Genomic DNA, 54,174 nt, shown 5'->3' with positions numbered 1-54,174 from the left:
GCTCCACTTGCAGGTTGAATACAGGTACTGCATTCAACCATGCAAGTCAATGGAGCCCAGCTTTCTAATCACAATGTGATTAGTAAAATATTCAAAAAAAAAAAAAAAATGGAAAAAAATGGAAAAAAAAGGAAAAAAATAAAAGTTCTAACATTTAAAAATAATTATGCAGTGATGTCACTAGATGAACCATCCAGTACCAGCAAAATGTGTAAAAAAAATATAAATTTTTTTTAAAAAGTATTAAAAAAATAAAATAAAAAAATAAAGTTTATTATTTTGAGCAAGTGCTAAAATTTCTCAAAAATCTCAACAAAGAGTTAAAATAAAAGCACTTCAAATACCCAAGGGGTGTCTAATATAAAAAAAAATGGCTGATGGGGTAAATTGGAGTGGCCGAGCTCAAAGATAGGGCATAGGTACAGACTTTCCAAAATGGACAAAAAAAGCGCACTTCCCAAATGTGGCATTTTAAATCTCAAACAACACGACAAATCCATGCATGTCGGGTATCACTGCACTCAGGAGATGTTCCTGAACACACATTGGGGTGTTGTTTGACAGTGGCATATACCAGGACCTGTATATCTATAACTAAAGTACAATTTGTGTGAAAACAAAATAAAAAAAAATTACTATTACAAAGTTTGACAAAGTGTAGTTGTATAATTGGTGCATGGAAAGGGTTAAAATAACAGCATTTGGAATACCCTGAGGTGTCTAGTTTTCAAAAATATATGGTTTAAATGGGTTAAATTGAGTTAACCGGCTTCAAAGATATTCCAAAGAGGAGATGGAGGCAGAATGACCAAATGACCACCTGAATTACGCATGCCCCAAAAGTAGCCTTTTACCAGCCAAACAATCTGACAAACCCATGCATGTGGGGTATCGCTGTACTCAGGAGATGTTCCTGAACACACATTGGGGTGTTGTTTGACAGTGACATATACCAGGACCTGTATATCTATAACTAAAGTACAATTTGTGTGGAAAAAAAATAAAAAAAATTACTATTACAAAGTTTGACAAAGTGTAGTTCTATAATTGGTGCATGGAAAGGGTTAAAATAACAGCATTTGGAATACCCTGGGGTGTCTAGTTTTCAAAAATATATGGTTTGAATGGGTTAAATTGAGTTAACCGGCTTCAAAGATGTTCCAAAGAGGAGATGGAGGCAGACTGACCAGATTTGTTAAAAAAAGATTTGGAAATCATAAAACGCTGCTTGTACTTATTGCCCTATAACTTACAAAAAACAGCAAAAAAACATAAAAACATTGGGTATTTCTAAACTCAGGACAAGTAGTAGAATCTATTTAGCTAGTTTTTTTACTTGCTTTTTTAGGTGATTAAAAGATTTTTCAAATAAAAGTCATAAAATGTGTTTTTTTTCAATTTTTTACCATGTTTTTTTTTATTTTTTTTATAGTAAATAAGATGATACGATCAAAATAATGGTATCTGAAGAAAGCCCATCTTGTCCTGAAAAAAACAATATATAACTTATGTGGGTACACTAAATGGGTGAAGAGAAAATTACAGCTGAACACAAGCACCACAAAAGTGTCAAAACAGCCTCGGTCCCACAGGGTACAAAACGAAAAATGAGCCCGGTTCTTAAGGGGTTAAAGAGGTGTCGCTCAGGGCCCCAACGCCCAATTAAAGCCATATTTGGAATAGAGACAGTGGGGACCCTGAGCTATCAAATGAAGCTCCCTTGGAGGGACCCGGAGTGGCATGTTTCATGTTCCCCAGACTATGACTCCACAGGAGGTCCTAGGGGGATAATCCTATTGTATTGTTTGTGTATTCCCCTTGCTTGACCTGAAGGAGGACTTTGTGTGTTTCTCTGTTCCATTGTATGTTACATAGCTACATAAGGTTGAAAAAAGAACTCCATCAAAAAGTCCATGAAGTTCAACTTTTCTACCTAACCTTCCTACCCTTGATCCAAACAAAGCATTATTAAGCTACTTCGAATTCTGCCATCTGGAGGGAAATTCCTTATTGACTCAAGAAGCTCTAAAATATGAATTCTATTTATAGCCCTGTATGTCATACCTTTCTAAAAAAAATATCCAGGCCCCTTTTGAAGGCATGCCTTTATTGTCCTTACTGTAAAGAATCCCTTCCTTTGTCGTCTTTATATTGGCCCTGCATATATTTATATAAGGTTATCATATCCCCTCTTAGATGCCAGTTTTCCAGTGTATATAATTTTAACTTTTTTAGTCACTCTTCATAACTAGTATCTTCCAATCCCCTAATGAACTTTGTAGCCCTCCTTTGCACTTTTTCTAGTTCCATAATGTCCTTTTAAGGACCGGTGCCCAGAATTGCACAGCATATTCAAGGTGAGGTCTTACCACTGACCAGTAAAGAGGCAAGATGATATCCTCCTCCCATGAATCAACACCTTGTTTTATGTACGCCAAGACCTTTTTGGCCCTTGCAGCTGCTTGCTGACATTGTGTACTGCTGTCAAGATTGTTGTCTACCATTATTCCTAAATCCTTCTCATTGGTAGTTTCCCCCAAGGATATTCCATCAATAGTATAGGTTGCATTTTTATTATTTTTACCATAATGCATAACATTGCATTTATCTATGTTCAACCTCATCTGCCACTTGCGCGCCCAGTCCCCATCTCTGTCTAAATCCTCCTGCAAAGAAAAAACATCAAGATTAGTCTGAATTAACCTGCCTAATTTTGTGTCATCAGCAAAAACTGTGACATGGCTCTCAATGCAGCCTGAGAGATCATTTAGAAATACATTAAATAAAAATATATACAAACACAACACACACGCATATATATATATATATATATATATATATATATATATATATATATATATATATATATATATATATATATATATATATATATATATATATATATATATATATATATATATACACACACACAGACACATACATAGATATCGCATCCACAGGTGAATCTATTACCCAAATGTTAGATGTAAACTTTATTATATACGCAGCACCAGCCAAATATAATTTATCAAATAAAGTTATCGTTAATCTCGTTTTACCTCCCGAAGTAAAGTCATATATACCAATTGTAGCCACGTAGTGATAAATACTCAGTGAACGAATGTCTTATACAAAAACAGAACACGACATTTTGTTGGAGGCTAAGATTAGACGAAATGAGCGCCAAAGGTTTCACCATGGTCACCCCTCCTATTGGCTTACGAATTTCTCGTAGTGTTTTCTTTTGCGTTTAACAACTGGTTGGTGACGTTGCTAATAGTGTCATATGTGGAAGACGGATACTGTCATCGCGCGGCGACTGCTGCCTGTGAATGCGGAAGTGTGTCGTCTCCAGCATATGAAATAATTGATTCAGAGGAAAGAATCACCATAAAGTGGGTAGCAAGGGCACTGCAAAATAATATTGGCATTGGTATTGACGCCAACCGACTTTCCAAGCGCTTAATGTTTTTGGAGGTTGGTAGAAAGTTTGTTTTGGAGATACGGATGCAAATTGACTGGGCTTCTCAACCTGTCCTGTCATTCTGAAACAGTTATAAATGCTACCATCCCTTTTTTTAAATATGGTTGATTCCTTTTACTTGATACACAGCAGCTTTTTTTAATAACATATTTGATATTGGGGTTGATCTTTAGAATAGTAATTATAAAAGCAATGTTGGTGTACATATATGGTTGCTATGGTGATGTAGACCACTTAGCAGAAGAGAACAACTTCATATCTGAAAATGTTTCACCTAATTGTACTTCCTAATGGAGAAAATTGAGTATGAGGTAGCATTTATCTATTTTTTGTTTTTATGTATGCACTACTCAGATGAAGACTAAAATGTGTGTGTTTTTTTTGTTCTGTGAAAATTGTTTTAAATACATTTTTTTGATATTGTAAATCTAACCAAAGGTAAGTACTAAAGCAACTACTTCTGAATCTGTTAATGCTTAATTAATACAAGATTACAACAATATCAAAATGCCTGACTAGAGGTGTCAATTTGAGTCTTTAAATTTTGGGTGATGGACACTGTATGGCTCTTTTGTTTTTCAGGTGTGACAAATCATGTCGTGGATACGTGATAAGGAGCTGTCCATGATTGAGCGCCTGTGTGCAAATGTGCTAAAGGTTAGACATCTGTAATGTTACAGCTAATATTTACTACATAATATTGTGGCCATACAGCAGTTATGTAATTAGTCAATTTACTATAGCAGTAATTTTATTGACCTATTTTATTTCTTTCTAGGCTGGCCCAATGCCAAAACATGTTGCTTTCATCATGGATGGAAATCGTCGCTATGCCCAAAAGTGTCACGTAGAGAGGCAGGAGGGCCACTCACAGGGCTTTGAAAAGCTCGCAGAGGTTGAAGCAGTTCACAGATTGATTTTGCTTCATGTTGTGATGGAGTTGGCTTAGACGTTTATAATCTTTCTATTCTACAGACCTTACGTTGGTGTCTGAATCTGGGTATTTCTGAGGTGACTGTCTATGCCTTCAGTATTGAAAATTTTAAACGTTCAGAGGAAGAGGTAGCAGGTCTGATGGAACTTGCCCGCCAGAAGTTTACCCGACTACTGGAAGAGAAGTAAGGAAGTCAGTCGCTCACAATTAATTGCGCCCTAGTGGTTTGGTAATCGACTGAAACCAGCTATGGCTTATTATGACGCTATTGTTATTATTATTTATTATTATTATGACATTCACTAGAACTTCACTATAGATTTTGGCAAATTTGTGCAAGTTGTAATCACATATTAAAAATGTTTTCCTCCCCTGTTAAAAACTTAATGAAGTATTTTAATTGTAACGTTTACGGGATTTATATTTTGAGTTTTCTTTCAATTTATAACTGTCAGAGTGAAGTCAAGTAGTTAAGTCTGCAATTAGGTGAATATTTTAGTGATTAGTCAAATGTGCATGCAGTTTGATTATTTGAAGAATAGAAACCTTTAAATGCCAACTATATGTTATTGTACCTACACCTTATAATAGTTATACTATCAATGTTTTCTATACAGAGAAAAGCTACAGAAACATGGTGTACGTATTCGAGTTCTAGGAGACTTGAGTATGCTTCCATTGGACATTCAGAAATTGATTGCACAAGCAATGATGGAAACCAGAGCCTACTCCACGTAAGTGCGTAAGATTGTGTAAAAGCATGGAACCATGATCCTTAATAGGATTGTTCACTCCAGTCTATAACTGGTTAAAAATAATTTAGGTCTCCACGCTAGTTTGTTGTGCTTAACATTCTTATGTTTGAAACTGATTCTTGAAGCTACAGTTGAGACATGCTTACTGCTCCTTCAATTTAACTTTGTTACTGTTACAATTAACCGTTTGTCCTCTTAGGGCATACCTGTATGATCTTAAAACACGTGACAAAAAGCCCATTAGGACGTACGGGTAAATCCTGACTTGGTTGTACACAGATCAGGTTGCCTATTGACAGCATGGATTTTCCCCTGTTGGCAGAAGCCAGGATCACTGGCTTCTTGCCGACTGATCATGTGTAACTGCGCTCGCCGTCACAGTCGTTCAAGGAATGAATAAGGCACAATATTTTGGTCCTTTGGCTTTGCGAAACCCGCCAGGACTGAAGGGGTTAAGAGAGGTAGATTGTAATACTGACTGTATTAAAAAAATCAGACTGCACTGCTTCTGTACGAATCAGTTTTAGCTCCTCCATAGTACCAATAGCAACCATAACAGAAGGATAATATTTTATAGCACAAGTCATGAAGTTTTACTATTCCTTTTAATATAGGATATTTGTGTATGATTCAATCAATCTTGTGTACCTTTTACCCTTCAATGCTAAGCACCAGCATTAAATATGGAACCACATGCGTGGAAATTTGAAAGTTGTATGCTACCCATTATCTGTTAACAGGTGTTTTCTTAATGTTTGCTTTGCCTACACATCCCGACATGAGGTCACAAATGCAGTGAGAGAGGCTGCCTGGGGAGTTAAAGAGGGACTGCTGGATCCAAGGTATCCCCAACAAATACCTGAATGTTTTGTGTATACAAAATGGATTCTAAGTACTGTTTCCCCATGGTTTATATATGTTTTAGCTTTATCGTCTGCCAACTTTTTCTCACTCGCCTGATGAGGTTTTATAGGGTAATTAAATACTTCAACCTCCTGATATCACTGAATTATGATGCTGGAACTCGCATAAAGTTCCCTGTACATTGCATTCTTGGTTTAAATTAAAGTTGCTTCCTTTTATAGAATTATGTATTATGCAGGGCCAACTCAGGCTTTGTTCCATGAGAAGCCCACTGGGGTTTACCCTTAATAAGGTATAGTGAAGTCATAGTGTTGAAATGTTAAACTACTTAAAGTTTAGTCTAAATTAGTGAGTACACCCCCCTTTCTTCTTGACAGAACATTTTTTTTCCCCCCAATCTCTCACTAAATAATTTCCCCATTAAATTATATTTTGAATACCATTTTATTTGTGTTTTCTCCAGTGATGTGTCAGAGTCTCTCCTGGACCGCTGTCTCTACACCTCAAGTTCTCCTGATCCAGACCTTCTTATCCGTACCTCAGGGGAGGTCCGACTCAGTGACTTCCTTCTCTGGCAGGCAAGCTTTTTTTTTATTTATTTTTTATTTATTTATTTTTTTTCTTGTCTCCAACAACAGTCATTCCATATGCCTATTTCCCATTCCACTGTCTCTCTTGATCTAGACATCGCATTCCTGTTTGGTCTTCCAGTCTGTCCTGTGGCCAGAATATTCCTTCTGGAACTTATGTGAGGCAGTCCTGAGATACCAGTATAACCACGCTGCCATCCAGGTGGGGGTTTTTTTCTTCTGTATTCATATGAAAATGTTTGCTGTGGGATGATACAGAAAACAGCAAGATACATGTCAACAAATCCACATCTAAAGGTATAATGTTGTGTCTCTGAAATCTGTAAAGCTTTGCAGGTTAAAAATGATCGTCGAGGACATGCAAATAAGGCAAACTGTATGTTGCTTATCTAACACCGTATTTTTTTTTTTACTAGACAATAAATGAGAACAATAAATCATCACACCTTAATAACCAGGGTTTTTCCAAACCGGATACTTTCTTCTGGGATTATTCTTTTTCACGTATAGTTAATGTGGGAGGATAAACTTTGTAATTGCATCAGATTTTAAACAGTGCTTAGTGAATAAACATTGCAAAGAGTAAAAGAGTTGCATTGGAGCAGTTTAGTAATTGTACGTATAGATACTTTAAGGTACACTCCAACCTTCATATATATAAAAGAGTCGGGAACAAGAGAAAACCAATGTGGATAAATAAAAACGTAAAGGGGAAATAAATGGCAAAAAAGGCATTTAAGCTACTAAAACAGGAAGGCAGTGAGGAAGCACTAAAAAGTTATTGGGGGAAAAAAATAAAATATGTAAAAATCAGATAAAAGCAGCAAAAGTGGAGACAGACTCATTGCCAAAGAGAGTAAAACAAACCCCAAAATGTTCTTTAACTATGTAAAAAGGTTAAAAATGAAAGCGTTGGCCCCTTAAAAAGTATTGAGGGAGAAGTTATAGACGGGGATCAGGAAAAAGCTAATATATTAAATATGAGCTCAAGACTGGATCGGGGTGAATCGCTAGATGTCATATATCTTGATTTTTCCAAAGCTTTTGATACGGTGCCACATAAAAGGCTGGTACATAAAATGAGAATGCTTGGGCTGGGGGAGAATGTGTGTATGTGGGTAAGTAACTGGCTCAGTGATAGGAAACAGAGGGTGGTTATTAATGGTACATTCTCTGAGTGGGTGACTGTTACTAGTGGGGTACCACAGGGGTCAGTTTTGGGTCCTATTCTTTTTAATATATTTATTAATGACCTTGTAGAGGGATTGTATAGTAAAGTATCAATCTTTGCAGACGATACTAAGCTCTGTAACGCGGTTAACACAATAGAGGACAGTGCACGATTACAAATGGATCTGGATAGGTTGGAGGCTTGGGCTGGGATGTGGCAGATGAGGTTCAACACAGATAAATGTAAGGTTATGCACATGGGGAAGAAAAATCCAGGCTGGGAATATGTATTAAATGGGAAAACACTGGGGGACGACTGACATGGAAAAGGACTATGTTACTATATGTACTTTAATGCTTATAACAGTGTCCCATTTAAATGAACACTTCTTCCACCTTGCAAATGAAGAAAGGGATTTAGTAGAATCCCCCCATGTATCTGACAGCTCCCCCATCCCTGAATACGTCACTTACTATCCGGCACACACACAGGCATCCAATGCTGGCTTGCATCATAGTTCCAGGGGCATAATGAGATGTCAATAGGAGTGGAATGCTTTTCTGCCAGTGATTGGCTGCTTCAAGCATCCAAAACTGGGATGAGAACCAGGCCATGGAAATTATGGCAGGCTGGAGCTGTTCTTAAAGGTGAATGCATTTTTCCCTGCCATTCCAGGTGACACTACTGATAGGACAGGACTCAAGTTCAAAAGCCCCTATCAGTAGTGTCACCAGGGAAAAGAAGCTCTTGATAAGTAGAACTTTCTGTTTTGGACAGCTAAATAATGTCTATTAAAGTATTTACAAAGCACTTCAATATGCATTTTACATTGTTAGGGCTACTTGGGGGCAGTAAAGTGTTTTTCACAAACAAAACTCAGATGCAATTATAGAAATATTGAAAAGGTCAATGCCATTGCATCCCTAGGGACCGATTATTTATAAATCACATAGTCGCACCTTAAGACTTGAGAAAATGATTTTAATTACTATACAAGACTTGTAATTTATACATACAAATGTTGCTTTTCTTATCTGACCTTGTTCATGCATATGATTCATTTTAACAGCGACCATATGCATGTAAATGACTTTAATTGGATATTTCTTGTCTGCCTAAGTCTTCAGGCAGCCAGTAACAACCTATTACCCGTTGATCGCTGTGTACACGAAAGTTTGCAGCAACATTTATCACTGGACATGCTGTCACTTCCCCCAGTGCGAAGATTTGGGGACATATTAGTATGCCCAATGGCTGTAAGTGATTAAAAGCTTAATACACAATGCCAAATTTGAGTGATTTGTACCTGATTCTACAGCTGCAATTATTTTATGCATAGTAACAAAACAAAACTCTCCAACCGGGAAGCAACCTATATAAAAACTAACAACTATGTAATAATTTGTGTCTTGTGTGCTTTATTTATCTCTCATTCATGGTTTGCTGTTGCCACTCTAGATGGTATGTGGGTTACATAACAAGTATTGTTGTCAATGTTTTTGCCAGTTGAACTCCTCCTGTATCGCATGTATCTTTTGATGTTACCGAGGGCACACCTCCAGTGATCTCACAAGCAATTCAATATGCCTGTTAAATGCAAAATCTTAGTTCAGTCTCTCTCTACCCACCATCGTGCATGGATGGGGCAATCTGTGGTGTGCTGGGTTATGTTGGGCCTTTTGGTTGCAGGTTAGTCTTGGGAAGTGTTGCATTGTATGTTGGGCTATCACTATTGTAGGTTTTGACTTTGTGTTTTGGTTTCTTATTAAATATCTGTTAAAGTAGACAAACATTTGTGATATATTTTTAGATTTGGTTTAACACCACATGGTACTTGCCCCCTTTGTGGATTTCGCTTATTTGTCACAGTTTCATGTTTCAGATCATCCAACTAATTTTAGTATGACAAAGACAACATGCGTAAACACAAAATGCAGCGTTTAAATTTCAATTAATGAAGGTAGAGTTAATCAGAACTTATGTATTGCCCTTGCTAAAAAGTAATTGCCCCTAAACTAAATTACTAGTTGTGCCAACCTTGGCGGCAACAACTGCAATCAAACGTTTGCGAAAACTAGCAATGAGTGTTTTACATCATTGTGTAGGATTTTTGGCCTGCAATTCTTGGCAGAATTATTTTAATTCAGTTTTTCATTTTTCGAGAATGAATTGCATGCCAGATGATCTCAATCGGATTCAGGACAGGACTTTGACTAGGCCACTTCAAATACTTTTCTGTCATTTTGAGCCGTCCAGAGGTGGACTTGCTTGTCTACTTCAGATCATTGTCCTCCTGCATAACCCAACTGTGCTTGAGCTTTAGGTCATAAACTGATGGCCAGACATTCTCATGGAATTCATGGTTCCATCAATTATGGCAATTTACCCAGGTCCTGAAGTGGCAAAGCAGCTCCAGACCATCACATGACCACCACTATGTTTGATCGTTGGTATGATGTTCTTATTGTGGAATGCTATGTTATGTTCCACTTTTGACTCATCAGTCCACAGAATATAATCCCAAAAGTCATGGTTGTCATCAAGATGTTTTTTTGGTAAATTTGAGGCAAGCCTTTGTATTCATTTTGTTCAGCAATGGTTTTCACCTTGCAACTCTCCCATGGATACCATGGCTTCTGTGATACCATGAACACTGACCTTAACTGAGGCAAGTGGGGCCCACAGCTCTTTACATGTTAGTCTGGGGTTGTTGTGTTTTTTTTGTGTGTGACCTCCTGGATGAGTTGCCGATGTGCTCTTGGAGGTAGGCCCCCCCCACTCCTGGGATGGTTCACCACTATTTCTCCATTTCTAGGTAATGACTCTCACTATAGTTTGCTGGAGTCCCGGAGCCTTTGTTTGTCATCTAACAGTATGTAAAGCATTAAGTCATTGACATCTGTTTCATTAGATCGTGGCATCATGTGCTGCTTTTGGGGACCTTTTAGCCTAGTTCACTTTGCAAGACAGGTTGATAAGATTCAACAGGGCTGGCAGTAATCACCCTCGATGAAAGTATTCCGCCGAAACCTTGGGGGTTCTCCATTTTACGGCTCTCTTGTCAATGGTATTGCTTTTTATTATTTCTTATTGTTGTGTTTTTTTTTTTGTTATACTTCTTACAGTACAGTATTGTTTTCATTGTGTAATTAATAGCATCTTTTCTTTATGGTAATCATCTCTGGGTATGTCTATTGAAATGGAACCCAATTATGAACAGTTTGGCTAATTGATTGATTTAGTAACTAAGGGGGCAATTGCTTGTTTCACTTAGGACCAGGCTTCTATATGTGAAATCATAATTTGAAAAGTGCATTTTTGTGTTTACTTGTATTATCTTGCCTAATATTAAAATTAGTTGGATCTGAAACATTTAAGTGTGACAAATATGCAAAAAAAAAATATTTTTCCACCGTATTTGTATCTCATGCTGATGATTTGGGCCTGCTACAGCAGTCTTTTGTAATTAAAATCATGTTCCCCGGTTCAAGTGCCACAGTGCAAGCTAATTTAAACTCTTATTTTGGTTGTAGCTAAACCCTTTGTGCATTGACAAATCTCCTTCTGTTGCTGGCAAGTCTAGCTGTAGTGTATGGTTGTCTGAAAAACCTTAATGAAAATGTCTTGAGCTTTAAAGTTAACATTAACTATGGCATCCTTATGTCCTTTACTATACTGTTTGCTATTAATATTTTTGTGCTGTTAATATTGAATGACAAGCTCTGTTGTGTGACTTTCCTATATCATTAAACAACGTATTGGCAAACGTGGCTGTAACGGTACTCAGCATTATGAGTAGGAGATTTAAATAATACATTTGAAAATAGTGCACAATAGCCTTTCTGGTTTTCATCAGCAGATCATGACAACAGCCGGCATTCTACATGAACTTTAGGCTAGTAATTGCAAGCAGTAATATGACATTGCATCTCTCTACTTACCAGTTTTAGACTGATTTTGTTCCACATACATTTATTTTCTTCTGCTTGTATAAAACTTTTCCTCCACGGTTCATGTTTTTTCAGAAAGCCAAGGAAATTCAGGTGCAGGAGCAAGCGCGACATGAGTTGGAGCGCGACCAAGCCTGGGTTCAAGAGAAACTGTGGAGTGAGGAGCACACTGGTGGAAATAACAAGCTACTTTCCCAGAAACTACTGCAGCAGTGCAAAGCAGAGAGGGAAAAAAGGATACAGACTTTCGTACAAGCTCTGGAAAGGAAACAATGGGATATTCTTGAGGGTCTCTGTACAACGTAATGGACAGGGGAGCAGTACTGTCTTACTGTGGACATGTACCTTTTAGAAACCATTTTGTCCCCTAGCCACAAATAAATACTTTGGTTATCCAAGTCTGGACATGTATGTCAATTACTTGTGTGTAATGTTACACACCCTCAGTAAATGCAGAATATCCTCTCATCTTACAGAATAAACCCTGTAGATAACCCATGTCTGTTCTGCATGTACGCTTGGTTGTAAAATAACCAAACATCTAAAATACATTCATTTAATTTATTAATCATAAAAGTATAATGGTGACATTTCTATTTTATGGATATACCGAAGATCTGCAGATTATGCTGAATGGTTGGCTATTCATTTTCAATACTTAGACATGGTAACCCACCCATAGTATGTTGGGGAAGGAGCCTCTGATTAAATATTGTGTATTTTATAACAAAGTGTATTAAATTAGATTTCTGCCACACATTGTTCTTCTTTTCTCATTTCCTTTTTTGTGGTTAGTTTACGTACACAAAACATAGACAGATAGGGCTTCTTATGGAAAACTTCTTATATGTATAGTCATTTGGTGTGGATATCCTTAGAAGAACTACTTTAAGAACAGGTTCCCAGACTTGCACTGCATATTTAAGGTGTGGTCTTACCATTGACTTGTATGAGGCAAAACATATTTTCTCTAATGTCCATGTGGCAGCAGGAGCTTATGCACCATGGAGCCGCTGCAAGATAGAAAGCACTGTTATCCAGGTGCCTTGATACTTTTTATTCTGCTGTTCTAAACAGCATGAAGGATTTTTGCCGCATGAGTTGTATGCTGCCATCTTCTTTTAAGGTATGTTGAAATCTCTCTGTTCTAAGTCCTGGGTGGCTGCTAAGAGTATGTTATAAGCTCATAGGTAGGCTTTTATCCTGGCTATCCCTATATATAATAAGTATAGAATTATACACACGCCGCAGGGGACCTAGATCCTCCTGTCTGGCAGCCGGTGGACGTCCGCAGGATGCACGCAGACATCCTCTTCTGCCGGGGGATCTATGACGGTGTGACATGACCTTCCGGTGCTCCATCACCGACTGCCAGAGGGGAGGATCCAGGTCCCCTGCAACGCTGCTATTTGAGGTCTGATTATAAGATGTGTTTTTCAGAGTATCACAGATACTCATTCATTCCCTCATTCACACATACTAATCATTCAGATATTCATTCCCTCAATCACGCATACTCGTTCATACATCCCTCCCCAACCCCTTTACCTGAACTGCAGTGCTCTTGGCACCGCTCGCAAACTTCCTCAGGGACTGCTACTTCTCTCTGCATTGCTCGCACTCCTCTCGGCCCGCCCAGGGGAAGCGGGAACGGAGCAGACTCGTGACGTGACAAATTCATGTGACTCCACTGGGAACCTGCTTCCCCTGGTCAGAACAAGAGACGCTGTGTGTATGTGCAGGAAATGTGAAGGCAGTCTTGCGGCAGTGCGCGGGATTACCAGGACCCACAGGTATATTGTGTGACCGCCTGCTCCCGCCCAAAACACACAGAATACCGCCCACACCCGCAGGTTTTTTTGACGGGTCCCGATGCAGTCCTCTACTGCACACTTAGGGCAGGTATCCACCTGATAAGAATGAAAGTTGGGCTAGTCGAGATCTGTAAAATGTGCCCACAGTTCATTTATGTTAGTACGAAGTTGAAAGAAATTAAAAAAGTAGAATATCTATGCCACTAAATTTGTCCTTCATAGACATCAATAAGACTGCCGTGTCGTATCTCCCTTCTGTACCATTGGGTGTACGGGTATTTGGGGACATGAGGATTACCCAACCAGTAATTTGTCAGTAAAGAAAGGCGTAGGGAGTAGATGGCGGGTCAAGTCGGGAATTCAAGAACTTTGCTCACCAATAGAATTTTCAGGATGTCACCAGCAGTCCTAATTACCCTAGATCCAATGGTTTGGCAGAGCGTGGTGTCCAGTCAGCCAAGCACCTCCTAGAGAAATGTGCATGTGATGGTTCTGACATTTAGACAGGCTTACTCAATCTGCGCAATACACCCAGGGATGGTAATACCAAGGCTTACTCAATCTGGCTTACTCAATCTGCGCAATACACCCAGCCTTCTCCTATGGTCCCTTCCCAGCTCCTGCCAAGAGTTAAGACTGATGTTCAGGTCACATTTATGCAAAAAAACAAAAAGGAAAAGTGAGCCATGACAAATCTGCCAGACGCCTATCTCCTCTGGAGCCTGGGCAGGTGGTAAGGATGGAGTCAACAAATGGCTTTGACAAACTGGCTACGGTTTATGGAAAGGTCCCACAATCCAACAGCTATGTTGTCCACTCCAATTTAAGGAACATGTCTGGCCGCTCCCTTTGGGTGAACATCCGCCATCCACAGAAAAACGGTCACTTAACGACCTTTGACAGTCCTGAACCGTCATTAAATTAAATAAGCTTAGAAAGTGATCAACGATGTCGAGGCATTCAGTAACGCCAAGATCGGCATCATGTCTGGCCCCTCCCCGGGGTGTCAACATTTATTGTTTTTTTTTAATGGGCGCCGCCCGTTTTAAAAGAGTTTAGAAGGCGATCAACGATCACCTCCTAAACTTCAATGGTGTCCCATTCAGCGACACCAAACACCCACCCCAGGACACGTCGTGACCGCTCCGGAGAGCAGTCACAACCACCACTGGGAGTGATTCTGTCACTCACAAGATGGCGGCGCCCATTAAACAAAAACAATAAAGTTGAAAAGAATCTTTAGGAGAGTCTCTCCAGATCCTCCTGAGAATCTGGCTCTACTTGCAGGTTGAATACAGGTACTGCATTCAACCATGCAAGTCAATGGAGCCCGGCTTTCTAATCACTATGTGATTAGTAAAATATAAAAAATTGCTTAAAAAAAGTGCTAACATTTAAAAATAATTATGCAGTGATGTTGCCAGAGGAACCATTCAATACCAGCAAAATGTAAAAAAAATTTTTAAAAAGTCCAAAAAAAAATAAAATAACTAAAATAAAAAATAAAGTTTATTATTTTGAGCAAGTGCTAAAATTAGCGCTTTATCTTCTCAAAAATCTCGACATAGAATTAGCTTTAAAATAAAAGCATTTCAAGTACCCAAGGGGTGGCTAATTTAATTTAAAAAAAATGAATGGTTTGATGGGGTAAATTGGAGTGGCCGGGCTCAAAGATAGGGCATAAGCACAGCCTAACCAAAATGGAGAAAAAAGCGCACTTCTCTAAATGTGGCATTTTAAATCCCAAACAACTCAACAAACCCATTCATGTGGGGTATCACTGAGCTCGGCAGATGTTGCTGAACACATATTGGGGTGTTGTTTGATAGTGACTCATACCAGGAGCTATGAATTCATTCCTGAAGTACGATTTGTGTAAAAAAGATACAAAAAAAATATACTACCACAAACTTTGGCAAAGGCAAGTGGCAGAATCTCATATATAAAAAGGGTTAAAATACCAGCATTTGCAATACCTTGGGATGTCTTGTTTTTAAAAATATATGGTTTGATGGGGTAAATTGAATTATCCAGCTTCAAAGATGGCCCACTTAGGACATGAGGGCAGTAGGACAATAAAGTTCCAAGTTGAAAACTGCACACTCCCCAAATGTGGCATTTTAAATCCCAAACAAGCCAGCAAACCCATGCATGTGGGGTATAACTGAACTCGGGAGATGTTGCTGAACACATATTGGGGTGTTGTTTGCCAAACTTTGGCAAAGGCTGGTGGTAGAATATCATGCATGAAAAGGGTTAAAATACCAGCATTTGAAATACATTGGGGTGTCTAGTTTTCAAAAATATATGGTTTGATGGGGTAAATTGAAGTAGCCGGCTTCAAAGATGTTCCAAAGAGGAGATAGAGGCAGAATGACCAAATGCTAAAAGTCTGTGTTGAAAACCTGAATTACGCATGTCCCAAAAGTATCCTTTTACCTGCCAAACAATGAGACAAACCTTTGCATGTGGGGTATCACCATACTCAGGAGATGTTGCTGAACACATATTGGGGTCTTGTTTGACAGTGACATATACCAGGACCTAAACTAAAGCGCAGTATTAAAGAAGGTGTGCATGATGACAGTAGTAATGTGGGAAACACTGCTTCTTGTAGGTGTATGCTACAAAGCACCCAACATTCGAAAAGGCATAGGAGATTTTAATTATCCAGATATAGATAGGAATAGTGGAACTTGTTCCACTAAGGGCAGCAAGTTTCTGAACCTGCTTAATGACCAATGTATGTCACAATTAGTAGAGACCCCAACCAGAATGCATCTGGGAATAACTAACAATGAAGAACTTATGTCAAACATCAAAGAAAAACACTTGGGGAAAAGTGACCATAACATGTTTCATTTGAGATTAATTCCGAAAAGCAAATGGGTAACTGCTCTGCCAGAACACTTACCGTATTTGCTCGATTATAAGACGACCCTGATTATAAGACGACCCCCCAAAATCTGAATACTAACTTATGAAAAAAAAGAAAAAGCCTGAATATAAGACGACCCTGTAGGAAAAAAGTTTTACCAGTAAATGTTAATTCATGTAAACTATGTGAACAATTGTTTGTTAATAAAAGCTATGATTGAGAAAAATATTTTGTTTTTATTTCCTTTTTTTTTTCAACCTACCCCCCCAGTTATGCACATCTGCCCCCAGGCTTGCCTCTCTGCCCCAGAAATGCCTTATACCCCATATATGCCACTCTGCCCCATGATATGCCTTTTAACCCTCTAAATGCCACTGTGCCCCATGATACGCCTTTTAACCCTCTATATGCCACTGTGCCCCATGATATGCCTTTTGACCCCCTATGTGCCACTCTGCCTCCAGAAATGCCTTATACCCCTATATACCACTCTGGCATTTAGGGGGTTAAAAGGCATATTATGGGGCAGAGTGGCATATAGGGAGGTAAAAGGCATTTCAGGAGGCAGAGTGGCATTAAAGGGGTTAAAAGGCATTTCACAGAGCACTCTGCCTCCAGAAATGCCTTACACCCCCCATTTAACACTCCCTCCCCCTCCCTCCTCCAAACTTACCAGTGCTTCTGAGTTGGGGGGGGCGCATACCACAGGAGGATCCAGGTCCCCTGCATCTGAGCCCCCGGTGCTTAGTCCGGGCAGCATGTAGAGCTCCACGCGAATCGCGTAGAGCTCTACACGCTGCCCGGACTAAGCACCGGGGACTCAGAAGCACCGGTAAGTTGGGGGGGGGCATAACACAGGAAGATTCAGGTCCCCTGCATCAGGTCCCCTGCATCTTCCTGTGTTTTGCTCCACACGTAGCCCGGACTAAGCACCGGGGACTCAGAAGCACCGGTAAGTTGGGGGGGGGGGTTAACACAGGAGGATCCAGGTCCCCTGCATCACTGCGGGGGATCTGGATCTTAGTCTCATAATCAGACCTATTTGAGGTCTGATTATAAGACGACCCTGATTATAAGACGAGGGGTATTTTTCAGAGCATTTGCTCTGGAAAAAACCTCGTCTTATAATCGAGCAAATACGGTAATTTCAGAAGGGCAAACTTTGACAGGCTAAGGTCAACCATGGAATGTATAGACTGGGATGGATTGTTCTCTGGACTAAACACAGAGGACACATGGAATACCTTGAAGCATACATTACACATTGCAAAATTACACATCCCAATATATACCAATAAGAATCAAATACAAAAGAAGCAAATCAAAACCAATGTGGCTTACCAGAAAAGTAAAAAAGGAAATAAGAAATAAATCAATGGTATTTAAGCATTATAAAAGCGAGGGATCATCAGTATCATTTATGGCATACAAAGATGCCAACAAAGCCTGCAAACAGGCCATTAAATGGCAAAATTGGAAAATGAGGAACTAACTGCCACGGAGAGTAAAACTAATCCTAAGAAAACTTTCAAGTATGTAAATGGCAAAAAGTTAAAGGTAGAGAAAGGAAACTTGGTTAGTGAAAACAGAGAGAAAGCTAACATCTTAAATACTTTTATTCTTCTGTTTATACCAAGAAAGAAACAATGATGGAGCCCCTGCTGACAAATATTAAGGAACCATTACAGCAAACATGCGATTGGCTGACGCAAGAAAAAGTGCTCAAGCAATTGAATACTGTTAAGGTAGACAAGGCCCCTGGACTGGATGGTATACACCCAAAGGTACTTAAGGAGCTAAGCCTAATTCTGTCTCAACCATTATTATTGATCTTTAGGTATTCTTTCAGTTCAGGCATGGTTCCATTAGATTGGCACAAGGCAGATGTTGTGCCCATATTTAAAAAGGGATCAAAATCTCAACCGGACAATTACAGGCCAGTGAGCTTAAGATCAGTAGTGGGGAAATTATTTGAAGGGGTTGCTAAAGATATGCATTCAAGAACATATCTTGATCCAGAATCCAATTAGTGGAAGTCAACATGGATTTGTGAAAGTCAGGTATTGTCAAACCAACTTATTAGCATTCTATAAAGAAGTTTGTAAAAATATAGATCTGGGTGTGGCCATAGATGTGATTTTTCTGGACTTTGCTAAGGCATTTGATATTGTGCCACATAAAAGGTTACTCTGCAAATTAACAGACATAGGTTTAGGGACAAATGTCTGTATTTGGATCATAAATTGTCTAAAAGACAGAAGACAGAGAGTTGTGAATGGATGTTTCTCAGACTGTACACATGTATTAAGTGGAGTGCTTCAAGGGTCTGTCCTGGGTCCTCTTCTTTTTATTTGTTTATAAATGATCTCCCAAGCTGCATTGAGAGCCATGTCACAGTTTTTGCTGGGCGTGCAAGTGGCAGATGAGGTTTAACATAGATAAATGCAAAGTTATGCACTATGGTAAAAATAATAAAAATTCAACCTATACTATGAATGGAATATCCCTGAGGATTGTGTAAAATCGCCTTACTAACTTCCTCTCCTCTAATTCCCTCCTTGACCCCCTACAGTCTAGTTTCAAACCCCTTCACTCTACTGAAACAGCTCTAACAAAAGTCTCCAATGACTTGCTTTCTGCCACAGCAAAAGATCACGTCTCCATTCTAATACTATTGGATCTCTCTGCTGCTTTTGATACTGTTGATCACCACCTTCTTCTTGACTCAGTTGCTTCTGCAGGCATTCAAGATACAGCTCTCTTCTGGATCTCCTCATGTTTAACCGTTCCTTCTCTGACAGCTTCTCTGGCAAGACATCATTACCCCTTCAACTTTCGGTTGGCGTCCCACAAGGGTCTGTCCTTGGCCCTCTGCTATTCTATCTTTATGCTTCATCCCTTGGCAAACTAATCAACTCATTTGGCATCCAGTATCATCTATATGCAGACGATACCCAAATCTACCTGTCTTCTCCTGATCTCTCTCCATCTCTCATGTCCTGTATTACAAATTGCTTGTCTGCTATTTCTTCATGGATGTCACAACGCTGCCTGAAACTTAATCTTTCTAAAACAGAACTCATTATCTTCCTTCCTTCCATCTCCACTCCACTACCCAAATTCTCTGTCACCATTAACAACACGATTATCTCTCCTACTAACCAGGCCCGATGTCTCGGGGTCATCGTTGACTCTAACCTCTCCTTCATCCCTCACATTCAGTCCCTCGCCCATTTCTCACTCAAGAATCCACAAAAACTCTCTCCTCTACATTCTGTCCTAAATGCTGCTGCTAGGCTTATCTTCCTTGCACGCCGCTTCTCTCCTGCTTGCCCACTCTGTGAAACCCTCCACTGGCTCCCTATTACCTTTAGAATTAAATTTAAAATCCTGGTACTAACATACAGTGCCCTCCATACATTTCTGCCCTCATAAGCAAATACTACTCGATCCTTACGTTCTTCCCATGGGCTAAGGCTCTCCTCCTCACTTATCACCTCTTCCTTTTCCCGTCTACAAGATTTCACTCGGACTGCCCCATATCTCTGGAATCTACTTCCAACGAACCGTCAGCATTCACCCTCCCTCCCAACGTTCAAGAAACATCTCAAAACTCACTTCTTCAGAGAAGCATACCATCTTAGCTGCTAGAACCTCCTTGTCATTTATACAGCCACCACACTACCTCTCACCTTTTCTCTGTGCCTTATGTTTGTCACCCCATTCCCTTAAGATTGTAAGCTTGCGAGCAGGGCTCTCTTCACCTAATGTATCGGTTTGTCTTAGTCTGTCAATTCTTCTTGTCATACCCCTTGAATATATGTATTGTATTACGCGCTGCGTAAATTGTTGGCGCTATATAAATAAATAATAATAATAATAATACTTTTTGCTTCTTTATTAACTATACATATAATAGTGCACTTAAGTCAACACCTGTGCTGCAAGATTACTGGTGTGAACCAGACAAAAACATAATTGGTTACTTTGACCACTTCCCTTAAATATTTCATTCCCATTAGTATTACATCATTATTACATAAAAAAATCATATTTTTTAGGTTTTAGTACACTGATGTGTTTTTACCCAATAGTTTTGTGCTCTAATTAAATCATAAACATTTTTCATCTTTATGGAAAAAAAGAAAAACTGGTATCATTAACAAGTAGTGACAATTGGCGTGCCAGGCACATCAGGGAAATCCTTCCCTTTAATGTCAATTTATGCGCCTAGCACTTCATGCAGTTAAACAAGCTCAGAAAGCGTTCAATAACCACTTCCCTTGCTTGCTGCAACGCTTTGATATGGCAGGCATTCATCAACACCAAAAAAATGTAAGGGCCTTATTCGACTCCTCCTAGGAATGAATGTATTCACCATATTGAAAAGCTGTATGCCTTCAGGGCCGGCCTTTGGGGTGTGCGACCTGTGCGACCGCACAGGGCGCCACACTCCAGGGGGTGCCGCCGCGGGGTCCGCCGCCGCCACCGCCACCGCGGGGTCCGCTGCCGCCGCCGCCACCGCGGGGTCCGCTGCCGCCAGTAGCGTACCTAGCGCGGGGGGGGGGGGCGGTCCGCACTGGGTGCCGCTCATCGGGGGGCACCCGGCACCCCTCCAGAGACGGACAGTAATGTCCGCCGCTGGAGGAGCAGGCTCGCAAGGGAGCGGTATCGGAGGTCTTTAACAGACCTCCGGCTCCCTTGAGTGATTTTAAGCCGGTTCAAGGATCTCCCTTGAACCCGGCTTAAAATCACTCAAGGGAGCCAGAGGTCTGTTAAAGACCTCCGATACCGCTCCCTTGTGATCCGCGCGGCAACAGCTGTTGTGCGCCGGGGTTTGTTGTCAGATCCCGGCGCACAACACTGAAGCCGCGCCCACCGCTGTCCGTGCCCTCTGACCCGGAAGAAGATAGAAGAACTGAAGAAGAGGAGCGAAGAGAAGGAAAAGGAGCTGTAAGGAGAAAAGAGGAAAGGTAGGAAAGCATTCAGTGAGAGTGAGAGTGGATTGGTATATGTGTGGATTAGTGTATGTGTGGATTGGTGTATGTGTGGATTGGTATATGTGTGGATTGGTATGTGTGTGGATTGGTATGTGTGTGGATTGGTATGTGTGTGGATTAGTGTATATGTGTGGATTGGTGTATGTGTGGATTAGTGTATGTGTGGATTAGTGTATGTGTGGATTAGTGTATGTGTGGATTAGTGTATGTGTGGATTAGTGTATGTGTGGATTAGTGTATATGTGTGGATTGGCGTGTGTGTGGATTGGTATGTGTGTGGATTGGTATATGTGTGTGGATTGGTATATGTGTGTGGATTGGTATATGTGTGGATTAGTGTATGTGTGGATTGGTATATGTGTGGATTAGTATGTGTGGATTAGTATGTGTGGATTAGTGGATTGGTGTATACGTGTGGATTGGTGTATGTGTGTGGATTGGTATATATGTGTGGATTAGTGTATATGTGTGGATTGGTGTATGTGTGGATTAGTGTATGTGTGGATTAGTGTATGTGTGGATTAGTGTATGTGTGGATTGGTATATGTGTGGATTGGTGTGTGTGTGGATTGGTGTGTGTGTGGATTGGCGTGTGTGTGGATTGGCGTGTGTGTGGATTGGTGTGTGTGTGGATTGGTATGTGTGTGTGGATTGGTATATGTGTGTGGATTGGTATATGTGTGGATTAGTGTATGTGTGGATTGGTATATGTGTGGATTAGTATGTGTGTGGATAGGAGGGGGTAGAAAGGGAGAAGGGAGTGAGACAGGGGAAAGGGGGTAGATAGGGAGAAGGGCGTGAGAAGGGGTAGACAGGACAGAAGGGAGTGAGAAGGGGTAGATAGGGCAATCATACTCCTATCATGCCAAGTCTGCGAGTACATCCTGGAATCTGGGTATGCCTGGGCATGATAGGAATGTGATTGCTGTTAATCATATATATATATATATATATATATATATTATTGTTATTTAATTGTTTTGTCCTATTTTGGTGTGTTACTTACTTTAAATAAAAGTGTTAGATTTTTTTATGGTGTGGGGGGGTCATATTAGGTTTTGGCCAGGTAAATGCTGCACTTTCGGTTTCAGTCCAGAATTCGTTTCGGTGCATCCCTACTACTAAGCCAGACAATGAAGTGGTAGGCCTACACCACATCAATGTTTGGCGTAGTATATAGTGATTGGGGTTTTGTTACAAGTTTTTATTCCTTTCTTTTTTTGGGATGGGGGGGCGCCACAGGAGTAGTCCGCACAGGGCGCCAGAACACCTAAGGCCGGCTCTGTATGCCTTCAAATATGGCGGCACCCAGCAGCTAGAAAAAAAGTGCGTAGGTAATCAATGATCGCCTCCTAAGCTCAGCCGGTGTTGCTGAAGTGCCTCAATATCAAGGCATTCAGCAACACCAAGAAAAAAAACTCAAGGCCCCAGTTTGATCACTCCTAGGAGCATTTAAAATAATAAAATAATTTAAAAAATGCCATTTGAAAGAGACATGTTGCCTCTAACAAAATGGCAGAGCCCGTTCAAAATAAAACAGTTCTCAGAGGGTCTGTCCAGATCCTCCTGCGAACTAAGCTCTCCTTCCAGGTTGACTACAGGTAGTGCAGCAAACCATGCAGGTCAATGGAGTCCAGCTCACTAATCACTATCTGATCAGTAGAATAAAATTAAAATATAAACAAAATTAACATTTTTTAAATAGTTGAAACATTAACATTTTAAAATAAAAATACACCAGTGATGTCACCATGACATCATAAGGGGAACATTAAAAAAGTTAAAATATCAGCATTTGAAATACCCTGGACTGTTTATTTTTAAAATATGTACAGTATGGTTTAATGGGATAAATTGAATTGGCCAGGTTCAGAAATGTCCCACATAGGACATGGGTGCAGACTGACCAAATGTCAAAATTCAAAATAAAAAAACCTGCAAGTACTAAATGTGTCCCTTTACCCCTAAACATAGGTGAGGTTTCTGAACATATATTGGGTTATTGTTTGGCAGTGACAATACCAGGAGCTGTATATTTAGATTGTAAGCTCATTTGAGCAGGGCCCTCCTCACCTGTTGCCCCTGTAAGTCAAATTGTTATGTTACATACTACTTGTTGTGTCCTGTACACCGCTACGGAATTTGATGGTGCTATATAAAACAATAAATAATAATTTACATTGTGTGAAAAGTACAATGTGTGAGAAACAAAAACACACAAAAAACAAATACTACAAACTGGTGTCAAGTTTTCAAAATTATGGTTTGATGGGGTAAATTGAAGTGGCTTCAAAAATGTCTCAAATAGGACATAGGTCCAGTATGAGCAGATATGAATAATGGTTTTGAAATAGCAATAGCTACTTCTTGCCCTATAAAGCAAAACAAACAAAAAAACATAAAAACAATGGGTATTTCGAGGCTCAAGACAAATATTAGAATCTATTTAGCAGTTTTTTCATTAGCTTTTGTAGATGAGCAAAAGATTCTTCAAATAAAAGTTAAAAAAGGTGCATCAATTTTTTTTTATATATAGTAAGTTAGATGACATCACAAAAACAGCAAAGGGAGAGGAAAGATGGATAGACCGGGAAGGGCATTCCAGCTAAGACAAGGTTACAATAGTCAAGGGGAGATAATAAAGGCATGGAGAAGAGCCTTGGTGGCATTGTGTTTTGAATCACTCCGCACAGAGTAAGATTTCTTTACACAGAATCAAGGACTGCGCGGTCTTTGGCTACATGCTCTGTTTGGTTTCTAAAATTTTTAAAGTAAGCAGAATATTATATGTTTTTCAATAAAGTGTGTTTTTAGACTGCACTAGGACCATTTTACTATTTTTCAGGAATTCCTCCTCCTGAGCATTTGTGTAGAAGCGGTTAACCCTCGGATGCTATCCCTCATTTCAATTGGAAACCATCAATAAGGATTCTGATTATTTCTACCTGAAGCAAACCTATGAATCAAACAAATGTCTAACACAGTTAGCAGCAGCATTGACATAACTGCTCTTCATTGGTTGCTGCCAGATGAGCCCCCTGCCTGGGCATGATTTGCTCTTAAGGATTACCAAGTCTAATTTCAACATATTGCAATGAACAGCGGACATCTGATTTTCACTATATATGAAGAGAGAATTGTAAACGGAGAACACTATAAGTTTATTTTTATTTATTTTTCTCATATGGACTATATGGTTAATTATATTTACAAGACACAGAAGACACTCTACTGAAGAAATTACTCACATGTGTAGAAAATTAAATATTTCTGCATTATATTGGTTTTGGGATTTCGGGTGTTTGGGCGCTTCATTTTTATTCTAATTTATTATGATGTGTCTTTTATCTGCTGCACCTTGGCTGAGCACTAAATCCATGGTCTAAGCATTTCCCATTTCTTTGTCCTTCTTTAAAAGAGCTTGTAGGGAACATCTGGAAACAACTGCCTTGAAAATTCTGCATGGAAGAGACATTACTCCCATGCCATGATGTACAACTTTTGACATTAAACTGCCTTCAGCAACTTCACCTTGTTAGTGAGTTTGGCTGTTCCTCACCCAGTTTTATCTCTCAGCACTGTTTCTGATTCAGTTAATGATTGTGTTCCAGCCTATATATTAAATTAATGATCATTAGCAAAATCTAATTATGCCTACAAAACCCCTCACTTTGTGCAAGTGTACCTAGAAGAATTGATGTTGTTTTGAAGGCAAAGGGTGGTCACACCTAATATTGATTAGATTTTTTTTTCTGTTCACTCACTTTACATTTTGTTAACATCTATTTTTTTTTTGAGAAGTAATTTATTTTATTTTAATATATAACAGAAATACAAGGCAGGATTTCCAAGGCAGCTATGGCCAGAAGCATAACGTTGACATGACATAAGTACATCAAATCAGGTAACAAGGATGGTGAACAATCATGTGCCATACGGCGAGAACGGGCACAGCTCACACTGTGACAATCACGTATCGGTGAATCACAAGATACCGTATTTGCTCGATTATAAGACGAGGTTTTTTCCAGAGCAAATGCTCTGAAAAATATCCCTCATCTTATAATTGGGGTCGTCTTATAATCAGACCTCAAATAGGTCTGACTATGAGACTAAGATCCAGCGGTGCAGGGGACCTGGATCCCCCTGTGTATGCCCCCCCAACTTACCGGTGCTTCTGAGTCCCCCGTGCTTAGTCTGGGCAGCGTGTAGAGCTCTACTCGATTCTCGTGGAGCTCTACACGCTGCCCGGACTAAGCACCGGGGACTCACATGCAGGGGACCTGGATCCTCCTGTGCTATGCCCCCCGCCCTCAACTTACCGGTGCTTCTGAGTCCCCGGTGCTTAGTCCGGGCAGCGTGTAGAGCTCTGCGCAATTCGCGTAGAGCGGAAGTTGTCTACGCGAATCGCGTAGAGTTCTACGAGCTGCCCGGACTAAGCCCCGGGGACTCAGATGCAGGGGACCTGGATCATCCTGTGTTAAGCCCCCCAACTTACCGGTGCTTCTAAGTCCCTGCTGCTTAGTCCGGGCAGTGAATAGAGCTCTACGCGATTCGCGTTGAGCGGAAGTTGTCTACTCGAATCGCGTAGAACTCTACACGCTGCCCGGACTAAGCACCGGGGGACTCAGAAGCTCCGGTAAGTTTGGAGGAGGGAGTGTTAAATGGGGGGCATAAGGCATTTCTGGAGGCAGAGTGCTCTGTGAAATGCCTTTTAACCCCCATTAATGCCACTCTGCCGCCAGAAATGCATTTTAACCCTCTATACGCCACTCTGTCTCCTGAAATGCCATATACCTCCCTATATGCCACTGTGTCCCATAATATGCCTTTTAACCCCCTAAATGTCAGAGTGGCATATAGGGGTATAAGGCATTTCTGGAGGCAGAGTGGCACATAGGGGGTCAAAAGGCATATCATGGGGCACAGTGGCATATAGAGGGTTAAAAGGTGTATCATGGGGCACAGTGGCATTTAGAGGGTTACAAGGCATATCATGGGGCATAGTGGCATATATGGGGTATAAGGCATTTCTGGGGCAGAGTGGCAAGCCTGGAGGCAGATGTGCATAACTGGGGGGGCAGGTTGAAAAAAAAGGAAATAAAAACAAAATATTTTTCTCAATCGTAGCTTTTATTAACAAACAATTGTTCACATAGTTTACATGAATTAACATTTACTGGTAAAACTTTTTTTCCTATAGGGTCTTCTTATATTCAGGCTTTTTCTATTTTTCATAAATTAATATTCAGATTTTGGGGGGTCGTCTTATAATCGATGTTAATGTGCTGTATTTGTTCGATTATAATCAGGGTCGTCTTATAATCGAGCAAATACGGTACATTAACATCAATCTTATGCAATCGATGTTAATGTACCGTATTTGCTCGATTATAAGATGAAAAAATACGGTACATTAACATCGATTGCATAAGATTGAGCTGAGACGAGAAGGCCAATAGAATGCTGGTCGCATCTGGCACCTGCACAGACTGTAACACGGCAACGGAAATCCGCGGATACAGAGAGAAGATAAAGAGAAACATATAAAATAAAGATAGAAAGGAGGCGCTGCGAGGGTAGCAAAGGTGGTGAGTCACTCGCAGTAATTACATCTAGCGGAAAAATAAATAAAATAATAATAATTAAAAAAATAATAATAAAAAAATAATATTATTATTTGTATGTATGTATATATGGCCGCACGACCGGTATGTGTATGTACGTGAGTCGCGGGGCTGCCAGTGTACGTGTAGAGATAGACCAGTGAGTGCACATGGGTGGTTCACGGAGGTGCCAATGCATGGAAATGTGGAAAGTACATATGTATGAGGTAGGTACTAGTGCTACACTGGCCAGCAACAAAATGCCACATAGCCCCCATCATCAGCACGAAACACATCGAAAATAACAGAAAAAACTTGTACAAAGATAGCCCATAGAAAAGCCAAATGAAACCAAGGCACTTAGCTGTCCATCAAACGGAACACAGTCAATGGCATGGACGAGGGTCAGCCGTTCCCGAGCAAGGGGGAAAAAGTCACGACTCGAGGAATCCAACGAAGGCAGCAACTTCAGGCAGTGTCTGGAGACGCTGCAGGGGCAACCTCCGCCGGGGGCGATGATCTAGGGGAGTCCAGGCGGTGCGATCTATCCCGAGACCTCGAAGGATGAGGGGTCCCACGGTGCGGTGTACTTGCAGTCCCAAGCGCCGCAGGAAAGGTGCGGCTCCATCCAAGCCATGGAGCGTCAGGAGCGAGCCACCATCTTGGACCAGGAGTTTAAAGGGGAAGCCCCAGCGGTAAGAGATCCCTTTCTCCCGGAGAAGATCCGTTACCGGCTTCAGGGCTCGTCGTTTGCGGAGGGTAGAGGGTGCAATGTCGGCATACTAGACAGGGGTAATACCCTCCATAGCAGGTGAGGCATTATGCGTCGCACGTAGGATGGCATCTTTAGTGGTGAAGTAGTGGCACTTTAGGATGATGTCCCTGGGAGGGTCGCCATTTCCCGGCCTCGGGCGGAGAGCCCTATGGATCCACTCAAGATGGAGTTCGGCCTCAAGTAAGTCCGGAAGGAGCTGCCGCAGGTAGTGGTGGAAAAAGGATCGCAGGTCGACCAGGGATTCCGGGACACCTCGGACTCTCAAATGAGTACGTTGGGAACGGTTATCAAGGTCTTCCACAGCCTCTTGAAGAACAGCGCACGTGGCCTCAAGCCGCATGTCCACGTCTCTTTCACGCTGAGCAGTGGTAAGTTCGTCGACCGCTTGTTCCAGATGAACAGTCCTGGTGGCCAATGCCGTGAGGTCCGCCGATATCGCGGAAAGGCCCGTCTTGAGGTCAGATTGTAGTTCCTGTTTGACGGAGAGAATGCAAGCCTTAAGGTCGGCGATGTCACTCCGCGTGCAGGGTCCCGCTTCATCTGCCCCCTCAAGGCCTTCGCCACGTGGGGTCTTTTTTCTTAAAATAGTCCGGCACTTCGGAGGTAAGGCCCGGTTTGCCGCCCCTACGGGTAGACATCACGCCGGTCGTTGGTAAAGAGCCACCAGAACGGCGGGTAGAACGGCTGTGAAAGCTGAACTTGCCAGGGATTGAGCAGGAGCTAGCTCAAAGTGCGTCCATCTTCTCCAAACACCAGGCCACGCCCCCTGTTAACATTTATTTTTAAAGCATTTTTACTTTACAGCATTTTTTTCACATCTCCCTCAAACTTTTGCACAACACTGTACACCCAAAACAAATTATGACCGTTATATAAATGAGGATGAAGGTATAACAGACTGCTAAGGTTCTTAAAAGAGCTTCTAAATGTTTCAGCAAAATATTTATCATTACTGTGAGTAGTTCCAGAAGAATAGAAGTTGGCGATTATTAGTTATATATTGTTTTTTCATGACAGGAAGGGCTTTCTTTAGATGCATATCTAAAGATATGTATCTGTATATATATGTGTATATATGAACCTTTCTGAATACCTCGACAATAAGCATTACATTACATTCTTTTTTGGGAGAAGAAAGTGATCTGCACCCTTTTAGCCCCTTTTTTCTTTTGTACCCTCCTGGACCGCGGCTGTTTAAATATTTAGTTTTTTCTCTATTATTTAGTGAACCCACACAAGTTATTTTGTTTGTTTTCTTCAGAACAAGAAGAGCTTTCCTTAGATATCATTTTGATTGTATCGTATAATTTCCTATAAAAAATAATAAAATATGGTGAAAATTTCAAATAAGCACTTTTTCTCACTTTTATTTGAAAAATCGTTTACTCATCTATAAAAGCTAATAAAAACCTGCTAACTAGATACTGTGACGATACGGATACCTGGAGCAGCCTCTCCCCCAGGATGTATCGTCCAGAAAGGAGCGTTGCTGAGACCGGGGTCAAGTCGGTGACTGTATCTCCCCCACAGATACTACGATTTGTCTTGAGTTTAGAAATACCAAATGTTTGTATGTGTTTTTGCAAGTTATAGGGCATTTTGCTATTTCAAACCAATTTTTTTTAAATCTGGTAATCATGTCCCCATGTCCTATTTGGGATATCTTTGAAGCCGGCCAGTTCTATTTACCCACATAAACCATATATTTTTGAAAACTAGACACCCCCAGGTATTTTAAATGCTGGTGTTTTAACACTTCCCATGCACTACCAGCCTTTGTCAAAGTTTGTGTTAGTAATTTTTTTTTTCACACATATTTTACTTAAGGTATGCATTTACAGCTCCTGGTATATTTCACTTTAAAACAACACCCAATATTTGTTCAGCAACATCATGCATGGGTAGTCAGGGTACTTGGGGGGCTTATTAGACAAATTTGGGCATGCCCAATTCAGTTTTTCAACTTAGCATTTTGACATCTGGTCCTTCTGCCTTTAATGCCAGTGGATTGTCCCACCAGCCTTTGTCAAAGTTTTTGGTAGTAATTTCTTTGTGTGCTTTTTGTTTATATATATATATATATATATATATATATATATATAGATAGATACACAAAAATTGGAAGAAACAACCTCTCTCTCAATACAAGTACCCTTATTACGGAAATGATGCTACAATACGGGCTTTTTCAGCAGCAATATAATATTATAAACCATAAAGTTACCCTAAAGGTACCCGAAACAAGTGAGTAACTAGAAGCCAGGAGCCATGAATAAGTACATGAAAAGGCATGAAAAGTGTAAAGCCTTTGTTTCTTTTGCTACCAATGTACAGATCCTATATGGGCTTTGAATACACTGATCAATTCAAAGCAAAAAAAATCATAATACATATTCACTAGGACTGAAGGAATACCTGTTTTGCTTACTTTTTTGGTACCAGGACCCCTAGCTTGTATTGTTTGAATTGGCAACATTACAAAGAATTTCAAAGGTAAGGTGTCACGGAGCTGGCTAGTCCGACCGACTACCTCCGCTGACTTGACCACCCCCTTAATCTGCCTCCCAGAGACAACAGGGTCAGTAAAGGGATTAACAATACAATAGGGTCCCACCCTCCACCATCTATTACTGGCCAAAATCAGTTCCAAGGTTTGGCCAGGGTAAATGTCTGCAGTGGTGGAAGAGGGGGGGGTTACTGACTTTTACAACACATTATTGCACCATGGGGTGAGGTGGGGTCTGACATTAAACTAAAACAATGGTGGTCACTCCCTGGTTGCAGATCCTGGCTGTCTGCCAGAGATAATCCCCTCAGCAAGTGCTGGGAAGATATACTTATGGGGGTAGATAGTTACATAGTTATATAGGCTGAAAAAAGACATGCGTCCATCAAGTTCAGCCTTTCCTATATCTGTTAATTTGTTGCTGTTGATCCAAAAGAAGGCAAAAAAACCCAGTTTGGCTCTTTCCAATTTTGCACTAACCAGGGAAAAAATTCCTTCTTGACCCCAAAATGGCAGTCAGATTTCTCCTTGGATCAATAAGCCGTTTCCCCATAATTAAAGATTATATCCCTGAATATTATGTTTTTCCAAGTATCCATCCAGTTGCAGTTTGAAACGTCTGTATAGACTCCGATAAACCTACCTCTGCAGGCAGAGAATTCCACATCCTTATTGTCCTTACTGTAAAAACCCCTTCCCTCTGCCTTAGACTAAATCTCCTTTCTTCCAGTCTGAACGCATGACCACGTGTCCTATGCATAGTCCTGTTTATGAACAGATTTCCACACAATTGTTTGTATTGGCCCCGAATATATTTATATAATGCTATCATATCCCCTCTGAGGCGCTGTTTTTCTAAACTAAACAGATTTAAATTTGTTTACATTTCTTCATAACTATAGTGCTCCATTCCTTTTTTTTTTTTTTTTTTTATTATACAAAAGGTACAAAACATAAAAAGACAATAAGTTACAATACATTAGCAGCATATGAAATTACTTATTACTGGCCCTCATAGGGCTCCATTATAAGTAGAGGTCTATATAGTTTCTTCATTCATTGTACTACAGTTTTCCATGCGTGCATATTACAATTATAAATAACATTATGAGAAAACAGAAAAAAAAAAAAAATACAGAAATAACAAAGATAACTGGTATCTGTAAAGTCCTTTCATGTATGTATCTCCAAAGTGGGTTGATCTTCTCTCCTCTAATTTATAGATATTTATAGGGTAAGTCTTCCCCATATTTCCCAGTATTTATGCATAAGCCCATTAGCTCTATAATAACCATATTCCATATTCTTTTGATTAAGAATTTGATTTTTGACATATTCCTTTTATTAATGTTGTAGCCCGCCTCTGCACCCTTTCTAGTGCTTTGATATCCTTCTTTAGAATAGGTGCCCAAAATTGCACAGCATATTCAAGGTGGGGCCTTACCATTGATTTATACAGAGGCAAAATTATATTTTTTATCCCGCGAATTGATGCCCCTTTTTATACACGACAATACCTTACTGGCCTTAGCAACTGCTGACTGACATTGCACATTGTTGCCTAGTTTGTTGTCTATAACAATTCCCAGATTCTTCTCATTTGTCGTTACCCCTAATTCACTACCGTTTAGGGCAGTGATGGGCAACCTTTTTGGCGTGGTGTGTCAAAAATCGGCAAAAAATCGAGCATAACTTGCGTGGTGTGTCACTTCGACAAAAAAACATAATTTTGTGCAATTTATAGTTTAAGCTACAAAAATGTATAATTGCAATATATAATTGTATTTAATAAACCAAAAACAAATTATTTAACATACCTGCTTAGTAACTTCTTTGTTCATCAGTCGATTTCGTATGTTGCCCTTGATATTATTGAACTTGTTTGGGGTGCCGTGAACCAGGGCTGTGGAGTCCGCTGCTTCCAGCTCCACGTCCTCATCAACATGCCGCTCCAGCCCGCCCCTGCTATGAATATTCCTAGTGACGTGACCTGATTACTGTGAAGGTCAGTCTGGTAGCGACTGCATTGCGGCCTGACTGGAGAGAGGCGCGCACTGTTTCCGCGCTCCTCTCCTGCGGGTCCTCCCTAACGTCCTCGCCGTGCTGATGACGTGTGTGCGCACGGCACGCACGCCTTACCAGCAGCCCCTGGGCTCAGAAAGGGGCTGTGCTTCACTGTCAGGTGGCGGCGGCGGCGATACAATAAGTGAGTGTGGGTGGGGGAGATCACACGTCCCCAGGGGCGTACCTAGAGTATTTGGCACCCGGGGCGGATCCTGTATGTGGCACCCCCCCCCACACACTTTAAACCTACCCGGCCGAAACTTAATATGACCCCCCCACACACACATCATAAAAAAATCTAACACTTTTATTTAAAGTAAGTAACACACCAAAATAGGACAAAACAATTAAATAATATATATATATATATATATATATATAATTGTTAACAGCAATCACATTCCTATCATGCCCAGGCATACCCAGATTCCAGGAGGCACTCACAGACTTGGCATGATAGAAGTATGATTGCCCTATCTACCCCTTCTCGCTCCCTTCTGCACCAAATCTACCCCTTCTCACTCAAATCTACCCCTCCTAACTATCTACCCTCTCCCTCTTTGAAGTTCACTTACCTTTCAGGAGTCCTGCGGTGGGGGTGCAAGGCCTCTGTATGGAACAGTAAAGAGTGATGGGAGTTATGATGTACTTTAGAGCATAATTATATAATGAAAAATACATTGGAAATGGTACGGCATAACACCCATCACTCTCACGCACTTACCAATCCGCATTTACCAATCCACACATACCAATCCACACGCATACCAATCCAGACATATATACCAATCCAGACATATATACCAATCCACACACATACCAATCCACACACATACACCAATCCACACACATACACCAATCCACACACATACACCAATCCACTCTCACTGTATGCTTTCCTACCTTTCCTCTTTTCTCCTTACAGCTCCTTTTCCTGCTCTTCGCTCCTCTTCTTCTTCAGTTCTGTCTTCTTCCGAGGGCACGGGGTTCAGAGGGCACGGACAGCGGTGGGCGCGGCTTCAGTGTTGTGCGCCGGGGTCTGACAACAAACCCCGGCGCTCAAGAGAGATCCTTGAACCGGCTTAAAATCACTCAAGGGAGCCGGTGGTCTGTTAAAGACCTCCGATACCGCTCCCTTGCGAGCCTGCTACTCCAGCGGCGGACATTACTGTCCGTCTCTGGAGGGGTGCCGGTAAGTTGGCACCCCCCTGATGAGCGGCACCCGGTGCGGACCGAACCCCCCCCCGCTAGGTACACCACTGCACGTTCCCCCCCCCCCCCGTTCCTCCAGCACAGATTCTTTCATCCTCGGCGGCCGTGCAGGAGCCGAGAATGAATTGCATGAAATCCTGCGCGTGTCACCCCATCACCGCCATCACTGCTCTAAGCCAATGTTCTACCCAAGAACAAGAATTTGCATCTAGACCAATTTCCTTCAGTTTGAATACTAACCTATTGTGTGGAACTGCGTCAAACGCCTTGGCAAAATCCAAGAAGATTACATCCACTGCCATACCCTGATCTACACTTCTACTTACTTCTTCGTAGAATGCAATTAAATTGGTTTGACAGGACCTATGTTTCATAAAACCATGCTGATTTTTGCTAATAATACTGTTCTTCCCAATGAACTCTTGAATATTATCCCTAAACAGCCCTTCAAATACTTTCCCAACCACAGAAGTTAAGCTCACAGGTCTATAATTTCCGGGGCACAGAGTTTGAACCTTTTTTGAATATAGGAACCACATCTGCCTTCCTCCAATCCTCTGGTACAATTCCTGAAAGAAAAGAATCCCGAAAGATTAGAAACAGAGGTTCACTTATTTCCTAACTCAGCTCCTTAAGTACCCGTGGGTGAATAACGCCAGGCCCCCGGAGCTTTGTTGACATTAACTTTATTTCGTTGCTGCAGCACCTGGTCCTGAGCCATCCAATCACAGTCTGACTGCAATTTTCAGTAGTCCTATGTATATCCATTGACACAGGTTCCTCCTTAATATATACTGAGGAAAAATAGTTATTTAAAGTTTCTGCTTTTTCCTAGTCCTCCTTAACCAACACTCCCATCTCTGCTTTTAATGAACCTGCGTTTTCCTACATAAAGTCACACATGCTAACTAACACACTCCATCTCACATGTAGATACATCTACATCCATGCTGACACACACACACACTTATACATCCACATCCATCCTCATATACATACATACAAACATACCCCTTGTATACTCTCCTGCCCTTATCTCCTTACCTCTCCTACAGATTTTGCAGATTGTGCAAGAAACTCCGGTTTCACGTGAAATAACGTGACCCCACTGCGTGCCTGTCTCTCTCCTTTTCTCAAATATTGAAGCCTTACGGAAAAACTTTCACTAGTAAATAGACCCTATTGACATTCTGGAGAGAGTTCAGACAAGGGGTACTAAAATAGTGAATGGTTTGTGGTATATATATAAAAATATAAGGAAAGACAAACAGATCTCAATATGTAATGGCTGAATGAAAAGGAGAGGGGGGTTGTGATAGAAACACTGCAATACTTAAATGAAATACATTTAAAAAAAATACAGGAAGTCAAGTTTTTTTCAAATGAGGAGCAACGTTAGACCAAAAGGCCATAATCTAAAACTAGAGGGTCTAAAAGGGGGTAGATTGCACCAGTCTGCCAGGAGATGTGGTAAAGGTTAACACAGTTAGGACATTTAAACATGCATGGGATAGGCATATTGCTATTGGAAATATAGGCTGACAGTAAGGACCCCACACACACATACTGCAGAAAGACCCTGGCACTTGTGAGACCTACAGTGGATATAAAAAAAGTCTACACACCCCTGTCGAAATGTCAGGTTCTTGTGATGTTAAAGAATGAGACAAAGATAAATCATGTCAGAAATGTTTCCACCTTTAATGTGACCTATAACGTGAACAATTCAATTGCAAAACAAACTGAAATCTTTGAGGGGGGGACAAAACTCACAATAACCTGGTTGCATAAGTGTGCGCACCCTCTTATAACTGGGGTCGTGGCTGTGTTCAGAATTAGCCAATCACATTCAAACTCATGTTAAATAGAAGAAGACATTACACACCTGCCATCAAGTTACTCTGATTAATCACAAATAAAGTTCAGCTGTTCTAGTAGAATTTACCCGACATTGGCTTAGTTGCATCTCAGAGCAAAAGCCATGCTTCCAAAGCATCAGAGGGATCTCGCTGTTGAAAAACATCAGTCAAGAGAAGGGTACAAAAGAATTTCCAAAGAATTAGATATACTATGGAACACAGTGAAGACAGTCATCATCAAGTGGAGATTGTAAGCTTGCGAGCAAGGCTCTCTCCACCTAATGTATTGGTTTGTCTTAGTCTATCAATTCAGCGCTGCGTAAACTGTTGGCGCTATATAAATAAAAGATAATAAATAGGCACAACAGAGACATTACCAAGAACTGGACGTCCCTCCAAAATTGATGAAAAGACGAGAAGAAAACTGGTCAGGGAGGCTTACGAGAGGCCTACTCCGACATTAAAGGAACTGCAGAAATATCCGGCAAGTGCTACACGTGACAACATGGGCTAATGTGGCAAGTAGAAAGCCTTTTCTTACAAAGAAAAACATTCCAAGCCTGGCTGAAGTTTGCAAAAACAAACATCAAGTCCCCCAAAAGCATGTGGGAAAATGTGTTATGGTCTGATGAAACCAAGGTTGAACTTTTTGGCCATAATTCCAAAAGGTATGTTTGGTGCAAAAACAAAACTGCACATCACCCAAAGAACGCCATGCCTACAGTGAAGCATGATGTTGGCATCATCATGCTTTCAAGCTGCTTTTCTTCAGTCAGGGTGGAGGGAATTATGAACAGTTCCAAATACCAGGTAATTTTGGCACAAAACCTTCAGCTGTCCATTAGGAATCTGAAGATGAAGTACACCTTTCAGCATGACAACGACCCAAAGGACACATCCAAATCCACAAAACCATGGCTTCACCAGCAGAAGAGTAACGTTTTGGAATGGCCCAGCCAGAGTCCAGACCTGAATCCAATTGAAGGGTGTGCATACTTATGCAACCAGGTTATTGTGAGTTTTGTCTGCCCCCTCCTCAAAGATTTCAGTTTGTTTTGCTATTTAATTGATCACGTTATAGGTCACATTAAAGGTGGAAAAAGATCTGACATGAATTATCTTTGTCTCATTCTTTAACATCACAAGAACCTGGCGTTTTAACAGGGATGTGTGGACTTGTTGTATCCACTGTATGTTCACGCACCATCTTTTTGATTAATAGCTGGTGCTCTCTCAGTCTCCCAACACCAAGACCAACCATCAGACCAATTTCATGATCACGATCCATGCTAAAGCATTCTTGACAAAAACCTTGACAAAACCTTCACTGCACTGATGCTCAGTTTGCATGCCCTCACGGCTGTATCTCACTGCAGAATTAACAGAGGGGTGCCCTAGTTCCAAAACACTACAACACTGGAATGTACCCAATTTACCACAAGTCTGCAGTCTGAAAGGGGAACTCCCACCAGTTTTTGTACATGGCATATTTGTATTGTCAGGAGGGAACTTAGCAATGTAATTTTTTTAGTTCTTATTTTTGTAGTGTGATTTACAAGCAGTAAACAGAGTTCACTACAGCACGTCACACATTTGGTGCTGTGCTCCAATGTCCAAGTGGCTTACAAATGGTAAGTAGTAGCTTCACAAATAAAGTATCATGTATAGGTGAGTACCCACACAAAACAGAAGTAAACGCTAAAATTACATATGCACATAAATATCAATTACATCTATAAGGCAAAAAAAAACAAATAATAATAAAGGATGGACGTAAGGTGGGAGTTCCTCTTTAAAAAAAAAAATCTGTCTGCCTTATACCCACACCACCCTTTTTTAGTGAACTGTCAGAACCAGCAGTGCAGGAGTTTCTTTTAAGCATACAGGTGCGTGTACTAAAGCAGGATTCATCAGCTGGCATTTTCACCAGAAAATCTGCGTTGTTCCAACGGTCCTATAACCCAAAGGGATACATTTTAGATTGTTAACCCGGTTATATTCCCATTTCGTCGTTTTTTGGACTAAAGCGGATTCTCAACTAGATCGTCTACTGCAGTATAGACGTTCTCCTGCTCCGTGTTACACTGTTGCTGTTGCTCCCATCCATAAACATATGAACGTATAATTTATGAAAGATGTGTTTATTAAGGAACCTCGCTAATATTCAATGCTGCTACTTTGTGCACCTCTCCCGGTAAGGCTGTTATCTGTGCACACTATCACATGTCTGCAAGATAGTTTGGGCACCGTCAAATAACTTTTCAAAGCTCTACAGTAATGAACTATATAGCTCGGCGTTTTAGGGATGTTTTCATTCAATACAAATGTTTAGGTGTATGTAAAACTATCATCGAGCGTGCTTTTTTTTTCTTTTTTCATTTTAGGTCTAGCCATCTTGCAGTTTTCGGTGGATTTGCAGCTATCCCTAACTCACTCAGATATCCGTATCCGCTTAAAAGCTTTAAAACGCGTTGTTTTACACATAGCGTCTATTCAAAAAAAGACGGTAAAGCTCAAAGAGGGGGGGGTTTCCGCCATGTAGCCCCTGCGCGCCCTTTTCCCTTCGTTATCTGGAGCGCGCTTCACTCCCCTCCAGCCCGCGCGCCCCCGCTCTCCTCCTCCTTCCCGCCCAGTACGAGCTAGTCACGTGCGAGAACCTGGCCAACCAGTACGAGCGAAGAGCGGGATCCGGATCTGACCGGTCGGGTTCTGGACCGGGTATAAAGGTGCGAGAGGAGCCGGGACCCACTTCATTCGCTTGAGAGAGAGACGCTGTGGTGTGCGTTAGTCTATTTTCCGTCCGGACTTTTAAAATCGCCAGTCATGCCCAAGCGAAAGGTATGGAAGCACTCTAATATTGTTATTGGGACTGGTACAAAGAGGTACACACGAATAGAAAAAGAGCGTAAAGGGACGGGGGAAAAAAAATTACCTGCCACCATGATGGCGGAGCTCAGGAAAAAAAAGGAAGGGGAGGGGGCATGTTCGACGGCGTCTTGGTAATCGCTATCGTTTACACAAGCGGCTCAGTGGACCGCCGCTATGCTGATTCGTGGGTGGAAAGAGTATTAATACACAGCTGCCTTTATAAAGCGGGCTGTTTAAACTGCAAAGCGCGGGAAAGTCGAGGAAGGGGGCGGGGTCTCCGCCAGAAGAAGGGCGCGAACCCGCGCAGTGGGTGTTACTGCTGCTAATAAGCGACACCTCGGCAGATGAGCGGTAGTACGCCCACATGGGAGGCGGGTCTTCGGTGACATTAACTCCTTCTTTGCCGTTGTCGTACAATTGTAAAATATCTTAGAATCCAGGGGATGGCAGGCAAAATATGAAATATGCAAAGAAATGTAGTTAATGTAAATTTGAGTTTTGCTTGTTTCGAAAACCGTTCGTGCCATATTAAAACCTACATAACTGTATGGTCCTTGTACTCACGTGACCTCACATTCTATAAAGTATAGTAAGCCTCCCTGTGAAGGTCAAAGTCAACACAGTAGGCCAGTTGTAAAAAAGTGCATTATTATTCAGGTGTGTGGTATAGGCAGCGTAGAATGTAAGGGTCTTCACTCCTTGCAACTGCTATGTCTGGCCGACTATGTAGAAGTTGCATAACACAGAACTACACTAATTAGGAGCCCCATAGGCGAATGTGAACTAGCTTGATAATTTTTATGGGTCAAGAAAAAAAAACCTATATCGATTTAATATAAGATGGCACATAAAGTAAAAGGAATCTAGAAGCCATGACTGCCTGGTACCCAGGATTTGTTGTCTTATTGTCAATGACCTAAATATGTGCTTGAGGTAGTATGCACCTTAGCTGGCCGTATAATACTCCACGGAGAAACTGGCTGGGTTTGTACTTGTTAGCCATAAACAGTGTGTTGTCTTTTAGGCTGAAGGAGACTCCAAGGTGGAGAAGACAAAGGTGAAAGATGAGGTGAGTTTGGAGGGTCCTGTATGATTTGCATTAGAGGAGTGGGCTCTCCTGTGGTGTGTGTGTACACTAACAACTTTGTTTTATTTCTCAGCCACAAAGAAGGTCTGCACGGTTATCTGCTGTAAGTATTTTTTACCTGATCACTGTATATAATGTATATAGATATTGATCAATCGGTTGCATTTTTTGTCTTGTGATAAATTTTTCTGTTAGCAGAAACCAGCCCCTCCCAAACCGGAAGCCAAACCCAAGAAAGCTGCCCCAAAGGTTAGTAGCAAGTGGTTTGGCTCTAGCACTAAAGTTACTTTGCAATGAATTGCATTGATATGCTTTAAAGTGTTTTGCACTTTAAAATCTGCCTTTTGTGAAACTACAATTTTTACATTGCCAGCAACTTTTAAAGAAAGTAGCTTGTGTTTTAGAAGTTACAAACTACTTTTGCAGGACTGGCCGTTGCTGATGTTCCCTAGCTAAGCCTGCAGTGATTGACTCAGGTTTCACCAAGACCAACAGTGGAGACCTCAACTAGATGGCTTTTATCGATAGGGAGCTGAGACAATTATTCATCACTCAGGAACACCACATACTAACTTGGCCTGCACCTGGTCTTGGCCGTTTGACTGAGACAAGTTGCCTGACAAATACGATATACTTTATTTTCTGAAGCTTGGTGGCTATGCTTTCTCTGAAAAATTCAAAAGGAAATTAAAACTAAACTAGTGTTAAATCAGAAAAGCAAGTAATTTTAAGAACCTAATTGGGTTATTCATAAAAGGAAGCATTAACAGGAGCATTGTGTTTGAGATCCTTAACATCACTAAACATAAAAGACCAACCCCAGCAAGCTTTTACAGCATGGAGAAATTTAAGGGCCACATATGAAGTTAAATCTGCAAGAGCTTAACAATGGGACACTTGACGTAAAACCATATTGCTTGATGTAAATCCATTGCATAGAACCCACAGCCCCCTATAAAAAAAAAACCTATTGCCTCTTGCATTTTGTAGAAGGCTGAGAAGGCACCCAAAGGCAAGAAAGGAAAGGCAGAGTCTGGCAAAGACAGCAGCAATGCTGCTGAAAACGGAGACTCTAAATCTGATCAGGTGTGTATAAATCTCTTGCCTTCTACAAGGCTTCACAGCCGTTTACCGGACATAACGTATATATTTATTGTCTTTACAGGCACAGAAGGCAGAGGGTGCTGGGGATGCCAAGTGAGCAGTGTGACTTTTTGATAACTGTGTATCTCTGGTGACTGTACAGTTTGAAATACTATTTTTTATCAAGTTTTATAACGATGCAGAATTTTGTTTTACTTATTATTTTTAAGCTGTGTTGGCACATGATGCTTGGGGGGGCGGGGGGCAGTGGTCTAATCATCACCTTGGGTAATAGCTGCTTCAAGTCTCCCTTCTCCAGTTGGTGTTTGCTCCATGAAACCGGCACCAGATTAGTTTTCCCTGTCCTTATGGCAGGCAGCTATTTGAGCCCTTATATAAACAATCCCGGGGCAGGAAAACAAAGGGTAGGGTGGTTATGTATTATTTTTAACGACTCGGCTGATACAGGGGCTAAGCCGAGTACTTCCTTGACAAAATGCTCTGAATGTGAAGCTCCAACTCTCCTTATCACTTTTATCAGTTCCTAGTGATTTGCAGTCTGAAAGTATAGGGAGTTTGAAGTTGTTTTTAACATGTTGTAGCTTGTGTCCTGCCTGATTTGCAATGACTGTATTTGGGGGAAAAACAATCTTAAATAAATTTGGAATCTGTATGGCTCCATCCAATCTATTATATTCAGTAACTTTTGCCATAATCTCTACAACAGTACAACACATGCTCACAAGTTACTTGTTCTCTTGGAATACATGGTACGTATTTTTATGTAAAGTTTCCTACACACATGCCTCCCAACGTTATCTGTAGTTCACTGTTGTCTGTCTATGCCAGGGGTCTCAAACAGGTATTGTATACACTACTGGGAGTTCTGCACCGCATTCAAGCAACTGGCATATCCAATTTCTAAACCCCTTTTTGTGTAGGAGTTGTTTGGCCAATTTACCTTAAGATGTTCTTTCAAAACCTATACATGTGCTTTCAAACTTATATCATTAATCCTGAATGTAGGATTTGGTTTTTTTCTTCCAATGAATGTTCATTTTAGCTTCCTTTTAATTAAAAGGAAGTCTCAGGTACGTATATACTTCCCACTGCAGTGAATATTGTTTAAGGTGGGTTCTTGTATTAAGGCAGGGGCGTAAGGCAGGACAGATGTAGTCCTGCAGCAGCTGGAGGGCCGCAGGTTGGATGCCTCCGTATTAAGGCATCTGTGTTTCTCAGTCCTCTCGACAGAAGGGAGAGAGAGCCTACCCCTGTGTTTATGGCACAGAATGGGTTTAATTACTGGAATTGGGTTTAGTAATGTGGACAAGAAGTTTGTAACCAATAACATAAGGGTTACAATTTTTCCAAAATATGCATAACCAAGGAAGCTCCATTCAGTTTTGTCAACAGAGAGGGTAAGCGGTTGTGGAAATTGAAAGGAGGGATGACCAAAAGGCTTCTTTAAATGTATAAAGGTTGATTCCCGATTCAAGCAGCTGCACAGAGATGTGTGCAAAAAGATAGGCCTGGCATTACAAAATCACGCTATATACAGATTGACAAAAGACCCTTTTATTACAAAAGGTAACAATTCCAACCTACATCATTTTAGTATGTATAACATGGGTGGGTTTAACAAAAGTACGTATTCGTTCTTTGTGCCCACGTTGACCCAAGCCTACTCTTGTCCGCTTCCTTTAAAACCGGTTAAACTTGCTCAGTAAACTTCATGTACCATACTCTCCCATATCCCAATATTCCACAATGGTATATGTTTGTTTTATACAGCGCCATCATATAACGTATTTGCTCAATTATAAGACGGGGTTGTCTTATAATCAGGCCTCAAATAGGTCAGACTATGAGACTAAGATCCAGATCCCCTGCAGCGCTGCAGGGGACCTGGATTCACACACACACACACACAACTTACCGGTGCTTCTGACTCCCGGTGTGTAGCCGGGGCCGCATTTAGACATCTACGCCATTCGCGTAGATAACTTCCGCTGCAGACGGAAGGGGGTGCGGTTAGCAGCGGGGGTTGTCTGCATCCATTGCGCAGACCTTCCCCGGCTGTCAGAGTTCCCCGCGCAAGCCTACAATCTAGAAGTTAGGGTGTATTACAGAATAGGTAAAAGTGCTGCTGTTAAGGATGGACCAGCTACGGTACTGTAAGTACCGTATTTGCTCGATTATAAGACGACCCCCCCAAAATTTGAATATTAACTTAGGAAAAAAAGAAAAAGCCTGAATATAAGACGACCCCAAAGGAAAAAAGTTTTACCAGTAAATGTTAATTCGTGTAAACTATTTTTTTTAATAAAAGCTATGATTGAGAAAAAGATTTTTTTTGTTTTTATTTCTTGTATTTTCCAACCTGTCCCCCAGTTACGCACATCTGCCCCCAGGCTTGCCACTCCAATATGGCACTGTGGCCCATGATGTGCCTTTTAACCCTCTATATGCCACTGTGCCCCATGGTATGCCTTTTGACCCCCCTATGTGCCACTCTGCCTCCAGAAATGCCTTATACCCCTATATCCCATTCTGGCATTTAGGGGGTTAAAAGGCATATTATGGGGCAGAGTGGCATATAGGGAGGTATAAGGCATTTCAGGAGGCAGAATGCTCTATTAAATGCCCCCTTAACGCCACTCCAGAAATGCCCTATGCCCCCATTTAACACACACACACACACCCTATACCCCCATTTAACACACACACACACTCTCTCTCCCCCCTCTCTCTCATCCCCCTTCCCCCTCTCTCACCGGTGCTTCCAGCTGGGGCAGCGGGTTGACGTCGCCTTCCACTGCAGCCGGAAGGAAGTGGAGTTGGCAGCGGGGGTTTGTATGCGTCCGTCGCGTATACTTTCCCTGGCTGTCAGAGATCAGAGTTCCCCGCACCGCGGGGAACTCTGATCTCTGACAGTCGGGGAAGGTCTATGCGACGGACGCAGACAACCCCCGCTGCTAGCCACACCTCCTTCCGGCCGCAGCGGACGTTGTCTACGCGGATCGCGTAGACGTCAACCCGCTGCCCCGGCAACACAGCAGGAAGCACCGGTAAGTGTGTGTATGATGGGGGGGGTGAGACAGAAGGATCCAGGTCCCCTGCAGCGGTGCGGGGGATCTGGATCTTAGTCTCCTAATCAGACCTCCATTTGAGGTCTGATTAGAAGACGACCCCGATTAGAAGACGAGGGGTATTTTTCAGAGCATTTGCTCTGAAAAAAACCTCGTCTTATAATCGAGCAAATACGGTATATGTTAGACTTGTAGGTTTGTCGTACTGTCTTTAGAAAAGGTTTGCGTGTGTTCCACATGATTTATATTGTAGATCTATGGCTTAATGCCCATTTTTATCTGAAAATCGTGTAGTAATCTAACCTAGAATTTGACAGCAAATAAGAACCGTTGGGCTCATCTAGTCTGCTTATTTCTTTGTTAACAAGAAGCTACAGTTAGTTATCCTTTATAGATCAGGGAGTAGGGATAGGGGGGCTACTTATCCCATGTGTGTTTAAATGCCCTTGCCCGGTTAGTAGACCATCACTTCTGCTCGGAGCCTGTTTCACTCATCTTCCAGCCTTGCAGTAACAAAGCCTCTGACCATCTAGCAAATCTCTCCTCTGCCTTCTTCCAAGCAATACGTATTAAGCTTACCGGCTAATTTAAATCCTACAAATCCTTCACGGTTTTTTTTGGGAGCCCTCGTGAACTCTCAAATGTTAATGTCCTTTTGGAGATGAGGTTTTTAGAACTGTACACAAAATTGTAGATGATGCAGAGATCTGTACGGTGGTGAACCACCTCTATCTTCTGCTAATGCCTCTAGCTGTATGACCCAGTACCCAATTTGCTTTTTGTGCTGCTTTATTGCATTGTTTGCTTGTAATTAAGTCCTCAAAAATAATGACTACCAAGTCATTCTCTTCTGTCATTGACAGAACAGCAGCCCCACTCCTACATGCTGCCTTGGGATTTTTACGATCTGGGTGTGTTATTTTAAATTTATCAACATTAAATTGCAAAGTGCCACACTAGTTGACCATTCTAATCAACTTAAATCACTGTTTGTAATTTTGTTAATAAAAGTACATTACTAAGGATGGGTCCCAATACAGATCTGTAAAGTACCCACTAGTAACAAAACCTCCCTCTAATTACCGTATTTGCTCGATTAGAAGACGACCCCCCAAATCTGAATATTAATTTAGGAAAAAAAGAAAAAGCCTGAATATAAGACGACCCTATAGGAAAAAAGTTTTACCAGTAAATGTTAATTCATCTAAACTATTTTTTTAAAATAAAAGCTATGATTGAGAAAAATATTTTGGTTTTATTTCCTTCTATTTTCCAACCTGCCCCCCCGTTATGCACATCTGCCACAGAAATGCCTTATACCCCCTATATGCCACTGTGCCCCATGATATGCCTTTTAACCCTCTAAATGCCACTGTGCCCCATGATATGCCTTTTAACCCTATATGCCACTGTGCCCCATGATATGCCTTTTGACCCCCTATGTGCCACTCTGCCTCCAGAAATGCCTTATACCCTTATATACCACTGGCATTTAGAGGGTTAAAAGGCATATTATGGGGAACAGTGGCATATAGGGAGGTTTAAGGCATTCAGGAGGCAGAGTGGCGTATAGAGGGTTAAAAAGGCATTTCTGGAGGCAGAGTGGCATTAAGGGGGTTAAAAGGCATTTCACAGAGCACTCTGCCTCCAGAAATGCCTTATGCCCCCCATTTAACCCCCCCCCCCCCCCGGTGCGGGGATCTCTGACAGCTGGGGAAGGTCTGCGCGATGGCCGCAGCCAACCCCCGCTGCTAGCCACACCTCCTTCCTGCTGCAGCGGAAGTTGTCTACGCGAATCGCGTAGACATTTACACGCTGCCCCAGCTACACACCGGGGACTCAGAAGTACCGGTAAGTGGGGCGGGGTAGACAGGAGGATCCAGGTCCCCTGCAGCTGCGGGGGATCTGGATCTTAGTCGTCTCGTAGTCAGACCTATTTGAGGTCTGATTATAAGACGAGGGGTATTTTTCAGAGCATTTGCTCTGACAAAAACCTCTTCTTATAATCGAGCAAATACGGTACACTAATAATAAACTTCTGTCACTTCACCATTGCCTTATCCATTCAGCTATCTTAACATTCAAACCCTGCAATGTATTTGTCTTCTAAGAAGGACCGTGTCAGATTCCTTACTGAATTCTACATTCACTGGCCACTTTAATAGGTACACCTTGCTAGAACCGGGTTGGACCTCCTTTTGCCTTCATTCTTCATGGCATACTTTCTACAAGGTGCTGAAAACATTTTTCAGAGATTTTGGTCCATATGGACACGATGGCATCACACAGTTTTGTCGGCTGCACATCTATGATGCGTATCTCATGTTCTACCACGTCCCAAAGGTGCTCTATTGGATTGAGAGCTGGTGACTGTGGAGGCCATTGGAGTACAGTGAACTCATTCTCATGTCAAACCGGTTTGAGATGATGTGAGCTTTGTGACATGGTGCATTATCCTGCTGGAAGTACCCATCGGAAGACGGGTACACTGTGGTCATAAAGGGATGGACATGGTCAGCAACAATACTCAGCTAGGCTGCTCAATTGGTGCTAAGGGTCCCAAACTGTGCCAAGAAAATGCTCCCCACACCACCATCAGGAACCTGAACCGTTGATACGAGGCAGGGTGAATCCATGCTTTCATGTTGTTTACGCCAAAGTCTGACCCTGCCATCTGAGTGTCGCAGCTGGAATCTAGACTCATCAGACCAGGCAATGTCCTTCCAGTCTTTCATTGTCCAATTTAAGGTGAGCCTGTGTGAGTTGTAGCGTCAGTTTCCTGTTCTCAGCTGACATGAGTGGCATCCACCGTGGTCTTCTGCTGTTGTAGCCCAACTGCTTTAAGGTTTTATATGTTGTGTGTTCAGAGATGATTTTCTGCATACCTTAGTTGTAACTTTTGCCTCGCTATTGAGGCATTTTAACAAGACTGTTTAAGCTCTTTTAAATCAGTCATCCGTCGCCATACAATAAATGGAGAACATTGATGTCTGGGGAGGGGCTCTTGTTGCCGATCTCTGTGTTGCTGAATGCCTCAACGTCAAGGCATTACAGCAACACTGTTTGGGTGTTACGAGCTGTAAATTCATACCTGAAGGTATAATTACTGCATGGAAAGAGTTAAAGTACTAGCATTTGAAATACCAGAATTACCAGATTTGGAAAAAATGGTTTTGAAATAGCCCTATAATTTAAAAAAAAAACATGGTATTTCTAAACTCGAGACAAATAGTTTGATGAGTAAAATACTTTACAAATAAAAGGTGCTCCCCCCCCCCTTAATTTTTCACTTTTTTGTAATAAATTAGATACAATCAAATTAATGGCATCTAAAGAATGCCCTTGTCCGGAAAAGAATATATAACTTGCGTGGGTTCAGTAAATAAGAAAGAAGAAAATGAAAGCTAAACATAAAGCATAAAAAAATAAAATCAGCTATTGTCACGAAGGGGTTAAGGACTTTATAGAGCACAAAACATGACGTCTGCATAACCTCAAGGATTTACAATAAGTGTGTGTGTGTGTGTGTGTATATATATATATATATATATATATAATTCTTAGAAATTACAAAAGATCACACCTGAAAAAAATTTAATAATCAAGGCTTATAAATATTTGACAAACATGTAAAGTGAACCATAAAGATATGAGCAAAGAATGTAAATAGGATATAAATGCTTAGTTCTGAATCAGATACCAATCATAGCAAATAGTTCATCAGCAGGGAGTCCATGAAACATATAATCCAAATAGCAAAAGATAGTCTAAACACAAGATTCCAATGGGTCACCCTTGTCCCTTGGAGCAGGCTACCACATAATCTGGCTCTGTAGCAGTATTGTTACAAAATGGGAGAAGCAAGGTAAGTACTTTTATGACGAGTAAGCCACAATGTGTCCTCCAGTCTATATGGAGTCTAAATACCGTATTTTCAGGTTTTTTTCAGAGGAAATCTGGGTCGTTTTATAATCAAACCTCAAATATGTCTGACTATGAGACTAAGATCCCTGCAGCCCTGCAGGGGACCTGGATCCTTTGGTCTTATACCCCCATTTAACCCCCCAAACTTACCGATGCACCCGACTTCCTGGTGTGTAGTCGGGGCAGCGGGTATAAGTCTACGCTATTCGCATAGACAACTTCCGCTGTAGCCTGAAGTAGGTGCCATTAGCAGTGGGAGTTGTCTGCGTCCATCTCTCAGACCTTCCCCGGTTGTCAGAGATCAGAATTCCCTGCACCGCTGCGGGGAATTCTCTTACAGCCCCCGCTGTTAAGCGCACCTCCTTCCGGCTGCAGCGGAAGTTGTCTAAGCGAATCGCGTAAACTTCTACCCGTTGCCCCGACTACACACCAGGAAGTCAGACGCTCCGGTAAGTTTGGGGGGGGTTAAATGGGGGGGCATAAAGCATTTCTGTAGGCAGAGTGCTCTATGATATGCCTTTTAACCCCATTAATGCCACTCTGCCTCCAGATATGTGTTTTAACCCCCTTTATGCCACTCTGCTTCCAGAAATGCCTTTTGACCCTCTATATGCCACTCTGCCTCCTGAAGTGCCTTATACCTCCCTTTATGCCACTCTGCCCCATAATATGCCTTTTAACCCCCCTAAATGCCAGAGTAGCATATAGGGGTATAAGGCATTTCTGGAGGCAGAGTGGCACATAGGGGGTCAAAAGGCATATCATGGGGCACAGTGGCATATAGGGGGTATAAGGCATTTCAGGGGCAGATGCATAACTGGGGGGCAGGTTGGAAAATAAAAGGAAATAAACAAAAAAAATATTTCTCAATTATAGCTTTTATAAAAAAAAGAAAATAGTTACATGAATTAACATTTACTGGTAAAACTTTTTCCTATAGGGTTGTCATTCAGGCTTTTTTTCCCAAATTAATATTCAGATTTTGGGGGGTCGTCTTATAATCAGGGTCGTCAAATATGGTATATGTCCACTCAAGCCACCCTACACCTTCAACAGTGAAACATGGATGTCTGGGTGAAATGCATAACCAAGTTAAATCACTTGGAGCAGAATGGCAATGGGATATTCCAAAAAAAGCCTGTGTAACCTGAAACTAGGTCTATCATTGGGGTTAAAAACCTGATTCCATTTGTGAACATACCCAACCAGCAAACATTAGAACTAGCAGAATTTAAAGAAAGCTTTCCACACATACCCATCCCTTGGCTTGCTTTCCTACAAACAAACTTTTCATCAAACAACAAATCCAAAACCTTACACAAGTGTACTGGGACAAGATCTTTGGCTTTGGAGACAATTCATACAATTTCCTTAACACTAGCAAAATATAGAATAGCGAGATGATCTCTAAAACATGACATGCATCTCATTGGATGAATCTTTTGGTTGTAACACTTCCCACACTTAGTGGAGACTTAATAAAAAGTGCTGAATATTGCCAGCCATCACTACTAAAGTGCAACTGAGAATCATGCATTGTTATTACTTATGCCCACATTGGCAATTCAAGATTTGTGTTTTTCCAACCGATGCATGTGCAAAATGCCCTGCCTCAGGAATGAATTTGTATCAAAGCTTCTGGGAATGCCTACCCATCCAGGTTTTTTTGGTCACAAATCAAAAATTACATGAGAAGACTAGGACATAATTTTAATCTTAATAACCCGAATGTTATTCTGAATCAAAAAAGCTCTGAATTTTGTCCAAGCCGAACGGCCAGTAAACTAAATTCTTGCCTGAAAACGAATGCAGCAAAAATTGAAAGAAAAAAAAAAACATTTTCTGAATCGATTTTGCTCGCCGGGCACATGTCTATTTTATAGCATATTATAATCCAACAAATGGACATTAAAAATGAGGGATACAAAATAATCCCACCTAAGGTCTTGTTTAGTGCTAGCACGTTCACTCCACCTCTTACTGGTCTTTCTCATCCAACTTCCACATTCAGAGGACCTGATAACTGTAACCCCACTACTCACTTCTCATGTGCCCTCTTGAATGTGAGAAACCCACTGGTGTTTATGACTTTTTTATATTCTAACCACCTCATTTTCCTGCTTTTGTCCTCTGACAAAACCTTTCCTGCTGCTCTTCCTCACATGGACCTACACTTTAGCAACACTTCCTTCATCTGGAGACCCGTCAGTGCTTGCCACTACTTCCCCCTATATCTTTAGCTCCAGACCTATGTGCAGATGCTATGGTGAAATGAAAGGCTTGAAAATTAAAAGTGCTGGATACTGGCCTTAATCTTACTCCTACTTAAAGCATGGATATGGTATCATGTGGCGTATTTGGGAAAAATCTCTTCCCCAGGTCTTTCCTGAAACCGTGATGTCCGACAGAAGGGGTAAAATAGTTTCCTCTCTCACCAGTGGTCTTCTCTGGGGCATCTAAAGTTTATCGCCAGTAGTCTTTTCTCTAAAATGGGCTACCATTTCGAACCAAAAAAAAAACAAAAAACCCTGAGATGGGTATATTCGGCAATAGAAGCAGTGTTGACTCTCCATACCCTGAGCCATAACTCTTCTATCTGTAAGCGATAAAACAAGAGGCCCTGGCAAACATACGTATACTCTCCAGCAAGACATCACACGGAAAGGCAACTGTAAGCCTGACCGCAGAAACGTTTTTTAGGATTGTCTCTCTGGAAGCTTGTATTTACAAAAATGTTAAATCAATGTAAACACTGGACTATTTAGACAATATATTTTTATCAGTTTTTGTTGCACATTGCCGTGTATGGTCCCATTCCTCCTTTATCAGAGATGCTTCATGGACTGGAAAGGATGGAGAACGCTTACATAGACCTTGAAAGAAAGGCTTCTGACTGGGAGACTCCTAATGAGACACGTTAACTGTGGCAATCAAGGTGATAAATTCCTCAGCAGGGACTAAATAGGATCCCTTTCCTGATAAGTGCACCAAAATCATCTATATTTTTTTGTTTGAGCCTTTCAGTTTTAGGTTTTGTTCCTCCCACTTAAATATGCCCTGGCCTGTGGCTGGTTGTAGGAAAGACCGAAATGGCACAAAACAACTTAATGTTTGGAGCACGTGTGTTTAGATTTACGAACACTGAATTTTGGATTTGCTCATCTTGAAAATTCTGGAGTGGATTCGGTCTCCCCCCACCAGACTCTGCCTTTTGACTTTGGTCAAACCAAACCAAAAGTATGAAGAATCAAGTTAATGGAGCAGATTTAAATGAACCCCTTAGCGACCTTTGACGGTTCAGGGCCGTCACTGAAAAACGGTCACTTAACGACCTTTGACAGTCCTGAACCTAAATTAAATAAGCTTAGAAAGTGATCAACGATCACTTTCTTCGTTTAAACGGCATTGCTGTAATGCCTCGATGTCGAGGCATTCAGTAACGCCAAGATCGGCATCAGGGGCCATATCCCCGAGGCGTCAACATCCGCCATACACTGTATGGCAGCAGATGCCCGTTTTAAAAGACTTCAATGGTGTCGCTTAAATGCCTCGATCACAAGGCATTCAGCGACACCAAACACCCACCCCAGGAAGCGTTGTGATTCTGCCACTCGCAAGATGGCGGCGCCCATTAAAAAAAAATAATAATAATGTTGAAAAGAATCCTCAGGAGAATCTCTCCAGACCCTCCTGAGAATCTGGCTCCACTTGCAGGTTGAATACAGGTACTGCATTCAACCATGCAAGTCAAAAATAAAAAAAAGTGCCAACATTTAAAAATAATTATGCAGCGATGTCATCAGAGGAACCATCCAATACCAGCAAAATGTAAAAAACAAAAAGTCCAAAAAAGAATAAAATAACTAAAATAAAAAGTTTATTATTTTGAGCAAGTGCTAAAATTAGTGCTTTATGGGAAACTGACCTTCCCAATGTTTATACTGATGCGATCTGGGATACCGTTATTCAGTCTAATCAGGGGGCAATAGCGAGCAAGTTCCAAGAGGCCTCCTACAAACCTCTGTCAGGTGGTACCGCGTTCCGCATGACCTGCACCGCTTCTTGCCACAGGTCCCTGATGTTTGCTGGAGATGTTCGGCTGGCCCTGGCACTTACCTCCACATCTGGTGGTCCTGCCCCATGGTTACACCCTTCTGGGCCTCCATTGAGCGACCCGTCTTACACACTGACACCGGCGGCTGCCCTGTTGCATTATAGTGACATACCCTTCAGTCGTTATAAACACTCGGTGATTTACCATATCCTCAGCGCTGCGAAAGCAGTCATCCCCCGCTTCTGGAGACAACAATGTGCACCGCCAATACAGGCCTGGCTTCAAAGAATGCAATTTATCTCCCATATGGAGGACTTGATTTGGACCTCAAGGGGCAAAGCCCCTCTGCACGAACGGCGTTGGTTCTGGTGGGAAGAGTTGATTTCCTCCCCGATCCTCTCTGGACTCCTACAAGAATAATCCGACCCCTATGCATTAGCTCAGGCTGTTCCTTCATTCATTGTGCCCTTTGTCCGAGTCGGATTGTGGCCCTCTGGCATATATGACTTCGCATGCACACGACACATTCTCTTTTATAAATCACTGATATCTAGGAGGGGTTGCGGCACTCTTTTTTTTTGTTATATATATTTGTGTTTGATTTTGTGGTTCTGTGATTATGTTTTCATGTGGACTCCTCCATTTCTTCTGTACACTTCATGCCAAGGTATTCTTCTAGACTGCAATAATTGTACCACCTTGTTTATATTTGTCCAACAATTGTCATGCCGCGCTTCACAGACGTACTCTGTACAGCACGTTCTCCCGCTATCATATATGTATCTGCAGTTGAAACGATGTATGATGCCTGTCATCTGTGGTCATGCCTGACTATTATTGATTGCCTACTTATTTGCTCTACGCTTGTGTTGTACTTGGAAATCTGCATGAACTGTTTTCTCAATAAACTGAGTTAAATATAAAATTAGCGCTTTATCTTCTCAAAAAAAGAGTTAAAATAAAAGCATTTCAAATACCCAAGGAGTGGCTAATTTAATAAAAAATGAATGGTTTGATGGGGTAAATTGGAGTGGCCGGGCTCAAAGATTGGTCAGGCTGCGCCTGTGCCCTAAATGGAGAAAAAAAGTGCACTTCCCAAATGTGAAATTTATAATCCCAAACAACCCGACAAACACATGCATGTGGGGTATCACTGAACTCAGGAGATATCGCTGAACACATATTGGGGTGTTGTTTGACAGGAGATGGAGGCAGAATGACCAGATTTGGAAAAAAGGTTTGGAAATCATAAAACGCTACTTGTACTTATTGCCCTATAACTTACAAAAAAAAAGCAAAAACATAAAAACATTGGGTATTTCTAAACTCAGGACAAATAGTAGAATCTATTTAGCTAGTTGTTTTACTTACCTTTTGAGGGCGAGTAAAATGTTTTTCAAATAAAAGGCATAAAAAGGTGTCTTTTTTCAAAATTTCACCAGGTTTTTTTTTATTTTTATACTAAATAAGACGATATGATGAAAATAATAGTATCTGAAGAAAGCCCGTTTGAAAAAAACAATATATAACATGTGTGGGTACACTAAATGGGTGAGGAGAAAATTACAGCTGAACACAAGCACCGCAAAAATGTTAAAACAGCCTCGGTCCCAAAGGGTACAAAAATAAAAAATAAGCCCGGTCCTTAAGGGGTTAAATATCTCCCATGTGGTTCAGTGTTCTTCTGTATTAAAGTAAAAGACAAATGCTTTAATATTAAATTAAATCACAAGCCTTTTTAGTTTTTGGGCATGGAGTGGAATTCCCAAGGAAATAGATTTGCGATAGAGACAGAGCCTTATTATGGATAAAGGTGCTTCACTTGTACACACATAATATGGGCACTCAACATTTTAGCCTCCTCCCATAATAGTCTCCTCTTGTGGGGAAGTTCACACTCCTAGCATTCAGTGGCGTTAAATGTAATGAGGCCTTGGGAGAAGAGCGAGATATATACCGTATTTGCCCGATTGTAAGACAAGGTTTTTTCCAGAGCAAATGCTCAAATAGGTCTGATTATGAGACTAAGATCCAGATCCCCCGCAATGTTGTCCCCCCCCCCCACACACACAACTTACCGGTGCTTCTGACTCCCGGTGTGTAGCCGTGGCAGCGTGTAGACGTCTATGCGATTCGCGTAGATAACTTCCGGTGCGCTATATCGACAGAAGGGGCGCATGAACATGTGGAAAAAAATAAATACAATACAATAGTGTAATAAGTTCAAAGGTAACTTGAAAAAGAGGCTCATCAGAAAAAAGCTTTTCTTCATACGGTCTGCAATGCAAATGAGAAAGCCACAAATGGTGCAGTATTGTCAAACGAATATTTAATAAGAAAAAAGCGGATCAACTCACAAATAAGTTGGCATAACGGTAATGTTATGCAAAAGCGCAACATAAGGATAAAAGTCCAACGGGTAAAGAATGTCCGTCTAGCACAAACGTGATCTCTCGATTTCAACGCGTTTCACCAAACTCCGTTCGGCTTCTTCAGGAGAAAAAAATATTAAAATACAAATGTATATAATAAAGCTGCAGTCTGTATGTCCTCATCCTTGGGTCTTTTAAAGGGTCCCCGGTAGCGTCCTCACACAGCCGCGCATTG

At 41.3% G+C, this 54,174-nt stretch overlaps 2 protein-coding genes and 1 long non-coding RNA gene across 5 annotated transcripts; all 3 read left to right on the top strand.

Annotated features, from left to right (window-relative positions):
* The first annotated feature begins 241 nt into the window (after nucleotides 1-241).
* Nucleotides 242-52,813, top strand: LOC128472584 (uncharacterized). Its single transcript, XR_008346181.1, has 2 exons — nucleotides 242-1,157; nucleotides 52,770-52,813. It is a non-coding gene; the product is annotated as an uncharacterized LOC128472584 (long non-coding RNA).
* On the top strand, nucleotides 3,281-12,505 carry DHDDS (dehydrodolichyl diphosphate synthase subunit). Of its 2 annotated transcripts, none has more exons than XM_053454485.1 (9): nucleotides 3,281-3,395; nucleotides 4,067-4,141; nucleotides 4,263-4,379; nucleotides 4,460-4,602; nucleotides 5,036-5,152; nucleotides 5,914-6,015; nucleotides 6,501-6,615; nucleotides 6,722-6,829; nucleotides 11,824-12,505. In XM_053454485.1, exons 2-9 carry the CDS (start codon nucleotides 4,079-4,081, stop codon nucleotides 12,052-12,054), a joined length of 996 nt encoding a protein of 331 aa, XP_053310460.1. In that variant the 5' UTR covers nucleotides 3,281-3,395; nucleotides 4,067-4,078; the 3' UTR covers nucleotides 12,055-12,505. The 2 variants fall into 2 exon arrangements, with proteins under 2 accessions (XP_053310460.1, XP_053310461.1); XM_053454486.1 differs by lacking the exon at nucleotides 3,281-3,395 and adding an exon at nucleotides 3,427-3,477.
* On the top strand, nucleotides 38,142-41,186 carry HMGN2 (high mobility group nucleosomal binding domain 2). Of its 2 annotated transcripts, none has more exons than XM_053454495.1 (6): nucleotides 38,142-38,300; nucleotides 39,355-39,399; nucleotides 39,491-39,520; nucleotides 39,616-39,666; nucleotides 40,408-40,503; nucleotides 40,583-41,186. In XM_053454495.1, the coding sequence occupies exons 1-6, from the start codon at nucleotides 38,286-38,288 to the stop codon at nucleotides 40,616-40,618; spliced, it is 273 nt and encodes a 90-aa protein (XP_053310470.1). In that variant the 5' UTR covers nucleotides 38,142-38,285; the 3' UTR covers nucleotides 40,619-41,186. The 2 variants fall into 2 exon arrangements, with proteins under 2 accessions (XP_053310470.1, XP_053310469.1); XM_053454494.1 differs by having other exon boundaries at nucleotides 38,144-38,300; nucleotides 39,613-39,666.
* Nucleotides 52,814-54,174: the final 1,361 nt, after the last annotated feature.

The sequence above is a fragment of the Spea bombifrons genome, chromosome 2, assembly GCF_027358695.1.
Source record: "Spea bombifrons isolate aSpeBom1 chromosome 2, aSpeBom1.2.pri, whole genome shotgun sequence".
NCBI classification, from domain to species: domain Eukaryota; kingdom Metazoa; phylum Chordata; class Amphibia; order Anura; family Pelobatidae; genus Spea; species Spea bombifrons.
This window is presented reverse-complemented; position numbering and strand designations above follow the sequence as displayed.

What these genes read in the sequence shown, in the direction of transcription:
- DHDDS (XM_053454485.1), top strand. Translation starts at nt 4,079, where the DNA reads ATGTCGTGGATACGTGATAAGGAGCTGTCCATGATTGAGCGCCTGTGT. An exon ending in TGTGTGCAAATGTGCTAAAG is followed by an intron (nt 4,142 to 4,262) that starts GTTAGACATCTG and finishes ATTTCTTTCTAG; the next exon opens with GCTGGCCCAATGCCAAAACA. An exon ending in ATAACCACGCTGCCATCCAG is followed by an intron (nt 6,830 to 11,823) that starts GTGGGGGTTTTT and finishes ATGTTTTTTCAG; the next exon opens with AAAGCCAAGGAAATTCAGGT.
- HMGN2 (XM_053454494.1), top strand. An exon ending in AGACAAAGGTGAAAGATGAG is followed by an intron (nt 39,400 to 39,490) that starts GTGAGTTTGGAG and finishes TTTATTTCTCAG; the next exon opens with CCACAAAGAAGGTCTGCACG. An exon ending in CCAAGAAAGCTGCCCCAAAG is followed by an intron (nt 39,667 to 40,407) that starts GTTAGTAGCAAG and finishes TGCATTTTGTAG; the next exon opens with AAGGCTGAGAAGGCACCCAA.